This window comes from Lingula anatina, unplaced genomic scaffold (genome assembly GCF_051362555.1).
Source record: "Lingula anatina isolate TDL-2025a unplaced genomic scaffold, LinAna3.0 unanchor82, whole genome shotgun sequence".
In the NCBI taxonomy this organism is placed as follows: Eukaryota; Metazoa; Brachiopoda; class Lingulata; order Lingulida; family Lingulidae; genus Lingula; species Lingula anatina.
In genome coordinates, this window is record NW_028257603.1 from 1809951 (window position 1) to 1874556 (window position 64606).

Below are 64606 nucleotides of genomic sequence, written 5' to 3' on the forward strand. Positions count from 1 at the left end.
TATTGCAAAAAAAGGAATGTGTACAGGAAAGCCAGAGTAATACTCGTGAATATCTAGTGAAAATTATCACAGGACCCCGGTAGATGGTATGATTGATAGGGAGACCTCTAAAATATAATACGTCCACCACTAGGGTTCTTGGATATAGATGGTTTCCGTGTACACCACTGCTTTTCAAATTGGCCAGATGATATGTAAAACATGCACCTAATGCGCAGTTCACACTAGCAGTATGGTTAACAAAGTTCAACAATATGTCACCCTTTTAAACTTCAATAACTACATAAGTAAACTCTCTTTATATTGTTGCGGCGCATTTTTAAAATTCCATTTCAAGTCTTAAACTGTTATATGCATTATGGAATGTTCACCAAAGTAGAAAACACCAATTCCTACGTTTTATTTCTGAATAATAACTCCATACTTTATGAATGCCCGTGGTGCAGGCTCCTCGAGTCTTTGAGTACGACGTCACGCGCAATCCATCTTAGCATCTATTTACGGCCAAGCTGAAAAGGGAACCTTTGGAGCAGATGATCCACAGACCAAGAGCGCTTACATGTGGACCAACCCGCGGATTAAATCTCGACTCCACAATTTTAATTGGGTTGACCTTATTCAGTCCGCGGATCAGTAAACCCGCAGATAATATGTTCTGAACGCGCTCTAACGCCGACAAAATATGGCCGACCCCACTTAAAAGCAAGCCCCGATGCTTCCCCGTCTTTACATGCACACGCGCCATTAAACGGATTTGGCTCCGAGATAGAGAGAACCTATCTACCCTCTGTTCTGAATACGCACTATCTATCTACGAGAGAGAGAGAGAGAGAGAGAGAGAGAGAGAGAGAGAGAGAGAGGGCCCGTTCAAAATAGGGGACTATATTTAGTCCAAAGTCAAATATGATCGCCCCAGTTGAATAGTGTACTTTCCCACGGGATATCTATTTATTGTCTATGGGGTCCTGCACAATACAGGGGCGGATCCAAAAATATTTTCTGACAGTCTTCCATCTTTGTTGACACATTCTCTTTTTTTTACCGTCTTCCGACAGAAAAAGAATACATGTAGATACTCGTCAATGTTAACTTGAAAATCTGACCGTCTTCCGGAAGACCCAGAAGACGGCCTCAATCCGCCCCTGCAATAGATCATCCGAATACTAACATATCCACCGATTATTATGGCCGTCCACATTGCAAAAGCGATGTCGCTGATTCCCGACGGTCTCTTCGCCTACACACATTAAATGGATTAAATCTCGTCTCCGAGGTTTCATTGCTAGGCCCCTGCAGCGACAGCACGTGTGGAGGCGCGGAGACCATCATGGAATTGGCGGTATCGGTTTTGAACTGGGTCGGCCATATTTAGTCGGCCGATCAGTTAGTACCCAGACCATCTATTCTGAACAGTCCCTTTTAGTGGCGTAGACGGCAAGCTTTGTGGTGGGTCGCCATATTTGACACTCGGACTTGTAAGTCACTGATTCTGAATGGGACGAGAGAGAGAGAGGGGGAGAGAGAGAGAGAGAGAGAGTGTGTGTTTCTTACGTACTCTGTGACCGGGCCGCAGTCAGTTCTACACGGACTGGTACATGCGCAGCCAAATATGTTACATTTCCCATATGAACAGTAAAAGAATGTCTGTAATGTAAATAGGGAATTAAAAATCTTTTCCTTTCTCTTTTCCCCCTCCAACACATCGCACCGACACTGCACACGCACACAAACCCACATATGTACAGAATGATTTCCTTTTACTTACGACCATTTACTTAGCGAATTTCAATAAACAATATAAAAATAGACTTCTAGCTTTGTTCTACAGTTATTACTAAAATATACGGTATCATTTTCCTCCTGTAATGCTAAGTTCCCTGATACCAAACATGTGTTGTAAATGTGTTCTCAATGCATTTCCCGAGGAAATACCCCGGTACTAGTAGACCCACCCACGTGCAGTCTGCGCAGAAATTATACCCAATCTGATAGCAGCAGATAGATTCAGCTTCTTGCATTACGGCGGCCAGACCCAATGCAACTAACGCAAAAATGGCAAAGGTAGTCATCTTCTGAAATGTGAAGTGACACTATAGAGTTGACACAAAGACACTTTTTTAAGGAATTTTAGAGGACAGTGGAGCTCAAATCTCTTCTGTCAGCAGCTATGCTTTTAAACTTTCAGAGGCACGCTGACAGTAAAGACATGAGATTTCATACGATGTTCTCTAAAACCCAATGCGCACAAAGGCAATCGGTTTCGTGAAATCCTACTTAGTAAACAGCAATTTAAGAAAATTTCTTGGACAGAATGTTTTACCTGAGTAATCCTTGTTTACCTCTCTCAGTCTCGAAACGATTGAAAACGTCGACAGATTGATCTACCTATACCGTTTTCATCAGCAGTGCAAGCTTCGTCAAGGCCTCGGTTTCTGAAGTGGAGTACAGGCCTATGATCTGAAGAGATCAAAGCATGTGGAACAGACATCAAAGTTATGTACTGGTACAGGTATTTCACAATGATTTACTTAAGTCTGGATTATCATTTACCGACTGCTTCGGCAATGCACAGAAAAATAATGTGTGTTCGAGACTGATTTTCATTGGCAGATATCATTTTCATCAGAAAGACAATTTATCTTTACGTTTTACGCATGCGTATTTTAAAATCTTCTAGCTTTGTTCTACATTTATTACTAAAATGTACGGTATCATTTTCCTCCTGTAATGCTAAGTTTGCTGATACCAAACATGTGTTGTAAATGTGTTCTCAATGCATTTCCCGAGGAAATACCCCGGTACTAGTAGACCCACCCACGTGCAGTCTGCGCAGAAATTATACCCAATCTGATAGCAGCAGATAGATTCAGCTTCCTGCATTACAGCTGCCAGACCCAACGCAACTAACGCAAAAATGCCAAAGGTAGTCATCATCTGAAATGTGAAGTGACAAAATGGAGTTGACACAAAGGCAAAGGGAACTTCAGAGGACAGTGGAGCTCAAATATCTTCTGTCAGCAGTTATACTTTTAAACTTTCAGAGGCACGCTGACAGTAAAGACGTGAGATTTCATACGGTGTTCTCTTAAACCCAATGCGCAAAAAGGCAATCGGTGTCGTGAAATCCTACTTAGTATACAGCAATTTAAGAAAATTTCTTGGACAGAAATTTTACCTGAGTAATACTTGATTACCTCTATCAGTTTCGAAATGATTGAAAACGTCGGCAGATTGAACTATTTATGCCGTTTTCATCAGCAGTGCAAGCTTCGTCAAGGCCTCGGTTTCTGAAGTGGAGTGCAGGCCTACAATCTGAAGAGATCAAACCATTTGAACGGACATCAAAGTTATGTACTAGTAGAGGTATTTCACAATGATTTAGTTAAGTCTGGATTATCATTTATCGACTTGTTCGGCAATGCACAGAAAAATAATGTGTGTTCGAGACTGATTGTCATTGGTTGAATTCATTTTCATCAGAAAGACAATTTATTTTTAGGTTTTACGCATGCGTACTTTAAAATCTAGTTCTATCTGGTTGAACGTGAACATTAGACAAAAAATCATCGAATTATCAACGAATTAAAGGATTCAGAGGTCTGGTGACATTTTTTTTTTACTGCAAACTTCCTAAATTAGGTTTGAAAAAGTGGTGATACTGTATTCTGTTTAGTTACGCCGGTGGAGTGGAACATGCTTCTTAACGCACAACAAACAAAATCACAGGAGCTGGTGCCGTTTGATATCTGTTCGCGGGTTCGAATTCTTGAAAGTTCGTTGATTATTTGGATCTATTTTTAGGTACAGAATTTTCAAATGAAAGTTTATAAACTTTTCAAGACTATCGGCATGAGACCATATGTCTTGGATACTGCTGGAGAGAGAGAGCGAGAGAGAGAGAGAGATGTATTGCTCGGGTTTCATTTGATGCAAGTAGTCCTATGATATACTAGAACGAATTAAATTTTATAAGTAGTTCATCGTAACTTTTAATTTTCACACATCTCACCCTATGAATGTATATCACATATTCATCGCGATTCTCCATTCGTTCTGCATTGCATTCCCGTATACATTAGATCAAAGCACAGGTAGCTTCTGCATCAAAAGTTGTTAGTACCAGTATTGTAATGTGCGTTTTCAGTTACAGATGCATAGTTAAACCCTCATATGTCTAGACATTCAGTCCGTCAGTTTAACTGATTTTTTTTATGTTGGCAAATATATGGATGGGAAGGTTGTCAAACTTTGTAAAATCTGCTTAAAAGTTATAAAAGTTATGTGAGGTTTCTACTAAGGAATGTGCGTTTTCAATAACAGATGCTTGAGACGCTTTTATAGTAAAAACCTCATCGGCCGATTTCATAAAGGAGGTTTAACTAAACCTAGTTTAAGGCTAAAACCTAGGCTAGCAAAACCTGGTCTAACTCAAGACCTAAATTGCATTTCACAAACACCCCATTTCCATAGATTAGATCGACCTACTTTAGATCGACCTAACTCCCTGGGGGTTCACGCTAAATAGCTGTCAGCCGGGCGGACACGAAAGTTGATTATCCCCTTACAGCTTGTAGTAGGCAGGACGGACATTTAAGTCGAATTATCTGAAAGTAATCTAGTGAGACTCCCCGCGGGGATAGATCGATCTAAAATCTATGGGAATAGAGCCTAACAGTGTAGAAAAGCCAGAAAACCAGGTTAAGCTAAACCAGTTTTAACTTGTCCTTGACCTCCTGTTGAATGTAACAGGATTACATAGACGAAGAAATCACTGAACTGTGTCAATCAGGTAGGCGTAAATGAATAGATGACACACACTAGTGTTGAAGCAGATAAGCTGTTTAGCTCATATGAGAAAATACTTTGGAAGTAACGAGCACGTGAAAATGAGCCGTAAGAAAGCGGAGAATTTTTCTGCTGAAGAGAAGGGGTACATCTCAGAACTAATAAAGGAGAAGTCCAACATCACTGAATAAAATAATGATGTCACATCAAGTCAAAGAAAAAATGAGGCGTGGAAAGAAATTCTAACAAGATTGTCAGCACATTTTCCACAAGCCGGGAAAAGAACTGAAAGGCAGGTGAAAGACTTCTGGAAACGAGCGAAAATGAAAGCTAAGAAAGAATTTGCAAATGTTAAAAAAACTGCAAAAAAGACTGGAGGGGGGCCAAAAGAGGTTGAATTAAGTCAAGAAAATCAAGCAGTGATAGATCTTTTTTCCAAGCTACAGAGTTAAACCTGGGTCTGACCAGGTTTATTTTTAGACTTGGTCTGAGTCCATAATCCGGGTATCAAAAACTTAGACCTCAATTATGAAACACAATCCTGTCTAGACCAGGTTTAGAATGATGTTAAGACAGGTTTTACTAGACCACTGGTCCAATACTAAAACCTCCTTTATGAAATACAGGCAATCCCTAAACCTGGTCTACTTGGTCTCACTTTAGAGCAGGTTTAACTTTAAACTTCCTTTATGAAATCGGTCGCATATGTCTAGGCATTTCAAACCATCAGTTTTTAGATTCTTTTTATGGGTGGAGATATGAATGTGAAGGTTGTCAGACTTTGTACATTCTGCTTAAAAGTTATCGAAGTTGTGTGGGTTCAGTACTAAAGAACGAGAATCATTCACATTTCATACAAAACGTCATTATCATCTTTAATTTGATTTTAAGACCACGCGTTTACTAGATTCTTAGAGCAACCACACGACTAGGACAGCAAATATAAACCTTTCTTCTACTTATTTGGTGTTTTTCTTTGGTGTCGCCTTCTGTTTTTAGTCCATTTTCCAGCTGCACGACAATTTTCTGAGAGGGGTGGGCGGAAAAAGAAGGGACAATTCCCGTTTGCAAGGTAATTTTTGCAGTAATCTGTCTAAATTGTAGCGTTGATATTTACATCTGTTTTTTTTTTTTTTTTTTTTTTTTTTTTTGTTTTTTTTTTCTTTTTTTTTTTTTTGAACAGTTATAATTGTTAAAGTATGATATTCGGTGAAAATGTAAGAATAAAGCTCAATCTACTGGTACCTATATGTTGGCAGTTCCCAGCTATGGTAACTAATAACTCTTTGGCTATCTAATAACTCTTTGGTCACAGGGCCCATAGTATAGTCTATTACAAAATTATAGCCTCCGATTTAATTTTCCATAGGTCTACTGTATGTATATTGTAGAGGCACTTCTGATACACAAACACACACTGGACAATAGAAGTGTCACCAATACTTTGTGGGAGATAAATGACTTTGGGATTAAATGCTCCTGGTATCATTTCATTTCATTTTATTAAAATCAAATTTCACAAAAAAAAAAAAAAAAAAAAAAAAAAAAAAAAAAAAAAAAAAAACATGATAACAAAATATACATTCTACCAAGATATGCAGTTTCAAGTCCAAAATTAGTAATTAGTGGCATAGCCACGTGACCTAATAATAGCTGCCAGTCTGTGAGGCAAGGATTCATATAATTGTTTGATGCGTTCTGAGCTTATGCTGGCCATAGCATGAAACACTGAATCTAACAGAGTTTGTCAGCTGGTTGGACGGGCATTTGTGAAAAGTTTTGACATATCATTCCACACATTTTCTGTTATGTTTGCATCCGGATTCTGGGCAGGCCACATCACCCTGCAAATGTCCTGTTGGTCAAACCAATCATCAACTGCTCTGGGTCTGTGGCAAGGAGCATTGTCATCCTGGTGAACGGATGGATAATTCCTGTTACCAAACATGTTAGTAAAAGATGGTAGCAAGCCTGACTCCAAAATATCGATATATTGCTGGTGATTCCTGTTTCCATTAACCACTATCAATTCGCCCACGCCAGGGATGCTGATGCAGCCCCACACCATGGTGAATATACTGCTCCGGGTTCGAAAATTCAGTGCATGTGGTTCAAATGCTTTACCAGCGGTTAGCCAGCATCGTACCCATCTGTCATCAGATGTCAGACCAAAGCGACACTCATCAGAAAAAAATATATAGGACCAATTGTCATGAAATGTCCAGTTCCAGAAACTGTTGACCCTAGTTCACTCTACGTTGCCTGTTTTGTAACGATATAAGAGGTTTCAGTCTTGCTACCCTGCTGTACACTCTCTGAGCATGTAACCTACGCTTTTTATGTATGAAATTGTTCCACTGTGTTGTCAACTGGCAAGCAATGTCGAACTTTTACAACCTGGACATCAAAATCAGTCGTCGGTCTTCACGGTCAGTAGTTTTTCTTGGACCATCCATCAGAGACAATTTGTCTCTTGATCCAGTGTTTCTTTACCGAGACCAGACCCTCTGCACGGTTCTGACTGAACAATTCAACTGTTATTCAATTGCTTATATTCCGCCTCTTCGGGTTAATAACTTGACGTCTATAATCGTTAGATAGTTACCTGTATCTTTCCATATTGGAGAAAGACAGGAATAACATTTGCTGTACATGTACAAAAGCAACAATACAATTCCATGGTACATCGGTTTTATACTCATTAGTCACAATATAAGTAGACCAGGCATTATAACTACCCAAGATCTGCCTACTTTGATTACTCTGATTTAGGGGGTGACACTTTTATTGGCCAGTGTGTGGGAACTACCAAGTGACTTTCACAGACAGTCATCGTTGCTGCCAGCTGAATAATCAATGAACGTGTAGAATTTTGCCATCTGTATGAATCATACATGAAGAACTAGTACATACACGGTATGTCTAGGTTTTTGTACATAAATTAGCTTTTTTATATATATGAATATATAGATAAACATACTTGGTATTTAATATGGATTTTTCAATTTGAAACACATGTATTTATTTTAAACTTGTATCCCAGATAGCAGGACAGCATTAGCCCAACATTGGCCCAACGCATGGTTGGTTGTACGACCAATATTGGCTCAACGTTGGAAAGCCAACTACCGACGTTGCATAACGTATTGTTGCTCACCAGCTTGAAACGTTGGACATGCATTAGCCCAACGTCATCTTTCCAACCAGCCAACGTTGGTCAAAGGCATTGGGCTATCGTCTTGCCAATGTAATACGCAAGTAACTGCTGGGATGTCTCGCACAGTTATTTAATCTCGGTCTAATTCAACCGGTCGAGGGACGATGCGTGGGGATCCGTGTGAGAGGCTGAGAGACCATTAAGGGATTATAAGCGGTCTTCCTTTCATGAAGGTCCGCCATATTTAGGTCTCGGCCTTACTTGACCTCGGCTCTTCTCGGTGTGAATGCAAGCTCTCTTAGTAACATATATGTTTTGGCCAATATTGAGGCATAATTTTAAGGTAAAAACGAAGAAATGTGTTTTTAAATACTCAGTGAAATATAAAGATAGCCAGATATACATTTTCTAAAAGCATAGTTTCCAGCATTGTACTAACAGGGACCTATTATATATACATGTAGTATGTTAGTATATAGGTCCCTGTACGTTACTACAAGGTATTTCTTTTTTTTAATCCTATACATACCGTATTTTCGTGTTAACTATTAATAAATAAATATTTCAATTTATAAAAGTCTTCTTGCAAATTGTTTCATAACAATATATATATATATATTGTCAACTTTCAAATCCAATGTTTATCCAACGTATTATCAACGTTATGGTTCAACGTAGTATCAACGTTAAAACAACATAATTTGCCCGCTGGGTACTCAATACTAAAACCGCCGAGGTGTGAACAGCTGTGGACGTCATCGCGCTCTTCAGCCTCAAAGGTGAAACCGAACGTTATCGCAGTGCAAAACCAAAAGAAAATAAAAGCATCCGGATTCATCTTACAAGGAACGTACAGAGCATCACTTTCAATGAATACGACCCAACTTGTTTTGATTCTGTAGTTTTTCCGGCATAACAGCACGTCATACCACCTGTTAACCGTGTTCGGTAGAAAAACGATATCTCCTCGGCGGAATTATTTGCCAAATGTGTTTTACTCAAAATTCCCTTGACTGCAATCGCACCAGTATTTGGACACTTGGATGTTTTTTTTTTTTTTTTTTTTTTTTTTTAATTTATTCTCTCCTCTTATGGTCTCGCTAAAAGTAAACCCCGCCTGTTGTGAACCGCCTCTGACCCCACTGTAGGCCTACTATTGAATATCATGGGTAAAGCCTAAATCAATCTTAGTATAAAACCAAGTCCGAGCTCCGAGTCGGGTTGTCAAACACGACTTCGTGTACACCATGAACATAACCGTTCATGTCGGGGACTGGGGTTGCGTGGGCTAAAATGCGGCACCCGGATTATGGATTGGGACAGCAGGTCTACACATGTACTTCCAATCTGGCGCTCTCCGTGACGAGGTTAAAAGTTTCCATCTGATCACTCGGTATCAACGGAGCTGTCGTGGCTGCGTGGTAACTCTGCTGTCTATCAAACAAGCGCACACCTGGACGCTGGTTCGAGTCACAGCAGCTGCTGTGTCACTTTTTGCCAGAGTTAATTTTTAGAAATTGCGATTGATTACTATAAGAGGAAACTCGCACGTACGGAGGGTGGGCGGGTCAGTCACGGAGCAGTCGGTATCGTGCATGGATGCAAATGAGACATCCAAAGCGTCTTCAACCTTGGTAACGCATGGTCACGGGTTCGAGTCCCGGATGAGGCACGTCAGTCCATCACTGCAACGACCTGGCCCCTGAATCGGGAAGTCACGAGACGAGAACGAATGAGGGCGCTCGTGGACTTAGCAAATTACCTTTTTGCATAATAATACGGTATACTTTAGAAAGTTTGCATCTGCGTCGGCAATTGTATTTTCTTTCTCTTCAGTTTAAAGCCCTTATATTGGTGCCACAGATCTGGAACTTAAATTGAGCTATAACCAACTCCGTAGGGCTTGCATTTCATCAAAATGTGCTACATGTATCTTTTTGGTGGGATTATCAGAGAGAAAACTTTTGATTTTTTACAAAAGTCGCGTCACCTCTACTCCTTTTATCAGGCACACGTTTTGTATTTTTATGCCCCTCCTTTCCTATATTAGGCCTTTGCTTCTCAAGACTGTTCATATGTTCATAAAGTACCCGGGGCAAGTCCACAGTCGACATTGGAAAGTGTAAAGACTACTCAAAGCTAAAACCGCCGAGGTGTGAAAAGCTGTGGACGTCATCGCGCTCTACAACCTCAAAGGTGAAACCGAACGTTATCTCAGTGCAAAACCAAAAGAAAATAAAAGCATCCGAATTCATCTTACAAGGAACGTACAGAGCACCACTTTCAATGAATACGACCCAACTTGTTTTGATTCTGTAGCTTTGCCGGCATAACAGCACGTCATACCACCTGTTAACCGTGTTCGGTAGAAAAACGATATCTCTTCGGCGGAATTATTTGCCAAATGTGTTTTACTCAAAATTCCATTGACTGCAATCGCACCAGTAATTGAACACTTGGATGTGTTTTTTTTTTCATTCTCTCCTCTTATGGTCTCGCTAAAAGTAAACCCCGCCTGTTGTGAACCGCCTCTGACCCCACTGTACTATTGAATATCATGGGTAAAGCCTTAATCAATCTTAGTATAAAACCAAGTCCGAGCTCCGAGTCGGGTTGTCAAACACGCTTTCGTGTACACCATGAACTTAACCGTTCATGTCGGGGACTGGGGGGGTTGCGTGGGCTAAAATTATGGATTATGGATTGGGACAGCAGGTCTACAAATGTACTTCCAATCTGGCGATCTCCGAGACTAGGTTGAAAGTTTCCATCTGATCACTCGGTATCAACGGAGCTGTCGTGGCTGCGTGGTAACTCTGCTGTCTATCAAACAAGCACACACCTGGACGCTGGTTCGAGTCACAGCAGCTGCTGTGTCACACTTTTTGCCAGAGTTAATTTTTAGAAATTGCGATTGATTACTATAAGAGGAAACTCGCACGTACGGAGGGTGGGCGGGTCAGTCACGGAGCAGTCGGTAGCGTGCATGGATGCAAATGAGACATCCAAAGCGTCTTCAACCTTGGTAACGCAAAGTCACGGGTTCGAGTCCCGGATGAGGCACGTCAGTCCATCACTACAACGACCTGGCCCCTGTATCGGGATGTCACGAGACGAGAACGAATGAGGGCGCTCGCGGGACTTAGCAAATTACCTTTTGCATAATAATACGGTATACTGTAGAAAGTTTGCATCTGCGTCGGCAATTGTATTTTGTTTCTCTTCAGTTTAAAGCTCTTATATTGGTGCCACAGATCTGGAACTAAATTGAGCTATAACCAACTCCGTATGGCTTGCATTTCATCAAAATTAACATTGCTAAACAGGTACAACGATACTGCCAAAGATTTGGAAATCTACCAAATAACAGAATAGTTAAACTCACCCATGATGCAGAACTGACAATAGGGGAAAAAGGTTGGCCAGGAGCGATTAATACTATGTTAACAACTTGGAATCTTCACAGTGAAAATGTCCCAGGGGTTCAGCAAATCCAAACACATTGCAATATTGAGGAAAAAATCAATGCTAAAATTGAAAAAATGTTCTGGGAAGAGTTAACTGATCCTCAAAGCACCAAGTTAAATACTTATAGTCTGATAAAAAAGTCCTACAAAATTGAAAAGTACCTGCTAACTAATGCCCCTCAGTCATTAAAAAGGGAAGTGGCTAAAATTAGAGTCAGTGATCATATTCTAGAAATGGAAAGAGGACGCTACACCAGACCTAAAACACCACGCGAGGAACGATTCTGTCCCCACTGTCCTGCAATCGAGGACGAAGTGCACTTCCTACTAGAATGTAGACACCATGTAAAAGAGAGGGAGGGCATGTTAAAACAATTCCCTAAATGTGACATGCATCACCTAGCAAGCAGTGACGAGAAGGTTAAAATCATACTAAGCCCAGAAAATGAGAAAGAATTGTACGCTGTTGGTAAATACATTCAGAGGGCAATTTCCAAAAGAAATGAGCATCTGCCACACTGAAGTAGCCTCATCCTGCTATATATTATATGAACCATAAGTATGGCACATATACATATGATGTAAGATAATGTATTACATGATACATATAGCTATAAACTTATCAAAGACAATGTGTGTTCCCTCAGTGTATTGAACTATTTACAATTGTAATAAGTAATTTAAACAACGTATACTCTGTAATTAATAATCTTAAACACTGTATTAGTAGTAATCCATAGTGATGTATAACTATTTATTTACTTATATATTTGTAGTATAGAGGGCTAACAAATGTAACTGCCACATTTAATGCTCGAATAAATTATTATTATTATTATATAAAATGTGCTACATGTATCTTTTTGGTGGGATTATCAGAGAGAAAACTTTTGATTTTTTACAAAAGTCGCGTCACCTCTACTCCTTTTATCAGGCACACGTTTTGTCTTTTTATGCCCCTCCTTTCCTATATTGTGCCCTTGCTTCTCAAGACGGTTCATATGTTCATAAAGTACCTGGGGCAAGTCCACAGTCGACATTGGAAAGTGTAAAGACTACTCAAAACTAAAACCGCCGAGGTGTGAACAGCTGTGGACGTCATCGCGCTCTACAACGTCAAAGGTGAAACCGAACGTTATCTCAGTGCAAAACCAAAAGAAAATAAAAGCATCCGAATTCATCTTACAAGGAACGTACAGAGCATCACTACCAATGAATACGACCCAACTTGTTTTGATTCTGTAGCTTTTCCGGCATAACAGCACGTCATACCACCTGTTAACCGTGTTCAGTAGAAAAACGATATCTCCTCGGCGGAATTATTTGTCAAATGTGTTTTACTCAAAATTCCATTGACTGCAATCGTACCAGTAATTGAACACTTGGATGTGTTTTTTTTTCTCCTCTTATGGTCTGTCTTAAAGTAAACCCCGCCTGTTGTGAACCGCCTCTGATCCCACTGTACTCTTGAATGTCATGGGTAAAGCCTAAATCAATCTTAGTATAAAACCAAGTCCGAGCTCCGAGTCTGGTTGTCAAACACGACTTCGTCTACACCATGAACTTTACCGTTCATGTCGGGGACTGGAGTTGCGTGGGCTGAAATGCGGCACCCGGATTATGGATTGGGACAGCAGGTCTACACATGTACTTCCAATCTGGCGCTCTCCGTGACGAGGTTGAAAGTTTCCATCTGATCACTCGGTATCAACGGAGCTGTCGTGGCTGCGTGGTAACTCTGCTGTCGTTCAAACAAACACACACCTAGACGCTGGTTCGAGTCACAGCAGCTGCTGTGTCACTTTTTTGGCCAGAGTTAATTTTTAGAAATTGCGATTGATTACTATAAGAGGAAACTCGCACGTACGGAGGGCGGGCGGGTCAGTCACGGAGCAGTCGGTAGCGTGCATGGATGCAAATGAGACATCCAAAGCGTCTTCAACCTTGGTAACGCAAAGTCACGGGTTCGAGTCCCGGATGAGGCACGTCAGTCCATCACTACAACGACCTGGCCCCTGAATCGGGATGTCACAAGACGAGAACGAATGAGGGCGCTCGTGGGACTTAGCAAATTACCTTTTGCATAATAATACGGTATACTTTAGAAAGTTTGCATCTGCGTCGGCAATTGTATTTTGTTTCTCTTCAGTTTAAAGCCCTTATATTGGTGCCACAGATCTGGAACTTAAATTGAGCTATAACCAACTCCGCATGCCTTGCATTTCATCAAAATGTGCTACATGTATCTTTTTGGTGGGATTATCAGAGAGAAAACTTTTGATTTTTTACAAAAGTCGCGTCACCTCTACTCCTTTTATCAGGCACACGTTTTGTCTTTTTATGCCCCTTTTGACATTCTAAATCAAATTAGAGCAGTAGCCCTCTCAAACAATTTACTGTTTGGTAAAAAAAATCCAAAATGGCCGCCAATTTATGGAATTCTATAGAAATATGTACATACAGGTACCTTTGTTGATTTTTATCAAATAAATTATTTTCTCAGAGTTTTCCGCACCTTTATTACCCATTTTTTTTTCATATATGTCAGATAGCAAACAAGTTCCCTCGGACTTTTTGAAAAAATCCAAGATGGCTGTCATATGCCATAGAAACAGCCATACGAATACTAGTGCACAACTAATATCAGCTAGAAAGATACGTTGTCCACTATCAAATTGTTTGTTTCCTAGATTTTTGTCACCCACATTACATGTTTGTGGTGAGTAACTACGAGGTGTTCTTGGGCATTTTGGAAAATCCAAGATGGCTGCCATGTGCCACAGGAATTCTAGTACAGTAAACGGGGGGATTCAACTAATGGGAACTGCAAAGATTAATTTTCCACTATCAAATTAAGTTTGTTTCTGAGTGTTTTCCACATCCTTTCCACCTACACAGTATGTATGTGGTGAGTAACTAACATGTATTCTTGGACATTTTGAGAAAATCCAAGATGGCCGCCATGTGTCATAGAAATACTTCTAGTATTACAAAGGGTTGGAACTAATGCCAGCTAGGAAAAACATAATTCACTATCAAATTCAGATTATTTTTTCAGTGTTTTACATATTATTATTACACTGTGATAAATATCTAGCAGGTAATAAATGTGCATATTTGATAATTTTGAGAAAATCCAAGATGGCCGTCATTGGCCATAGGAATACTACTGGAATTACAACTGCACATCCATGGCTTTTCGTCTACTACCAGGGTGAAATTGTGTTTGTTTATCAAGTTTTGCCCACCCTTATTAGTCCTATTATATATATATATATATATATATATATATATATATATATATATATATATATATATATATATCTGGTGGGTAAATAGTGTGCATCCTTTCCGCTACTAGTATTTCCTCCCATGCCCTCCCCCTCCCCATCCCCACAAAAAAAAAAAAAAAAAAAAAAATCAAGATTCTTATACTTAAGTCTATATACATGTAGCTCACATGCACGCACACACACACATAATCCATTTCACGACAGAATATGTTTTGCAGGGATTAAGGGCATGTTATCCTTTTTTCCCCTTTTTAAACCCATGCTGTACTTTATGCTTGCAGTTCAATATGCATAAGAACTCATTTTGGACATTTTACGAATCGGGGAATGTGCTTCATGACAATAAATCCAGAATATAGGCTTGTCTTTATTTTCAGTCCATCATTTCTAAACTGTTACAATGAATGAAATAATATCTCTCACTGTGTTAGAATAGACCTCAATTGTGCTATATGCACTAGATAAGAAAATCGTTCATTCTTGATTTACAAATTGTAAATTGTGCTTCTAGAGATATTCAGACAAACCTAAAATCATGTAAAAAAAATGAAAGTAAATGTAGTTGAAAGCAAAACTTCTTAACATTAGAGAGTTGTCTTCCACAATCTTTAATATCACATCACTCAAAGTGCTAACTCTTGCACTTTTTTCAAGAAAAGAAAAATAATCACTTCAATGAAATCATATTCACAATTTACAAGAGCACAACCACTCAAAAAAGTACACATATTTAAAAATAGTTCTACAAAGCCTAGATTCCAAAGCCAAAATTTTATTTCATTACAGTCTTTACCCATTGCACCATATCAGAAACCAGCAGACTTCACAATACCTGAACATAATAAAAAAATAACAGCACTACAAAGTGATTCAAAATAATAAAACTACTTGCATTAGAATTCTGCATCTTAATTAAATCTAGATTAAACCGACCTTAATTGAAAAGGATAAAAAGTTGCATAAGAGAACAAAAAGTCCAAGTACATTATTTAAAACAACAAAACAGAATGTGCATTCCTATCTTTCAATGTTACATGGCTAAATTAACTACTTCAAAGAAAACTGAATTATTTGTGTTAATATGAAATCAAACACTACAGCACCCTCCTTCTCCATCTTACTGAAAAATTGAAAAATTCCAGATATTTTCATAGCAGGTGTCTAATCTCTCTCAATCTATATTGGACAATAAACATTTCACAGTCATAAAAGGCAAGTCAAGACTAAAATCTTGGGAATCATAATTAGCTATAGACTATCCCTATTTTAGGCTCTTGTAAATTTTGAAAATGGAGCATACTGCACCGGAAGATCTTACCATAAAATGTATCAATGTACTTTAAAAAAAAATTCAAATAAAAGATTTATAAGGAAAACCGAAAACAATTCATATTAATAATATTATTTCTTTTTCAGCATTTTCTTTACAACTCCGTTTGCTGGAAGAAAGAAAGAGAGAAAGACCTCTTCTCAAATGTATTCTACTGAAGGCGTCAGACATGAGTCACAGGAAACCTGTATAAAAAGGTAAAATAATCTCTTTCTTAACAAAGGAAAAAAAGTCTTGGCAATAATATCTATATGAACTCTTGGATAGTCAACAGATTGTATTAAAGCTGCATTGCCCAACTTCTCTGTTGTCCAATCAGCGAATCAGTTACAAGCAAATAAGCTGTATCATCCAATGTAATGTGTGCTTGCATATCATTCTAATGGTCTATTGGAGGATTGTGTGAAACTCTTCACTCTGGAGTAATAAAAATTGGGGTACTGGTTTTCATTGTTCACATCAAATTCATGGTGAACAGATCTGAAAATAAGGAAAAATAAATTCCTAAGAGGACAATTCCTTTTAAGTAAAATTGAGTTTTCAATCATGACAGGCTTTGAAAAAATAATAGTAATGAATAAAAAAAGCTAAAATGTTATTCTTAAATATAATAGTAGTTTTACTTGTTTGTCATTGTTACTATGTACCCTTGAATATACATGTATTTGCCAGATTTGGTTCCAACTTAAAATATCAATATCTTTCTCCTTTTACCTGCATCTGTCTTCTCATTAACAAATAAATTAAAAAATAAACAAAAAATATCAAATTATACATACAAAGCACTCTTAGTAATCTGTTAATCACAAGCACATAGTGTGTGCTGTACCAGAGAGATTATGTGGTTTTCAATGTGAATACTTTTGTCTCCTACCTGTCTTCAGAATGAACAGAATAGTGCTCCCACACCAGTTGTGTGTTACGATGCCTTCCACCACGATCCCTCAGAATGAAATCCTGAAACAAAACAAAAAAAAAAAAAAAAAAAAAATTAGAGATGCTGTATTCTCTTTTAGTTCCTATTTAATTCATACACTGAAGAGGATGTGATGATTAAATAATACCCATTTTCCAGCACTTTGTAAGATGCCAGAGAAGGCAAAAAATATCAATTCACAACTTTCCCATTTGTACATTGCCAGTTAAATAAATTAATATGTTTTCTGGGACATAATTTAGATCTGTACAGCAGTGGGCCTGGTCTGGCCTCTTCTGAGCCTCTGGCTGACATTTACTTTCTAAAAAAACCAGTAATTTGAATGAGCCAGTTATTTCATAGCTATACTCATTACTTTGTAAAATAGTAATGGTAAGGGAGAAAGAAAAAGATAAATTGAAATAGAGAGAGAGAGAGAGAGAACGTACCACATGAAATACACGTTCCTCATGCTCTTGCTGTGCTTCTTGTTTTCTGCGTCTATTCTTGCTGACAATTGTATCGGCATTGTTGCTTCTCCTCAGTACCCCAGTAACCTAAACAAGATACCACAACCCACAACCATGAGCCAGGAATTTCAATCTAGACAGCAACTAGTACAGATAGTACAGACCATTTCATCAGTAATAAGTATAATTTTAATAGTATCTTTAAGGACAACAAAATTGCTTGGTTCTATCTAAGGGTATAAGATTAAGGTGCCATTCAGAATAGGGGACTAACTAGTCCGAGGGTCAAATATGGCGACCCACTATAAGGCTGCGTTCACATGAAAAATCTATTTTCTAAAAATCTATTTGCAGTATCTTGTGATCATGGTCTGTGCCCTGAATACCCCGCGGCGTAATTACTGGCAGCGCAGAGAATTAATTACAGCTTTGGAAGTAACTGGCTCGCGCTGCCCGTAATTACGCCGCGGGTATTCAGGGCACAGACCGTGATCACAAGATACCGCAAATAAATTTTTAGATTTTTAGAAACGCAGCCTAAAGCTTGCCATATAATCCACTAGTAGACACTGAATAGATATCCTGTGGGGAAGTATTCAAGTGGGTCGGCCACATTTGACCCTCGAACTAGTTAGTCCCGTATTCTGAATGGGGCCTAAAACTGATTGAGAAAACATATTTAAAATCTCACCTTGTTCCCAACTAGTCTGTAGTAGCCGTACATGATGCCAGAGGTCCTGTAGTGCTTGGAGACCAGTTTGGGGAGCACTGTGTGGGGGTCATCAGCTGTGGTTAGGAGCAGCATGTTGCCTGAAAGGTCATTAGGTCAGGGGTCATGAAGACCAAGGTGAAGGTCACTTGTTAAATGCATTCATATGCATTTCAATGGTGGAGTATATATTCAGATAGTTTTTACTTGTAGCATGTTTAAGAAGTGTTTGTATGTATTTATATTATTGTATGCATTAATGAGAGAGAGAGAGAGAGAGAGAGAGAGAGAGAGAGAGAGAGAGAGAGAGAGAGACTACAACTAACACATCAGAAACGGGTCGTGTTCTGACCAAACAAATAAGCCTAACAGTAACACATATCATCATATTTCCATACTATTCAGTCATAACAGTGTGATCTTTTGATGATGTTTTTTTTTTAATCTATACAGGTCTGAATGAAGAGAGAGAGAGAGAGAGAGATCACCCTGAATCTCACCATCAGCAAAGAATCTTGCATATCTGTAGTACTCCACAGAGTGCCAGGGTCTGTAGAAGCTGTCTAAACTGGGTTCCCCAGGGCGATAGTATACAGTCTTACTGATATAACATCCTAAGATAAAGTATTAGGGTTTACAATATGTATTTCAAATAAATGTGAACAATTTCAAAGTGTCATAATTTTGTACATTAAATCACAATGGCAAAACATAATGCAGGGCAAGTGCTCTCATTCTGTAATACACCAACATGACTACAGAATTCAGGACCAAAATTGTTTGAACTTTTAACTTGTCTGAACATGACACAATATTACCGTGAACATGGACGTGAGGCTTGTTGAGGTACAGCAGTCTCCAGGAACCTTCACTTTCAGTGTGCTCACAGTTCAAACCCCAGGTTCTGTCAAATAAACCAATAAATAAAACTGCTAGGTACTGGCAGTGTCACTCTTCATTCAATTATTCAATTATCTCGTAAAATGTCCAGTCTTTTATCATCTATTTTTCTTTCTGTAAGTAATACACTAGTCAAGCTTAAAATAACATGAAATGTGGTGGAGATCCCTCACATTCATACCCTTATAAAAAGTAAAAAAGAGTGGTCTCTTATATATTACCTGAGACTGGCTAGCCTCCAGAGTTCATCATCTCTGGCACACAGGTAAAACCCTCGACACACCTGTAATGTACACAATAATCCCACGTTATACTCCCATCAGTATAGCATACACAACAATTTCAGTTTATATTACCATCAATATAGTATACACATACACAGTATAGTAATTTGTAATTACGTAGTCATAGCCTTTAAAATATGTTTTTCAGCGTCTTTTGTATGAGAGCTGCTGGTAAAAGGCAAGTTGTACACCCCTTAATGATGAGTTGAGCCATCATGCCCCTTAGGTGAAAATAAATAAATAAATAAATAAATAAATAAATAAATAAATAAATAACTGTAAGAATAAATGAATATCAGAACTTCAGAAAAAGTGTCCTTACCATAGAGAGTTGTTCCAAGGATCTCATATCTAACTGATCTGATACGACCCATTTAAATATGTACATTAATACTTCCACTGGTAAAACAGAGATGTGGGTTCTCTGGAAAAAAATTGAACTTATTTGCGGGTTTGATAATGCAGCCATGAGTGTTTTTAGAATTTTGAGAGTCAAAATTTACAAATGGCTTCATTGTCAAACTTGCATATGAGTGGTGAATTTCTTTACACAACATAAATAGCTTTAGGAATCTAAGATCAAATATTCAACAAAATACACATACAAAATTACCAATCAAAGAATTGGATCGCATTTCATCTTGATCTAAATTGTATTGCCAAATATTATTAAATGCTGAATAATGACTTATTGCCACATTTAAAATGAAAAGCTTACAAAATCCAAGTCAAATGACCTGTGGTATTAATGAAAATTGTCACAAACATACTTGCTGCTCATACTCTGCCTCGCACACGTTCTTCACATCACGACGCACACGCAGTTTCTGAAAATGCTGCACAAGATCGTCCAAGTCTGCCTCATCTTCATCTTCAGTCTGGCCACTTACAGAATGAAAAATAAATAAATAAATAAAACTGACATTACATTTAATATTCCAGAAACTTGCAGAGGTTAGGTAATTAATTAAGTTAAACAGAGGCTGGGGTCTATTAGTCTGGGTGAAATATATCACCCTTCAGATACATGTAAATACTCAACCTACCTTGCACTTCCAATGGAACTACTGCTTTGTAATCTCTCTGAGGGGAAAAAAGCAAAATATTATTAAGTTATAATCTCTATCTTATAAGAATTAATGTTGTAAATTAATATGATTTTATTGTTGCAAGCATGCATACATTGTTGGCGTTTCCGGATGCTTTTCACTTTCACCACTGGCAAAGTGTTGTGGGCTCATTCCCAATGTAATGTTTTAGGTGCATCGATGCACCTCTGTAGAGACTCTCATTGAATACAGTCAAATAAATAGATTAACATGCCTCCTCTTGTTTGTAATGTATTCATACATTTTATCACCAGTTCTACTGTATTGTACTCAACACCAGGAGGAGGGGTGTCTGTTGATCTGGACCCCGTTACAAGAAAGCACCGTGCATTGCGACCGAGTGCAAGTGACTAGATTCCATAACTCGCCCATACTCACCCCATATGGGGGTTATAGAATCAAGACTCTTGTACTCAGTCGCAATATGCGATGCTTTCTAGTACTGGGGCCCTGATTGTATTTAGCAATCATATTCATTACATTCCCTTGAAGTCAGAATATATCACAGAGTTTAGGAACAACTTTATAAGCAATATCTGGGCATACCGTCATTTATTCGGACAGCTTATGCTTTTTCATAAAATAAAAGAAGGACACCACACTGATCTAAAAGTCTGCACCAATTTTCAATTTTTGGGGTAAAATAAAATACTTATGTGAAACATTCCCCTGCTGGGCGAGTACTTACCTCTTTTCCGGACTTTGTTTTTTCTCAGTTCCTCTATCCTGAATTCTATATCTGGTACCAACTGGATGGCCTGGCGATAATACCTGACAGCTAAATAGAAATTATAAACAGTTCATCACACTATAGGATCAGAGGGGTGACATGAATATGCATATTTCCAAGTAAAGAAAGTCTTCACTCCTCCTGTTCTATGTAACAAGTTTTGCATCTAATTATATTCTTCTGGTCCAAGCACTGGTTGAGAAGACCCCCCCCCCCAAAAAAAAAAAAAAAAAAAAAAAAAAAAACACCTCTTATAGAATCTACCTACGGTCCAAACAGCATTGTTAGAGGACATTCAGAAACAGAAGAGCCAAGTGCTAGCTGGCCCACAACCAGTCAAATTGAGCCGAGATTTAATTAGTGCCCCTGCAGGGATGACGCGTGGGGGCGTGCAAGAGGTAGAGAGACCATTACACGATTAAGCAGTCTTCCTTTCATGTAGGTCTGCCATATTCAGGCTGTGGACCAGCTAGCACTCGGCTCTTCTCATTCCGAATGGCCTCTTACTATGGATGTCTGGGACAATTACCTTCAAACAACATTCCTGACTTTTCAGCATTCACTCCCACCAAAAACAGACGTCTAGCCTAAACGAAAAATAATATTATTCTGATAACACAAAGTGTATGTATAAATTCAACATAGTAAAGTTTAGACAATTGCTTAACATATTCTTACTGACCAGCTTAAGAAATTGAAAATATTTCATTATTTTTTCCGACATTTACCTTGACTAATTTCAAATTTTCCAATATGTCTAAAATAACATAGCCACTATAACTAATTTAAAATGTTTGCCAGAAAGAAACTTTCCCGTACTGTAACTGACTCGATCACTGGACTTAAAACTTTATTTCATATCTTATATATTCTGATATTTGGAATATTAATATGGATAAATATTTTGCTTTTAATATCAAAATCTCAGAGACCAGCTATACGTTAGCCTTACCTTCTCAAAATCATTTACATTCACATCCTCTGTTGACTTTTTTCCTGGACCATTATCTTGACCTTGACCTGACCTGACACCCTTCTGACCTTGACCTTTTTTCAACTCTTGCTGCCACTGTGATCTGAATTTGTGCAGCTGATCTTGAATATTAGACGATTCCTCCGACTCCTCCTGTTCCTCATCCTCTGAAGAAGAATCAGACCCAGCTGTTCGTATGGCATTTTCATCCTGCAAGAAAAGGGGGAATACTGGTACACACTGGTGTTTTAAACATGGGATGTCTCATGGGAAGTGAGTTAAAGTTTATTTTGAAAGCAGCACCTGTGTCCTCTTGATCCCCTTATAGTTTTAGTACTAACTGATGTCTAAATGGAGTCCATATTCAAATTTAGTTAAAATAGCTAGGTAATTTATTAACACATTTATAATATACACGGAAAATCACCACTAGAACTACAAGTTTTGAATTACTATTATTATCGTCAGAAACGTGTATAAATCAAATTGATACCGGTTGGTAATATAATTCTGGAACTTACATTAACTTAAGCAGCAACTGTAATGTAATGTAATGCAGGTTCTGGAATTTGATTTATAAAAATCTCTGATTCTTATTCTATTGCATGGCTAAAAACATCCACCCTTTTACTACCACTATTACTTAGCAAGGCCTAGCAAATCTTATTACCAGTTTACTTGGCAAGAACAGGGTCAGGGGTACCATATTTCCCTCAATTGAGTCGGAAAGGTTAAAATGCTACTTGACAGTCCTGCACTTATTTGTAATATTATGCTTCACTTACCATTGCATAAAATGTTCAGTTGTCCTATTCTTTCAGGCGGTTAGTTCACGGCAAGTGAAGCAAATAACGGAACTAAAAAACAATCTGGCCTTCCTGAAAGCCGCCATTTTGGAATAGAGGGAAGAATGGAGAACACGAAGGAAATGACGTGAAATGATATCGATTGCGAGGCTACGGCGAAGAGACAGACATAAAGTGTTGAACTTTACTGTAATTTGGCATTTATATGTTATTCTTTTCATGTTTAACATACAAAGTGAAAATTTATAGCATAGAATATTGAGTTATGCAAACTGAATTCGAAAAAAATCATTGGAGTGAAACATTTTCAGGGATGCAAGATCGGAATTTATAGTTCCACTGCGGTCTCCTCATACGCTGTCAAAGGAAGAAAAACCCACCGATGGCTGCAGTTAGTTGGACATTTACGAGTACAAATGGTAGGTTGATTGGTGTTTGTTAACTCTGAACTTGAGAAAGATTTAAGATGCAGAGATATGGGGTAAGTGTATTATTTCAATTGACGATCGTTGGTTGAGTGATAGCTGTATTTCTTGATGTTCAGCTGGACAACTTTGACAAAACTTGGGTCCAAGTTCTCAAGATCATTTCCACAGTCGAGATTACTGCCAAGTCAGAGGTTGTAACACAAAACAGAAACATGGGTTGCGATCTTATTTCGCTTTTCCTTTTTCGACAATACGCTAGAAAAGCCTAATGAACCTAATGGTTTAAGGGGTCCTACGAAAATACGAAAACTGCGAAAACCGCGAAAACCAGAAGTTGCTAGGCGAAAACCTCACTGTAACTTACCAATTCTCGATGTTCTTGACAAGTTGCTGTAATATTTGGATAACTTGGACCATATTACATACATCATGACCTTTGATAACGATGTTGTAATGAATTGAGTATGTTACAGCTGAGTTTTCTAGATCGGCAACTATAGTGCGTGGGAGCCATGTTTGGTTTACAATTGGCATATATAAACAGCAGTGTCCCCTCAGGCCAGTATTGCCATATCAGGCCAGTATTGCCCTCTCAGGTTAGTAATGCTTTTCCAGGCAAGTAATACTCTCTCAAGTACTATATGAAGTGGATAACACAGATTACCTGCATTCTTAGTAATGCAAAGTTTATTAATAAATAGGATTTAATAAATATGCACAAAGTAGAACTTTTTTTTTTCATTCCAACCAGAAGTGAAACTACACATCAATGCTTGTAAAAAGTGCCCATTTTAATACACCACACATGTAGAGTCTATATTGTATGAGCTTTGAACCTGCATAGAATGTACACTCCTACTTTTCCAAATATAAAATGAGTAGCATTGTGTAATAAAGTGACCAGCATAGAGCAATTTATAAAGCATTATGAAAATGTAGGTTCTAATTAACATAATTGATAATATTCAATATATATAATAATGGTGAATACAATTAGATTATTTTTATTAAAACATTTTTTCCTCTGAACTTGATCCATGGCCACTGATTTTGTTATTTAATCACATTTTATCTTACTCTTTTTGAAAAGATATTCATGCACAGCCATTTGTTACACTAATTGTTTTCCACTTAATAAACCAAATCCATTTCTAAAGCATCAATTAATTTATACAATGTAGATTGTATATATGTGTATCCTAAGGTGTCTAATACACATTTTACCTTCAAATCAATGTGTTTAATTGTTTTTACATTTGGGTTCTGTGTATGTGCCAGTATACAGAGATAAGCTCTTTTAACTCTGAAAAAATGTCAATAGTCAGTTAATCATGCATATATATTATACGCACAATAATAGAGAAAAAAAAGGAAAAAGGAACACACATTAAACACATGTACTGGTACTCTGATTTGCAGGAGGCATTTTCTCTTGAAAGGAGATATAACAGATTACAACTGAATGATGTTATGTGATTGACATAATAAATAGGTTACTCCTAGAGTTTTAGGCAGTGCACATCTAATTTCGTAATTGATATGATATGATTATCTTTCAATTCCATATCTATTTCATCATTTCTGTGTCTATGCTGTGTTTTAACACTTCAACTTTTTGTATGGTAAGTTTTTATCAGTTTGAAGCACTCTGCATGTGTTTTGTTGAAGATTGCCAAAAAGCAAATGAAGTTATGTATATCAAGATAGTCCATAACATGTTAACACCTTGGTATTTTCCACTATTTGCTGATTATTGGCATGCTGTAATATCAAGGGACTGTTGACAGTTCTTATTTGCCAGGAAGTTGATCAATAGTAAATAATAGTGTGTGCTTGTATATTTCATTTGCCATATATTTTAAAGCATGTAATATACCAAACAGAGTCCTTGGGCTTGCATTCTGCTTGGTATAATAAAAGGAATATGAAATAAAAAGTGTTAGTTTTCTTGTAAAGAATATTATTACCTCTGCCAAGGAGGCTATGTTTTATCACCCCTGTTTGTTTGTTTGTTTGTTTGTCATCATCATAACTAAAAAGTTATGGATAAATTTCGATGGCATTTTCAGGGTAGGTCAGAAATGGGTTAACTTAGAAGTGATTAGTTTTTGGTGGCGAACTGGATCAATAATCAATCAATAATAAAAAACTAAATCATTATAGAATGAAAATTTAGGAGTGAAATGGCATTGGATGGACACTCTGCTGCCTTAGTGGAGGTCTGCGGTCTCTTAGTGCTTTTCTAGTTGCCATTATTAATAAACTATTGTGTACACTTTGTACTTTAAAAGTATTATAAGTTCTCAACCAATGCATTTCTCAATGGTGTATAATATATTGGGAAAGGAAGGTAACAATTTTGAAACAGATCATTAGTCCACTATTCTGAATGTGGCCTATATTTGTAAAATTGTCAGCTCTCTACCGTATTAATTCTCCTCTAAAACTTTATTCCTTTAAATATCTGGCCAAATAAGAATTATGCTTTGGCAATAGCATATAGCTCCAATATGATTTGAACTACTTTTGAAAGGGGACATTATTCTAGGTCAAAAACAAATGTTGCTTTAGTTCTAAATGCTTTAGCCATCATAAATGGGTTTAAACCCGATAAAACTATAATCAGAATACATGTACTTAGACAAATTATTATGAATCTACATATTTAAGGTCATAGATTGTGTTGCGCTTTACAGAGCACCCATACTTATTCATATGTAACATGTTCTAAGGCCAAAATAAAAAACTTCAGACAAATGCATTGAACGATTTGGATGTGTTTATTCTCAGAACTTGCTAGTCCGAAATGCATACCACATACACAGCACAAATTGTGTTTTCTTAAAAGAATTTTTGTATCTTTCTGATTACCATTGGGATTTACTACGTACTGAATTCATGTCATTGTTTAGATGTTATGATTGAATCAGTCCAATAAGTATTGTGGTTAGGAGGGTTAAGTTGACAATGGCTAACTGTTATCCGCAGGTGTAAAAGAAATGACTGAATTGCATATATTAAATTTGGTGTGGTAAAATGGTTCAAATTTTGTGAAGACCTGGGATTTCTTTCACACAAACAAGTTAACAAGCTAACAAACAGAAAAGTATATTTTGAGACACACATTATAAATACTTATTTCATCGAGTTAAAGATGCATCTAAAAATGCATATTCATCATATATTCTAATATCATGCAACAGCCAGAAGGCCAAGCACACATTAGGGTAGAATTCTTAAAGGAAAAAAAACATACAGTCTGTGTATTCTGGAAATTCAACACCTATGGAATTTTAAATTAACTGATGGTCATTATGATTGCATACTTTTCACAAACAAATGCACCCTTGGATTCTAATTAAAATCAATTTATTAGATTCTGTTAAGTTTAAGTGCTCTCTGACCTTATTTTTTAATGAATTAACACAATCTATATACATCCATTTGAAAGAAACAGAAAATTGAAAAATTAAGTGATATACAACATAATCCCCATCAATTTTTATTTATCTACTTTAAGTAATACTGTTTATTGTAACTACTCTCTGACTTTTTTTAACAAATTAACACAATATTAAGTATATACATCCATTTGAAAGAAACAAAATCAAAAAATGAAGTGATAAACAACATAATAACCATCGATTTTTATTTATCTCCTCTAGGAGGGTTTCATGCATTTTGATGCAATAATACATAATCCTTAACAGCATTACCACCAACAATTTTATGCATAACTAATAAATAGGTTTCATGCCCATATTGAAAATGCAAAAAAAAAAAAAAAAAAGGAATGAAATTCCACCCTAAACTGCATAACTTTCAGACAAAAAAATAATAAATAAATAAATAAATAATAATGAGGTACAAGATAGAAAATATCAATGCTGATACAATAATACATTTTGATCGACAGCAGAGTCAGCAACAAATATCACATGGCTTCAGGCCCATTAATTCAAATTCTCAGCTCTGTTTGAAAATGACAAAATGTATAAAAAATTCACCAAGAAATTGCAAAAATTCATGGAAAATAAGTAGCAGTGAACTTAAATTTGCTGACACTGACAGCTAGATGGACTTAATTAGTGACAGCTAAGACTGCAGCTGTAACTAGTTAAGTCTTGATCATTTCTTGATCATTATTGATTTAGCACTTACCTGAGGGCACAGAGCCACAGAAGCATACCATTAATGACAACCAGATCCTAATGAGTGTAATGTCAAATGAACCTACAAGTTCTTTGATAAAACTGTTATTAATATAAAATATACTACAATCCATGCATTAAAAATAAAAAGCAAGCAAGTCCACGGGTCAGTATTAACAATGCACTGTAGTTGTCTCAGAATAAGACTTTAGTCCCTTTTCTTAAAAAATAAATTGCCAGTGCACAAATTGACTAAATATGTATAGATAACTGTTTTGGTAAAATGGAATTTGGTATGTAGAGAGCCTTTATTTTAACATGATTTAAACAAACAAAAACAACTTTTTTATGATGAAAAACATTTAATGATTCAATATTTCTTTTATAAAGTTTAATGCAAATACAAAGTTCTTACAACTTCATGTACAGTTAGAAGTAATTTTTCTCATGCACAAATAACACATTTACAAATAAAGCATTAATTAACTTAAAGTTGGCACAATGTTGTAAATGTTACTTGATAAATGTTTGTTAGTTTCTTATATGTATGTATTAAGTAAGCAGAAAATATTGTGCTGTTATCCACATTCATATGCCTGAGAAAGCATTACTGGCATGAGAGGGCAATACTGGCCTGATATGGCAATACTGGCCTGAGGGGACACTGCTGTTTATATATGCCAATTGTAAACCAAACATGGCTCCCACGCACTATAGTTGCCGATCTAGAAAACTCAGCTGTAACATACTCAATTCATTACAACATCGTTATCAAAGGTCATGATGTATGTAATATGGTCCAAGTTATCCAAATATTACAGCAATTTGTCGAGAACATCGAGAATTGGTAAGTTATAGTGAGGTTTTCGCCTAGCAACTTCTGGTTTTCGCGGTTTTCGTATTTTCGTAGGACCGTGGTTTAAGTCATGATTTTACCAGTTATCATCTGTTGCACATGCTGCATTTTTTTTCTAATCTGAAGTCAGTGAAGATAAATTACTAGTAAAGACATTCAGACCCTCATTACAGTGTGCCTCTAGTTTACTTGTACCTAACCCCCATTTATATATCATAGGGAAGAAATAATATAGGAGGAATAGGGTCATGATTAATGAGATACATGCTGTGCTTTGTGATTCAGTCAGTCTGCTGGCGATCTACTTACGAGTTCATGTTTGTGACTAGATACCAAATGTTGAGGAAAACATAATTAAATAATTCTAATTAAATCATGTTTTAGGCTTCATTCACATGCAATGTCTATTTTCTAAATTCTATTTTCTATTCGCGGTATGTCTTATGATCACGGTCTGTGCCCTGGCGTAATTACTGGCAGCGCGAGCCACTTACTATAAGTTACTATAAGTAACTGGCTCGCGCTGCCAGTAATTACGCGGCGGGATATTCAGTGCACAGACCGTGATCATAAGATAGCACGAATAGAAAATAGATTTTTAGAAAATAGACATTCCATGTGAACGAAGCCTAAGACCAAAGCTTTCTGACTACCTCAACACAGAATACATCAGTAATAATCTCTTACTTGTGGATGTTGGGCCCATTTCACAGAATGGGTGAAAGGAAGAAATGGCTAAAATTTTAAGTAAAATTATAATAATTCTTCATTTTGATTTTATTTTAATAGTGTGCTGTAAATTAGTTATATCCAGCTTACCTATAATATCACTGTGGTTGCTTAGTAATGGATATTTATAACATGAAATGAAGTTTTGAATATAAATACATGTTAGTTACACACAGCTTAATTCAGGAAGCAGTGTGGGCATGTTAGATTTATTTTCAGTTCATTAAGTTGAAATTATGAATGGGCACTGCAGTTGTTATCTGTGTGGACAGTGACCTGAAAGTGAAGATATTGATACCTAGGATGTATATTTGGAATTCAAAACCAAATGATAGTATTCCGCTTATCACATGGTATGTAGCATCACAATTTGGATTAGATAATTTCTAATGGAACTGCAGATATAAGCAAATATTTGAGAGTAGATTTGTGAAGGGCAAATGCACACAAGTTTTTTTTTTTTTTTTTTTTTTTTTTTTGGGGGGGGGGGGGGGTGTTGGTAGGGTGAGGTGGTGTGGGGTGGGACCAGTGTTTAATGTGATGCATGTCACCATAATCTGAAATGATGTAAAGTGAAGTAGTGCTGTATCTACTTTAGAATGCACAGTGTTTCCAATTTTAGTGCAGCCTGGACCCCATTTTAGACCCCCCCCCAACAAAAATCACCTCTAGTTTGTTTTGTGAAATGGGGGCCTGATCTGATTCCTTCATTGTCAATTCAAACCTAGAATATTAAATCCAAGATGCAGCTTTGGCCATGCACCAAATTGCCCAGTTCTTCGTTGCTTTTAACTTTGATTTAAAACTAAGATTTCAGTAGAATTTCACTTTGTTTAGCCAGAGGAAATTGTATTCTGTAGTGAACCTTGCAACTGTGTACTAGTAAGCAGTTTTTTATTTCATTTTTAGTGCAGTGTTCAGAGTCACATGTAGAGCTGATGACTCAGTGCAGCCTTGTGTTGTTACTTCCCAGATATATCGTGTTACATACACACACATAGCCTGTACTTGTGGCAGCTGAGCCTGTCAGAATGAAAGCATATTCATTTGAGCAAGTGGACTGTGTTTGGTTATTTTTTTTTTTTTTTTTTTTTATTTTTTTTTTTTGGGGGGGGGGGAGGGTAATGTTTAGAAAAGCATGGTAAAAGTCATTCTTGTTATTATAAATTATTAAAATTAGAACTATGACTGTTACTGTGAATATAATCATTAGTATTATTGTTGATAATAATAATAATGCTAAATAATGATAATGATAATATATATTGAATTTGAACACTTAATTGTGCACAAATTTTATTTAATTGTACTTTTGTTTATTAATTTATCAAGTTATTTCATGTATAAAATTATTGATTTTTGTTGTTGGATATTAATGTTGATGATTGTTTAGAAAAAAAAAACTATGAACAGAAACCTGATGTGAATTCAGTCATCAAGTACTGCTACTGACCTTAGGGTGCAGCTCATCTTTCTGCTTCCTCATGATCAGTGAAATGCAGCAGAAACAGATGTGGCCTTGGGAATCCTATCTTTTAAGCTGCCTTACCACGCATATTAGTAAACTAATAATCAATAGGATAATCTTGGATTAAAAGTAGATTATAAGCGAAATCAGATAAGATCACTAAATTAAGATCCATTTGACCTGACCTTGACCAGAGAGAGAGAGAGAGAGAATTGGGGAGAGAGAGAGAGATTGCAGGTTTTTCCCCTCAAGACGGTCAATCTATAAAGAAAGAAAATAAATGTAGGAGCCATATTGTTTAAAACATTCTAATTTGAATATCAGATTGTGAAAATCCAGAGAAAATAAACTTGGTCCCTCCCTTAGAGCCTGTGTGAGGAGAAAAATATAGCCTATCATACATAATAACCATAATTAATATGCTAATTAATATTAGAGGGCATACTAGTATGTATGTGAAGAGAGCATATGTGAATACTGGAGTAAGCAGTGTCACTTAATTGCATAGACTTCACTCTTAGGGTTTCGTTCAGAATGAATTAGCTCAAAATAGCTACTGTGCACTTACTCTATAGGGACTCTTGCTGAATGCTGCCTGATTAACAGACTAACCCACCTCCCCCTGATGTTGAGTGAAATACAAGAAAGCTGGTGATTGTGAAGTTGGTAACAAGAGGAGGTGTGTTAGTCTGTTAATCTGATTGTATTTAACAAGAGTCCCCTTGGAGTTAGTGTGCAGTAGCTATTGCGTCCTGACTTATTCTGAGTGACCCCTTAAATTACAACTGACCTACGAGTGTAACCAGTAATATAATTATTTAACAAGACTCAGTATGTGTCTTCATTTCTATACTAGTAATTATAAGTCGAAGGTGGTGATGACTTGAGATTGGGCAGGTTCAGTAGAGATGTGCAATGTATGTTTTAACTGTGTTTTGCACTCATTTTCAGTGTTATAAATTTTTAATTTGATTTTAATTTGAAATATATGCTTAGGATGCATTCCGAGATTTAGATCAATCCAGAGATTTAGATTTAGATCGACCTAACTCCCTGGGGGTTCACGCTAAATTGCAGTCAGCCTAAGCTAGCGCAAACCATAGTTAATTACCCCCTTACAGCTTTTAGTAGGCGGGACAGATGCTTAAGCTGACTAAGCTGACAGTAATCTAGTGAGACTCCCCACAGATCGATCTAAAATCTATGGGAATGGGGTCTTAGAGAGCCCTGTCTGTGATAATGAAATGAGTTGTTGACTTACAGTTGACTCTGCCATGAAGTATTGGCTGAATTCCAACTCAAAGTAAAATTATCAAGTGATTATCCACATAAACAATTTTGTCAAATATATTGATTAAAAAAAGTAAAATATTTCACAATTTCTTCAGTCAAACTAGCATTATATATTAGGATTATGGATACTTGGGAGTTGCCTGTGGCAGAGCTGGAACCTTCTCAGAAGGCCAGCTTATTTTTTTGCCATACAGTTAGCATTAAATCAAGACAAACTGTGTCATTAATTGATAAAACAACTAGTACTTGTAAGGATGTACATTGCTTTCCCTATACTTTGTGAAGAGGGAAGCTACTTTAAAAAAAAAAAGTTACTAAATTGTTTTTTCTCCTATCTGTTTATGTCGCGTCATAATTTGAGCTGCATTTATATATGTATATAGAGAGAGAGAACAATGAAAACCAACTGCTCATCCTCCCCTCCTCACCCACTTCCACCCACTCTGTCAAACAGAATGAAAAGATAATCAATAAAGCTGGCCATAAATAAAGTTTTTCTATTGATCTGCTGGGTAACATTCTGCCATTCTGAGGCCCATTTTTAGGAATCACCTGTTACAAATGAGCGTGCAACAAAACGTGGTTCACAGAGGTAAAACATTGATTTAGTTTCATTTTATTTTTGACTGGAAAATGTACCCTTACTTTTAGATCATTTACTTTACTAGTATGTATATATTTCATTTTTGAACTTAAACACATGGACTTTATAGATCTATTGAGTTTGATGTGTAGTTTATGAAGTCTGACAGGTAGTAGAGGTAACTGTTTGGATTAGCTATTACAAATTGCATTTGATATGCAAATGATATTTAAGCAGTATTGCATTCATAAGAATCAGAGTAGAAAGGAGTTTGCAACAAGCTGGAAACTGGAAAGAAACATGGCTTTTGTGATTCCTTAGAACATTCTGAAGCCATATTGCACAGGAAACTGTGGTTAGTTAATGGCTTTCTCTATTGTGTAGATATCTATACTGTATGGGAGTTCTCAAAAGGAATATGAGTTTTAAAGTCAGAGAATTCTCACTTGAGTACGGTTCACCCAAGTTCACTGGAAACACGCCACCCTTAAACATTGCAGCCATATTCCACAGTAAACTGTGGTCAGTTCAGGATACCAAGTTAATGGTTCTCCCCAATGTATAGCATTCCACAAATACCACAACCTGATGGAACAGGAGCTGTACCCTCTGATAGGTAACAAAGACATTGAGTGTTAGGTAATAGTTTACTTTCAAGTATGAAGAGGAGAGGTTTTTATATCAGAGTGACTCATCTTCATCAGGTACTAGTGCTTCAACTGAGGAAGTATTTTTAAAGATACTAGCATACTAGTAACCTATCAAATTTTGGGCCAGGATATATTTAAAGGATCGTATATTTAAAGTATTGTACATGTAGCTACTACAGGAGACTATAGCTAGTATTATCTGCAGGGGAAAGGACCTCACAGACCATGATAAACTACATAACTACTCCAGTATTAATATTTATCTGCAGTTAGGGATTTTAAAACAAAGATAATTGCAAAATCAGTGTATACATTGGAGGAAGATAGGGGTACTAGTACTAGTACATGCGGTAGTGTCAAAAAGTGTGACATGGAAATTCAGTTGGTATGTCAGGGGTTATCTCAAAATACTGACTGTTAAAGTTGCATGCCACATATCTTGGTATTGTTTATATGAATAATTATATGATCATTGCTTCATAATTAATATTGAGTTTTGTATACTAGTGTCAGCTCTCTCTCTTTCTCTTTCTCTGAAATGAGATTATGACCCTTCTTTCTTGCTGTAAATCATACAATATATTTCATTTAACTGAAATTACTGTAACTGCTGTATTTCTAGGATTTCTTAACAACGTCATGTTTGCATGTAGGATGAGTTAATATGTTTCCTAGAAAAGAAAATAACTCCAGGATTCTGAGGAATGACGCAAAGGAATGCATGCTATGGTATGCCAGCACTGTGACGCAAGCAACTACAGTATGTTCTTCTGAATGCTCAGTGTTTGAATACTTCTTCAGGAAATATCAGGCAGTTGTAGTATCACCTTGGTCATTGTTTATAGCAGTGAGATGTTGATCACTTTGAGAGCATTGAACAATGAGAAAGTCTGCTACAAGGTACAGGCCAGATTAGCTTTGGTTGCTTTATTGAGGGAACCAACTTTGGACAAGGCACATTGCAGGCCTACCCAACTACCAGACTCGGCACCGAATGATCCTGAATTCACTGGTAGATCAGACCACACTACCCATTTTCAAGGTCTGATCTACTGGTGAATTCCGGATCATTCGGTGCCGAGTCTGGTAGTTGGGTAGGCCTGCATTGGATTGTTACACAAATAGTGGCTATTTGGTTCAATGTTGCACACATCTGATGTTTGCATATAACTGTTATGTATCACTTTTTAGTTACTGTTGATTGCTCTCCTCATGAAAGGGTCCCAAAGTATAAAACATGGGGAAAAAAATGGAACAAGTGAAAATCATGCAAATGTTTCACAAGTTGTGTGTGAATTTCATTGACAGGACCAAGTATTATTTTATTTATTTAATTATTTATTTATTTATTTATTTATTTATTGCTGGGGGAGGGGAGCAATGACCCATGAGTGAGTTAGACATGTAAAGTTGTAAACTGTGAAAAAAGAGAATTTATTTTCATCACTGTGAAGGTAATCAGAAATATCATTTCTATTTCAGAAAACGAATGTCAAAGATTAAAGTGATGCCTGATACAGTAACTGCATTACCAGTGTGCCATATCAATATCAGTAACAACAACAACAGCGGTAATAGCTGTAATTACAATGTCAGACAATGAAGACGATGTCATCATAGACAACCATGCCACAGTTCATCTAACTTGCCGAAAGTGTGGTGCCCACGATTGTATTAACTCAAACACACCACTAGGTGGCACCATGATCAGAACCACCTGTCTGGAGGTCAAGTCTCAAGAGGTTCAAGGCCATGTCATGACCTCAGAGGTCAAAGGTGAAAAGGTCAATGGATATGATGTACAGTGCAATACGACTATGAAACCTTGCTCAAAGATGATCTCGGACAATCCGGTTAATCTGGCTCTCGCAAAAGAGCAGCCTAAAGATAGTACCACTCATGGTAACGGCATTGCCACCCCTCCTGTTAGTTATCCAGAAAATGCAGATTTACATATAAGCAAGGATCAAAACCTGGAAAGAAGTAGTGACAATGTCATTGGCGTAGCCACGCCCAGGCAGATGTGCACAGAATGTGAGCCTCAGGTACACTGTGCTTGTAACTTGAAATCCCCTCCCCCAGTCACTAGGAGGGTGAGCTTCAGTCTTGACGACGACGTGCAGCGGCCGAGGAAACGGGAGTCAAACGATTCAGCGGGACCACAAGATGAGGGACACTTGAACAGTGCAGCCCTGACCAATCACAAGCCTTCTCAGACTTCTCCAAGCAAAGACCACTTAAAATTGAATTTAGAAACATTGGAATTAAACCCCAAGGACGAGAACGCCTTGGTGCAAAATGATAAAAGTCATGGGAGCAAGCAAGATACCCTTCACCATCACCATCATCACCACCATCATCCCCATCACCAACACCAGAGGTCACCACAGTCACATGGCCAAAAGACAAAACTAAAAAAGGCGCAGGGCAAGCAGTCCTGGCTACTGAGGCTCTTTGAGTCCAAACTGTTTGACATGTCGATTGCCATCACATACTTGTTCAACTCGAAGGAGCCAGGGGTACAGTCTTATATAGGTATGTTTTTGCCCAATTTTTGCTTGCTTTTACTATATTATTATTATCATTATTATTAATGTTTGTAAGAGGCAAGTTGTTTAAAATTATGTGTCAAATTAATTTGATATTTTTCCCTCTCAGGCAACCGGATGTTCAGCTTTCCCCCAGAGAATGTTGACCTATATCTGCCACAGCTACTTAACATGTACATCCACATGAGGGATGTGGCGGAGGCTATTCATCCTTATATCATACACAGGTAGATAGGAGGACATTAATTCTTGCTAAAGAATTTTCTTCTTACTTTGTGGAGCTAAAAAATCCTTGGTTAATGATTTTTATTTTGAAAGAAGTAAAAGGGTGGGGGGGGAAATTAAAAATTCACAGAATGAATGAATTTCATCTTAGTTCAGAATTCATCTTAGTTAGGAAAATTTTACATTGTAATTTAAAGTTGACTCTAAAAGCATGTACCCCTAGAATGATCTGCACTAGGAAGTCTAATGGTGTCAGATTTATAGTTTTTCTGATTCTGGTAAATGAACCTGTTGTCTACATTTCTTCAGTGCATGCTGTGTTCTAAAATTAGTATTATTCATTTGCATCTGTGTTGAGTTACTTGATGTACGTGCCTCTTCCAAGGGGATTATGCTTTTGCCTTTTTTTGTTGACATATTATACATTTAATTGCCTAACCCAAAAAGTTATGGATAGGTTTGGTGAAATAAGCACCATGGAACAAAAATGGCTAGATTTTGAATAAATTTATAAGATTTATCATGTGTTCCATAAATTAGTTAATTGATAGTAATGAAAATTGAGATGTATGCACTCTTTCTGAGTACTTTTTTAGATTACTGTGTATTGGAATCTGTGACAACGTCGCTGTTATTGATTTGTTGACAGGTGCAGAGAGAGTGTTGATTTCTCACTGAAGGCAGCGTGGTTATTAACAGCCTACTGTGCTGATGTCATTGGGAAACCATCATGGCGGAACTCTCAGGGCGTGAAGCTGAAAAACATGATTATGAATGAGGAAATTAGGTTGGTCCCTCTCTCTCTCTCTCTGTCGCGCGCGTGCGCGTGCACACATATTGCTTTTGGTGTGATTGACTGCTAAAACTGTTCACTTAGTCAATCTCACTAACTCCTATACATTGTATTGAGTCAATTTAGGTTATTAACACAACTACAAGTCAGAATAACATGCTTTCCATATTATTGCAGGTTTAATTAATGATTCTCTCTCTCTCTCTCTCTCTCTCTCTCTCTCTCTCTCTCTCTCTCTCTCTCTCTCTCTCTCTCTCTCTCTCTCTCTCTCTCTCTCTCACACACAAACACACACACACACATATTCTAAACAAGATTTTTAAATAAAGCAATTTTTTTTTCTTTTTAATAAAATTTCCATCTTCCATTCCAGGCCGCGCCACCCTAAGGCTCAGTCTGACCTCCCTAGTCCCTCCCACAGCCACGCCCACCCCCTGTATCCCCTACATCACCACCATCACCACCAGGCTGGCTCCCCGGGGACACCATCTAAGAAAACACATAAGAGAGCCGTGTCTGATGTCACTGGTAAGAATGGTGAACTTATCTGAAATTTTTCCCCACTGTCACTTTTTTTGTCTTGACCATTAAGTTAGATTATTACTGCTGATTGCACCACTGATTTGTGTTGATTTGTTTGTTTATAACTTCTCCACAAGGGTGTCGTATGTTGGGGGCTCTCTACTGTTTTAAGTGTGTTAATTATGATTTGGTGTATATATTTTGCTATTTCTCCCCCAGGATGTAGTCTGCAGCCCACACCCCTGAAGAGGAGCAGCAGTCTGACCAGCATACGCAGTATGTTGGGAGATCTCTCGTCAGGTCGCGCTTTCGACAGCGGCTGCAAGTGCCACGAGAGTTCCGAGGGTGTGTTTAATGACCTCATTGGGAAGATGACAGAGTGCCATTGTGATGTAAGTTCTTGGCTGTTAGTTTATGATATGATTTGTGATTAGTTGGTCTGCACTATTATTATTATTATTTTTTTTTTTTTTACTTTTGAATCAGGACTAGTTAGAGTAAAGCTATGATGTGCCTGCTCAGTTCTAATGGCACTCAAACTGTTAACTTCAGATACTCTTAATATTGATTAAGAAACAGAATTTTTCTCAAACTTTTTGAATTGATTCAGAATCATAAATTGTTTAACTGAGTAGAATGTTATTATTATTATTACTTTTGTTACTATATTTTGTTAATGTTTAGGCCCCACGTCTGCTCCCAGAACTGGAGTTTGTCAAAGCCTTTATCAATATTGGGAAGAAATTACAGACACTGCAGACAAAAGAGATGAGGAGTAAGTATCTGGGCTATAGTTTGTGACCTTAGCCATTGATCTGTGACCTTAGCAACCAGTCAGAGACAATTGAAAACTTAATTTTAAAAAGTTACTAGACAGTAAAGAATGAAAGTTGGAAATATTATCAAGTGTTTTGAATTTTCTCACTATTTATAGACGGAAGCAGTCTTTTGGGCCTTCTGGAAGATGATCAGAATGTTCCACTTTTTAAAGAGAATTTGGAAGACTCAGAAAATATCTCTGGAACTGCCCCTGACAAGTATATATGATAGTGGTTATTCGCAGAAGGAAAATCTCTGACATAAATAATTAACTTCTTCTCTTTTTCCTTCCCCACAGCTGCTCGCCTCATAGCAGACTTGGCCTCGATGAACTTGAACCTGCCCGCGAGGATCTGGCTGCCCATCCACTCCAATACCAACCACCATGTTGTCAGGATCCCACAGACATTTGCTGTGGTCCTCAACTCTAAGGAGAAGGTAAGTAGTGGTTGGGGTGTGGTTGTTACAGTGGTGAACTCAGTGTTGAGGTTGATCATACTTACATCTCATCTGGTGAATGTAAAAACAATTCATGTATACATGGATGTAAGCTGTTTTCTCTCTTATGGATATAATACAATGCAGTGCAGTGCTGTGCTTTGCAGTACAGTACAAAAAAATACAATACACAGGCCCGTAGCCAGGGGGGGTTCGGGGGTTCGAAAGAACTGCCCTTTTTGCTGGGAAAAGGTCCACTCTGGATAAAATTTGATCTAGGTACATGAAGGTTTTATGGTAAAAGGTCCACTTTTTCAGAAAACGAACCCCCCATTTGAAATTGCTGGCTACGGGCCTGATACAATACAATAAAATAGAGTTCTCTCTCTATTCCCTTTAGGCCCCATACCTAGTGTATGTAGAAGTCCTGGAGTGTGAGAACTCCCACACAGCCCCAGTGCCCTCTAAGATCCTGGAGAACACCCTGAGGTTCACCAAGTCAGAGGAGGATCTCACCCTGCACTACGCCAACTGTTCCCCCAGGTCTGACTTCAACCTGTACGGAATGTCCAATGATTTTGATGACGCAGACTGCTGGTCGCAGGAAGATGATGATATTTTACAGGTAAGGTGAAGGTCATCTGGAGCTAGAATGGTATGGAGTGTCCATGCAGTCACACACACTTTTTAGGGAAGTTATTTGTCCACTGAACAGAGAAGAAAAAAATCCTTCATAATTTGTTGCTTCATGTTTGTCTCACATTGATAAGTTTGACATGTTTTTAAGTTAACTATTAGATTCCCAACATGCTGGTTTCAAGTATATATATGAAAAAATTAAAAGTAAGAAGCAATCTCAAGGCAAGAACAAATTCAGTACCTATTACAACTCCAAATCATAATCACCTTAATATTATTTTCATTTACTTTACACGGTTATGAGTGGGCTTTTAGGACTTTACCCATTTTGTCTTTCCCTCACCTTTTTCCCCCCAGCTCTGCACAAAATAAGGGGATGTATGGGAAGGTGTTTTGTAGCAATTTTTGCCACTTTTCTTTCCAGTTTGCAGCAAGGTCTAGGTCCAGCGACACGCTGTCTCAATTCTCCATGGAGAGCAGCAATAGCGTGGACAGCAAGGAACCTGTTTATATTGCAGCTGGTGACATTCGCAGGAGGCTTACAGAGAACATTGCTGCCCCAAAGACTAAATTTGAGGTAGTACAGAGCTGCTCACACAAAATCTTAAAAAAGACATTCAAAATTGAAAGTTAATGTATGTGTGGAGTAAGGCATGGAATTAGGCTTGTCTTGAAATGTGTCCCTCTATTGACCATCCACATATAAGCACCCAAGGGTTCATGTTAACACTAACATTGGATGTCTCTCATGCCCCTGGGTTTGGACTCTGCTTTTCTTGAAATATGTGCCTTTTCCGAGTTCTTTCCCCTAAATCAGTATTTAATCCAGATAGTAACATTCATAGCAATTCCCTGTTGTTCTTTTGTTGTTGACCACATAGCATGATTTTCACAAAAAAAAAAACTGAAAAAAAAAAAAAAAATTAAAAATGAAACGAATGGATGGTATTAGAAACTTAAATAGTAGATGTCTAAGATAACTTGGTTTTCGTCATCTGCTGTCCATCTTATTACTAAAAATATGAAGATGTCTGAGCAGGACTGTAAAATGGTGGGATGCATGACTGTGGTGGCTGTTCCCAACACAAGTGATTCAGAAGGGAAAAAAAGAAAAAAAAAATACATTTTAGTATTCTCCAATTGGAACCTTGCCTCCAAAAGAAACTTTTGTAACTAATTTTGTTAAAAAGCTCCAGTTGCATTTGGGTGTTGTAAAATACATAGATTCTTATAAAAATATGCAAACATTCTGAATCACAAGGAACAAGGTGAAACTGTTAACTCTTGATAAAAGTTCTGAAAGCTTTTTACTTTTCCATCTTTTATCCATAGTTTACAAAGTTTCACCTTGTTATCTATAAACCTACCTGGGCAGGTGAAAATAAAATTCTGAATCATCACGTTTGTGGTGGCGGATGAGTTGGCTTTGGTGTATTGGTCTCTGTCAGATTTAATGATCACTCACTGGAGAAAATGTCACTCGTATGTGTTTATTGAAGATGAATTATTAATTGTTTAACTCTCTGATGTTCCAGCGGGACCCTGAAGACCCGTCTGCAGCTGCCCTTAAAGAACCATGGCACGAAAAGGAGCGAAGAATTAAGGAGTCGTCGCCTTATGGTCACCTCCCGAACTGGAGGCTGCTGTCAGCCATTATTAAGTGTGGAGATGACCTGAGACAGGAGTTACTGGCATTCCAAGTTCTGACACAGTTACAGGTTTGTATACATAGGCATCTGTTATATCTGTGTGTGTGTGTGTGTGTGTGTGTGTGTGTGTGTGTGTGTGCACGAGAGAGAGAGAGAGAGAGAGAGAGAGAGAGAGAGAGCGCCTGTTTATATATACTTGGGGTATTTTAAGTTCTGACACAGTTCTGACACCGTTACTAGCATCTGATATGCCAGCACGCACGTGTGTGTGTGTGTGCATGAGAGAGAGAGAGAGAGAGAGACTGTGTGCCTGGGGTATTTTTAGTTCTTACACAGTAACAGGTTTGCACACACTTTCACTTGATGGTAAAGGGCAAGAGCAACGTTGGTATCACTTTTGTGTATGTGTTTGCATACATATGCGTGGTTTCATTTTTAACTGTAATTTGAAGGATACGTGTATATATCTATGTGTGTGTTGTCTGGACACTAATATTAACTGTTCCGTATGTTTATGCACATGTGTGTGTGTCCAAGTAGATTGAACATGAACATATTTAGAGGAATAATATAAATACTACGATGTTTGTTTTGTTTGGCTTTTTAAACTCACATGATCTTTATCATTTGCCTTCCAGAACATCTGGACGCAGGAGCGAATTCCTCTGTGGGTGAAACCCTACAACATCCTGGTGCTTTCCAACGACTCTGGCATGATAGAGCCTATCGTCAACGCAGTCTCGCTACACCAGATTAAGAAACAGAGCAAAATGTCTCTAATGGAATACTTTGTGCATGAATATGGACCTCCTAATAGTGAAGAGTTTCTGGAAGCCCAGAGGAATTTTGTCTCAAGTTGCGCTGGTTATGCCCTTGTGTGTTACCTGATGCAGGTGAAGGACAGGTAAGTAGTGCATAAGTTACGAAGTTACAAGGCCAGTAGACTCCATATCATGCCAAGAGCTAGCAAGGGGTGCTGTCATGTATTCCAGATGGGGGTGTAGCAATGCATTATTGGCCGTACATCAAAGCAAAATCTCACGTTTCCCAACTGAAATACCTACTTTTTACTACAAAATGCTGATTTCATCACAAATTAATGGATACAAAAAATGGAACTTTCACGTTAATGTAATCATCATCTTTCTTTCTCATTTCTACTTCAGGCACAATGGCAACATCCTCCTGGATGCAGAGGGACACATCATCCACATTGACTTTGGTTTTATCCTCTCCAGTTCTCCTGGGAAGAACCTAGGCTTTGAGAACTCCCCTTTCAAGCTCACTTATGAATTTGTGGAGGTACTTTGTGAATCTTTGATCATTTTGTGATAATATAGTTTAGTCCTACTTGAAGAATATGTTTACAATAAAAGTTCTAATTAAGGTGATTTTTTTGTCAGACAGTGGTACATTAATAATTTTTTATTCCTCTACTATGATGGCAGATAATATAATATCAAAACAAAAAGTTACAAAAAGCATGTATGAAAGGTATTGATCAGCAGCAAATATTTGTGGTCTACATTATTGCTTAAGATTGTTCTAAGTAGTTATTAGTCAAGAGCAAAAAGTAATGGGTTGCAAATTGTGGATTGTGTTTCTTCCAGTTGTTGTGATCAGCAGCAAACATTTAAGGATAACGTGATTGGTAAAATATTTCTAGGTCATGGGTGGTTATGGCAGTGACATGTTTGAGTATTTCAAGATTCTGATGCTGCAAGGTTTTGTGGTGACAAGAAAACATCTGGAGAAAATATTAAACATGGTGGAGATAATGCAGACAGGTATAAAACTGTGAAACGAAGAATCATTTTTAAGTTTTATCTGTTTTTGTGTGTGCATATTGAATATTGAATTATATTAATACCCTTCATTAAACCATTATTTCTTATGGACCTAAGTTAAGAGTATAAGTCTTATCAAATAAAAATGTTTGTTCATCTTTTCATTTCTGATCTCTTTTTTTATGTACATTTTTTGCACAAATATCATTGTTTGCATGTTTTTAACTGTTCTGTCATATTTATAGAAACATTTTCAATATCGGTTTATTAATGTTCTCAATTCCAGGTTCTCAGCTTCCGTGTTTTGGCAAGGGTATCAGCACAATCCGTGCTCTGAAGGAACGTTTTCACCTCAACCTGACGGAGGAGCAACTGCAACTCCTGGTGGACAACATGGTGGAATCCAGTCTCCACTCCCTGACCACTAAACTCTACGATGGGTTCCAGTATATTACCAATGGAATTCTATAAAATTAAAGTAAAAAAAAAATGAACAAAAAAAAAGAAAGTTTGTGTCTGCCAACTTATCCCTTGTGTAAATTTGAGGAATGGAGAAAGAAGTCTGACTCGAAGGGAGGTTGTATTTCATCAGTGATATAAAATGGTTCATGTTATTGAGAATTCATAGATGAGGTCAAGATTTTTAGGCTTTTTTAAAAGCTCTAAATGAGGGTATAATTTGATTATAATAGATGCGTCTCAGTAGTTCTAAGGCTCAGTTGTACGAGGCTCTAAATGGGCTTTTTTTCTGCACAGTTTTTCACCTTCAAACATAATAGGATTCAAAATCTGGATTCAAAATATATTTTTGAGATTTAAAAAAGATACAAAAGAAAAGCGAGAAAAAAATGTCCTAGTTCAGCCTTTATGTGCCATTGATTGACAGACTTCTAGGAAAAGGATAGATTGCAAGAGTGGCTGCACTTATTGGCAGTTAAGCTTTTTTTTTGTGATTGGCTCCAGAAAAGAAAATAAGCCCAGAATTTGATTTAAAATTTAAGACAAAAACTTATGCAATACTTTGAGTTCAAGATATCTTCACTGCACTTAAGTTATCATAGCCAATAAAACGGACATAATATTTGGTTAATTTGGACTTTTATTGGTTTGGCTAGGGTCACACGGTTATACGAATTATTGGGCTAAATTATGAAAGTAACCCCTTTTCAAAATTGAGGCATGTTCACAGTAAGACTTACTTGGGCTAAAATTTGGTTTGCCAATTAAAAAGTATTCTAGCCTAAAGACCAAAAAAAAAAAAAAAAATGAAGCATCCTAGATCCAAAACAGAAGTGTAGCACCCTTCTTAGATAACAGAGTTTGTACTATTTTACAAAAAAGGTAAAAGTTCCAAAGACTGAGTAATGTTTCGATTTAAAATTGACAGCTATACAATTTGGTAGAAGGTAAAATAAACCTTTAGTATTAGACAGGATGGTTGTCTGACTATTTCTGGTTTAAGTAAGTCCCTGTGTGAATGCGGCTGTAGGAAAGGTACTTAGAGCGCATTCTCAACGAAGTAAGCCAGGCTTTACAAAGCCGGTGACCTAAAAATGGCGGACGTACATGAAAGAAAAACCGCCTAATCTTTTAATAGTCTCTCCGCCTCCCCACACGTCGTCCCTGCGGGGTACAGTAATTAAATCGCGTCTCCGTTCGCCATGCGGAAGCTACCTGAGAAATATTAAGTGCGCATGCTCATCAGTTAAACTCGTGGCGAAGAAAGCATGGCGGCTGAAGGCGATCGAAGGAAAAAAGCTCTTCTGTTCTATTATCTTTGAAAACAGAGACGAAAAAGGAATAATTTGGCCCGTAGAGCAGCAATGAATCGACTATCTACGGATAATATCACCAGAGATATTCACGGAAATATTAATGTTCGGAGCCGAGATTTAATTACTGTACCCCGCAGGGACGACGTGTGGGGAGGCGTGTGAGAGGCGGAGAGACTATTAAAAGATTAGGCGGTTTTTCTTTCATGTACGTCCGCCATTTTTAGGTCACCGGCTTTGTAAAGCCTGGCTTAATTCGTTGAGAATGCGCTCTTAGAGCACACTGTATGTGTAGCAGTGGTGAGGTTTGATTTAAAATTTGATAAAACAAAAAATGCTATTTTAATGAGGTCATATTTTTGTACATTGAATGAAAACATGACATGCAATGTCTACTTATTTTCAGCATTAAAGATACAGTACTGTAGGTAGACTTCTGGGTCAGAAAAAGAAAAAAGAATATAATGCTATAATTAGAGATTTTCTAGAGAGTTATGTTTGGTGACCGGTTGTTAATTCTCTTGCATCGATATGAAGAGGACTTAACCATTTAAGCATACCGGTCTAGAGCTAATACAGTGTAGGCATGCCTAGTTTGACTGTGATCTTTGCACAATTATTTAGATGAGTGCAGAGTTTATGGCTGCTTGAACAGTTTACCCTGTTATGTCGTGTTGCAGAACGTGGTCCATGCTTAATTTAGATTTAGAAAGAGGATAAGGTATAGAGGTAACTTCAAAGTTCAGCATTCAACCTTTGGTTCAGCCAGTTCAGTAGACTTTTGGTTAGTTGAAGCAGGCGGAAGTAGTTAACATTTAGTTAATTAATTATTTAGTATATTATAAGGTATTATCTGGTTTAATTATTGGCACAACAATGCAAAATTGATGAGAAGAAGACGGTAGACGCATTACGGATGCGGGGAATTTCTCATCAGTAAATGAATTATGTAAAATTATGAACATTGAATATGCATTTAAAATTATAGGGTATGTTCTGATATTTTTCCAGTATTATGGGATCCCGTAAGTAGAAGAAAGCAAGTTACAAAACATGAAAGATATACTAAACAAGTATATTGTATTTGAATATTTGTATATCTGCTCCTGAAATTGATAAAGAGCCGGTGACGCCAAATGAAAATAGCGTAACACTTAAGCAGACGTATTTGTCCAATCAGAATACTTATAAATATTTTATTGGCCATATTTTAATTGGCAGTTAGTAATCATATTTTACTGCCAGGAGCGCTGTCAAGCGTAAGTGCCAGGATATAAAATTAATGGGATATTAATCGGATAAGATTTGAACTCAGAAAAAAGGGCATTTGGTAATGAACTTGATTTGTCGATAGCTGGCAGTGCGTCTTTTATTCATGGAGATATGGCAGCACGCGGAAATACGTTTTCCTAGCGAAGTACTACATCGAACATGGTGTGCGTTTTCATTGTACATAAGCAATTATTATTTGACCGTAAGAGGAATGGAGCAACTATTTAAAACTTCCCGGAGAAGTTATGAGCGGTGTGATTTTATCTGCGTTATAATGGGATTTGCCAGACGTTACTGATATGAAGATAACGATGATGTGTACAGATTGCACTGGTAGCGTGCATCTGTGCTGTATATTTAAGGTGATTGTGTTTGTTTTTGGTGCTAAGTGTTGATAGCATGTAGTGATGAAATAAATGGATCAAACATTTGAATAATCAGGTCGGCCTTCGAGTTATTATTATATTGCACGGATATACAAGAATATGAAATTTTACCGTAAAGGATGTGCGAAAAAAAAACTTCTTAAACCGCAAGACGGATGGCAATGCATCCGAATCTTAAATATTTCGTGCAAATACGGTGTAAGAAAAAAACAATGTAAACTTAGAGAGTCAGTTATGTAAAAAGGATTTATTTTCCTTGAAGTATCAATTTGAACACTATGTAACACGTACATGGCGGCATAAATCAAGATGTATAGGAGACGTGTTAATGTAGATCTTCCATGCAATGTTTCTTGCTCTGTATAAGTTTTGTCACCCATTACTTACATTACTTTCATTTGAATGATTAATGCCACATTGAAGATTGAGACATGTTTATTATTGGGCTAGCGTTATCTAAATCAGAGTACTACATCGTCACCGAAATGACATAAAGCTAACTGACAAGAACCAGTGCTTAAAAACATCGCGTACAGCAATCCACGGCTTCAAAGTAAAGTTTCACGCTATTTTAAAACTACAGCTGCTTACACGTACCACGAGATGCACATGTGAATATATTATACGTTCTATTAAATCTTACCAGAAGTCAACATTTTGTGATGCAAAGTCCTTTAAATAGAAAACGATTGAGGGCGGTTAGTCATATACACTTGACGTTTGACCTAAAGTATTGCCATAACGGCTGCAACTGTGGAAACTGCACGTGTGTATTCACTTCACTCCTCGGGCACTTCAAACAACGTCTGCGCCTCGTAGCCTCTGTGCGTCATTTTAGCGTACGCAGCGTCGTAATCCCGTAGAAAGGCAGCATTATCGGCAATGTACTCGTCTACAATGTCGGCGGTGGACATGTACGTTGTCCTGGGGCAGTCGGTGTTCAGGGTCTTACACGAGGTCTCCTCTCCGTTTTCGTCCGGTTTGATATCGCGATACAGACACATATCGGAGTTCAGCATAAAACCCCTGCCGCCGCCCCCGCCGCCGCCTTGTCGTTTTTGGCGATGGTTGCTGGCCATTTCCGCTTGTTCGTCGACGTCGGCGAGCTTGCGTAGGATTTCACGTAGGAGAGACGAGGGGTTAGGACCTGTAGAGTCCCTATCAAAGTCTTGTGCTGTCGCGGTACGTTGTTGAGTCGAGTCTTGTTGTCTCCTTCTTACTGTTGTCCACTGCCAGTGGTTATCGCCAGCGTCCATCTGACTGAATGACATCTCTTTGAGATTGCGGTAATACTCGTTGTCGAAAAGGTCTCGTACCGTTGTCCACCGTCCACTAAAACCGGACTGAGTGGGATCGGCGCGGCCAACCGTGTGGGCACCCATCAGGGCAACAACATCGCGAGCCTCCATGTCGAAATTGTCCTTGAAGTACCCCAAGGTGTTCTCAATTCCTTCCAGAGAGCTGGGGAAGTTGTCCATCGCACTCGTGGTAGGGGACGTGGCGCAATCCTCGCGGCCCCAGCGAAAGGGGGTCGTGACTGTGGCTCCCCGGCCCATCTCTGTTGCCACCACGCCAGCAAGGGCCCAGAAATCGGCCCTGGATATCACACCGGTCAGTCTGTTTCGATCGTAAACGTTCTCAATTCGCCGATGGATGTTTCCGAGGCCGAGGTTGGACGGGTCGTCCAGGTTTATGCACCCGTCGCACCTCTCGCTCACGCAGTCATGAAAGGCCAAGCGGATGGCGGACGCGACCAGAGGACGCTGGAGGCCACCGTCGGGGTTTCTGTTGAAAGTTCCGTTGATGAGGTCAGTTAGCAAGGACTTGGCACGGTCGTATTCGGCTCTGGTGAGACCGTGCACCGCCACTGCACAGAGGGCGGCCGAGACGATCAGTACTCGCAGCATCTTCGGCCAAAGTAGAGTGTAGCGCAACACTTCTCGCTGTCTGTTATGAAGGCTTCATACTCAATGGGAAGTTTTGTACCTGGCAAATATCCTTTGTCCAGTTTTTATTGGAAGATATCTTATTCAACTAAGGCAGGTTTACACGTTAATTATAATGTAGTCCGATCCTGCTCAACGCCTATCCGAGTCACACCCAAAGACTAAAGTTTGTCCCTTAGTCGTCCTTATGTTTAAGCTTGACAAATGATATCTACCTCAGGTAATTAATCAATCAGTTTGGCATAGTTACATGCACATCCTTTAAAAACAAAGGAATCCGACCCTGGAGCGTCCAGTTTTCCCTGTATAAGTCCAGTTTTTACAATGACGCCTATGCTATGTCAAGGACACTCAACCTTGAAATGACAACGTTACGGAGCTTGAGTACGTTGTCATCGCGTCACGACGTTATTAGATTTATGCTTACAATATTACTCTAAAAGTTACTTAGCCTTGAAATTAAACGCACTAGGTGCCACAATAATCCCTCTGTGTGTTTCTATTGTCGTCGTGAATATTATTATATCAACTGAATAAGCATTTGATATATTCACCTATGAATAGTCACAAGGCAAATAATGTCACACTTTGTTCTATTCTTGAGGTGAAAGCATCGTATTCAAGACTCACTTTCTTTTAGACAACAATCTTTTGGACTCATTGACGTAAAACCCATAAGCAATTCGCTCAAAAGCGATGACGTGCCTATTAACAAAACACGGAAAACCAGTGAACTTCAGTATTTTAAAGGAGGAATTAACACGTCATATTAACAGGTACACATAGTTTAAGACAAAAAGTATCTGTTTGACAGGCGATACTCGGTACCGATTATATTACCGATACTCGATTATACCGATATTGCTTATCCATATATTAAAACAGCATCATTTTGATGTGCCCTCCCCCCCCCCAATCAAACCTCTAGACATTACACGTTACTGGAAGAATATGATTAATCTCAAAATGATTTTTTTCCTTAGGCGGCAGAAGGGATGGTTTCGTTGGCAATCTAAATCTTTGACGTGTGTTCCTGTGTTTAATGTACCTTTTCAGTACGATGTACAACCCAGACCACAAATTAACGAAGGATATCAATCTTATCCGTCTTGTATCAGTTTAAGCCCCAGTGCAAATCCCATAAGTCTATTTCCATGCATTAATTAGTCAATGCATTCGACTGATACTTTTTAATACGATACATCGTATTATTTACATCAAACTTGTTTAAATCTTTTTACACCTTGAACACAAAAGGTCGCAGTACATAGAATAAAACTCATCAAAACAACCTTCACGTTGAAGACGTCAAACAGGGTCGTACATGTGTCAGGGTATCTTAATCGAATCGTGCTCAAAGTCGTGTAAGGTGGACACCGCGGCTCGATTTACACAAGGCATATTTAGCCCGAAGTTTGTTCCAAATTTTTAGATCGAAAATGTAGCCTAATGTAGCGTAATGGCGTGGTACATTATTCATGTCTTTTGTTATAAAACTGGCAGTGCTTTTGTTTTATTGTCATGCAACGGATGTACTTCTTTTCTCAAAGTCAAAAATATTATTTAAATGTTTGGGCCAAATTTCGGACTATGCTTCTTTTGTGAAACAGGTCCTGTCGAGGCCCAGCTGTCTGCTCTATCGGTGACTTGATCGGTCAGGCGTCCAGGGTGACACCTATGGTGTCTGACCATTCCACGGACGGTGATCAAGGCAGTATCAGGGACGCGTATACCATTGACTTTATTTGAACGGAATTAAGTGCATATGTAGTCCTCTCTTTTTCTCTTTCTTTCTTTCTTTCTTTCTTTCTTTCAAAATGGAGAGAGAAGAGTGAGGGAGAGAGTGAGAGAGTGAGAGGGGTAAAATGGAAAGAGGGAAAGGGGAAGGGAGAAAGAGAGAGAGAGAGAGGGCAGTATCCGCGGCCAATACACAGATGACTCACGAAGTGTATGAAATTGAATACACATTTTCCTGTTTTGTTCATCAAAGAGAAGTTGAGTCATGACTGAATGGCAAACATCATAATGCTGGCCCGTAGGGAAAAGGTCCACTCTAGGTAAAAATTGATCTAGGTACATGACGTTTTTATGGGAAAAGGTCCACTTTTTCCAAAAAAAAGAACCCCCCTTTTGAAATTACTGGCTACGGGCCTATAATGATGCACTCACTGAGAGTGGAGAGAGAGAAAGAGAATCGAATCCATTTATAACACAGCTTATTAACAAGTGTCACGCAGAGTGCAAGCGGACAGTTTCATTCTATAACAGCAGATAATATCTGCAACTATATTCTAATGTTGGCAAATACACAGAATCGAACGTTTTGTTTGAGAAACCGCTGCCGACCAGAGCACGTATTTATAAGTTAATTTATCGCGTTTTAAAGGGTTTTGATTCTGGAGACACAAATATCTTCTTTTGCACTCCCCATGTCAAAAGTAAGATCTCAATGTACACAGAAAGTGACGAACTGACGCCTTGTTGGGTTACCCACCACATACTAAAGCACTTTCTAGTATACGTGATCACCAGGTATTTTTAATGAGCAGGCTTGATCTTATTTTATTAAATCTTATCAACAGATCATATTTATTTTCATTTTATACTTGTAAGAGGGAAAGGAATAGGGTTTAACTTTATAAAAATAACATCAAAATGTTAGTTTCGGAAATCTGAAGGGGGGGGGCTGTCCTGCCCCATCTCCCTTGTATGATTCGGCATGACAGGTCCATGTACAAAATTGTACGTGACTTAGTGATAACACGTGTTCCTGAGCGAGCGAGACAGAGAGAGAAAGGAAGAGAAAGAGAGAGAGAAAAAAAAAAGAAAAAGAGCTACAGAGAGAGAAAGAAAGCACGCACACACACACACATCATTTTTTTCACCCAAGCCTACCCACTCTACCACGTAACTTCAACGGACATCATCTCACAGACAATGAAAACCTATATCCGATCACGTGCGTGACAGACACCACATTAATATCCGTACATTAGCTTATTAATCAATCAAAAATGGCAAAATTGTGTGATTTCCGTTGGACTAAGGAGCACTGCAATTGCGAGGCAAGTTGAGTAAATTTAAACGTGAACCTGTAAATCTTTGAAACATGACGCTTTATTTTGATGTCGGCAGGTTGTCTTTATCTCGTTTTGAATGACACATTGAAGCGTGAATAACAAGGCGTCGCACTATCTGTTCGTATTCCCTTCACAGATGAGACAAAAATGCTCAACATTTTAAACAAGTACAAAATATATGTAACAAAAACAAATGCATTTTACGGTATCCAAATCAATCCATAGCTGTGCATATAAACCAAGAATCGTGGCATATTTAAGGATACTTTAGCCAGCGACACGCAAAAGTCTCATTTTGCGAAGTTAGCTCATGATGGTCTTTTCAAGAGTTTTGGTATGTCTGCTTCTTGCTGTCTCCCACAGCGCATACGGAGCAACCACAAGTCGTAATCCCCTGACGATAGTTCTGCCAGAGGTTTGTATTTCTGGGATAATTTTGAAACGCCAGGAGCAACAGGGCAACTGCATTTTTAAAACTATATTTTCGTATATTACTCTGAAAATGAAATAGGCGGATTTTGAACAAAAACAGCTCCAAAATTAACGCTCGTGTTGATCATTTTTCAGCGTTGTTTGATCCTTCTCATTTTAATAGCATTAAATTTTCATTAAAACTTACAAGGGTAAGACTTATTATTATTATTATCATTATAAGTAGTAGTAGTAGTAGTAGTAGTAGTTGTAGTAGTAGTAGTAGTGGTAGTAGTAGTAGTAGTAATTTCGTGCGCCTATATAGGTTATTTATAAAAAAAATACATGTATATGGAAATCATAAAATAGAAGGAATTCGAAAATGCTTTGGTTATCATTATCTTTGTCAGTTGTCATTCATTTATTCAGGGTGTTGACAGTCAAACCGACCTCCCAACATGTACTCCTACACAAGTATGCAGCGAGGTGCGTCCGTATCTCCCGGCGTGGCTCTCCACCGCCAGATCTTCACAAATGAGAGACGTCACATGGTTGCCACGCAACGCTACCCTGTTCTGTAAGTGCCCGGATGAAGCCTCGCCCTGTGCGACTTCGTTTGGGTTTGACTCACTCTCAGGGCAAATATATAATGGCGCCAAGTTGCACACGTGTGGAGCACCGTCTCCTGTGCCCTACTGCGCCTTTTCAACCCCGGGAGTTCTAAAGAAAGAACCTGTTAAGAACGCTGCAGGGAAGGATACGGTGAAAATTGAATTGAGCTGTAGGTGCCCCGGCGACAGCAGAGCCGTGTTTTCAGATCCAAAGCTGGAAATCACGACATTTGAAAACGAGATAAAGACTGTGGATATCTCGTGTGAAAGGGTAAATATATAAACATTTTCCTATAAATGAAAATGAAAACTTATCTTTTATTATTAATAATGTATGAATGGTATAAATTTAGGAGGCATTGGGGGGGGGGGGAGGGTTTATTCCTTCAATGACGAAACGAGTGGATGCTCTAAAGGGTAAAACTGACAAATAAACAAGGAAACAAACTTAAAATACATTTAAAATCCAGTTTCTAAGGTGTTAATTTGAAACCCTCAATGTTGCGATAAAAGCGAGGGTGCCGTTACAATGGCAGATCCAGGGAGTGGCCTTCTTATTATACTTGTAGTTAGAATATTTTCGTCGAATTTTATACTTGCGGAGTACCGTTAGGGGATTACCCGCTGATGTTTTGAGCCCACTGTAAGAGCATTCAGAACAGCGGACGAACAGACCCGCGGATCAAATATGGCCGATCCACTTGAATGCTTGTTGCGTATTCAGTGTCTAACCGGAAATTAACCGGCAAGCTTTTTAGTGAGTCGCTTTACTTGATCTGCAGGTCTGTTAGTCAGTTGTTCTGAATGCAACAGTTTTGTCAAGCATCTTACCGTTGTCAGGTGTCAGAAATTTGTAGCATTGAAAACGATGCTGAGTCTCCTCAATGTTTGGACGTGTCTTACGAGTACGGGGACGAGAGCCAAATCGTACTGGGAGATGTTTCAAGGCCTTGCAGGTAATGTTATGGGTAACGTGATGACTTACCGCTATATAATGACGTAAACGTAATAGGAAAATGACGTGGTGATTCGTTCTTTGTGTCATAAAAAATGAATGATGAAATACGAATGTCAACTCGCAATTTATGTTATCTCCAAGACTCGTCAGTGAATATAACCTGACCTGTGACGTAACCAAATAATGACGTTAAATATCTGCATTCTTCAGTTGTGATCAACATATTTGGATGGTGATAATGAAGTAGTCTTCCTCTTTAGGACTGGAAACTCAAATACTTTCAGAATCTCTCGGTTTTTCTTTCTGTTAACGTTTCTAGGTGTCCCGGTGGGAACACTTGTTTACAGTATTATCGCCATTGGTCTCGGTTAATGCAAGAAGCAAGAACTGCCATAAGACGGAACCGCAAGACAATTTCACCTAGCATGATGCAGAGATTTAATTATCGTGTAAAGAGAAAAGAGCTGTTGCCATTATGTTTTCCTGTAAGTATCTTATTTTGATAATTTGAATTCATATTTAATAATTGAAATTAGAGCTTCCATTAATCAATTTTTTTTTTTTCTATAAATCTGTAGGCCTATAGAATATTTTGTTACGGCAATTTTTTAACAGAAAAATGATCAAATAAAAATGCACACACTTTTATTTATTTATTTATTTATTTATTTATTTATTTATTTATTTATTTATTTGTTTGTTTATTTTATGTTTTGCAGGGAAGTCTCGAAAACTCGACTGAATATTTCAACGAGGTACGTTGAATCCCTTTTGCATTTACACCAGATAGAAGAAAAGAAATTGTACCTTGATTAATTGAACGTTTGATAGGAATATGCATTATTTCAGAGTGTTATCACTTATGTTCATGGTTTAAATCATGAAATAATGTTGTAGGAGCTTATGGTCATAACCCTGATTACACTTTAAATTACACTTTGAAGTGTAATGACATTGATGTAACACTTTCCGTGGCGGAAACTGGGATAACACTTTCCGTGAATCTGCACTGTTTAAACCGGGTGTCAGGTGTACGGTCCGTTCTGCGTGAACCATCCGTCCTGACTGATTGCACACGCAGCAGACGCGTGTATGAGCCGTTCCGTGAATGATCCGTTGTTATTCACCTGTACTGTTATATTCGGCTAGTTCATTTCCTACCTCATTATAAATTAACTAGCTATGATGGGAATATTTCTAGGTAAAATTCGCGTGTTAATTGATAATTCTGATAGAGAATATTTTAATCAGCGTCAAATTACAGTTCGACGCATGGATGAACCTACCGTGGACGAGCCGTCGTTATTCAGCTATTTTAGTATTGATTTAGTATTGATTTTACTTTTATTTTATAGGCTAGTGTGTTGATATGGCCACCTGAGGGAAATCGCAGTAGAGGTGAAAAACTAAAAGATATGAATACTTCTAAAGATTATGTTTGAATTTGCAGTTTGTTCTCAACAGTGCATGTTTATTGAAGGCTAAGAATGTATAGATGACTCGCTAGAGACGGACTGTACACGCCGGAAGTCTCTCAGATTTGCCTGCACTTTGTGCGCATGAGCGGATCCTCTTGGCTATTTGTTGTATTGCGTGCATAACTCTCTATATTTCTTCCTGTTCATTTGTTTTTCATATTGAAGGACACTATATTTTAAAAGAAAAAATAACGAATGGACAAGTCGATTTTTGCAAATATTGAACAAAACGTGTGCGACAATGAAGTATTTGAAAAGCTCTGCTGATTACTTCAAAGAGGTTATGTTTTCACCCATGTTTGTTTGTTTGTTTGTCATCAACATAACTCAAAATGTTTGGATGAATTTCGATGGAGTTTTCAGGGAAGGTCAGAAATGGGTTAACTTAGAAGTGATTAGTTTTTGGTGGTGATCCGGATCAATAATCAATCAATAAACAATAATCAAAAATAAAAAAAAGCTAAGTTAAGTACCGATTTTGATGAAATTTTCTGGAACTGTCAGAAGTGGGCCAAGGAACAGATGATTAGTTTTTGGTAGTGATCCGGATCAATAATCAATCAAAAAAACAAAAATATAGAAAATGTCGGGGTGAAACGGCATTGGATGGAGACTTAGCTGCCTTGGCGGAGGTCTGCGCTCTCTGAGTGCTTTTCTAATTTTAAAGTTATTTGTTTATTTTATTCATTCGTTCACTTATTTATTCATTATATTTATTTATTTTTGTTGCATGAGTCTACCAAGGGCGTGACCTTTATTTCCAGGGCGTAAACTCCGATGATCAGTTGCCTCAGTGTTCCCATCCTAACCAGCTGTGCAGTGTGGTGAAGCCGCATTCCTTGGTATTAGGGGTACGAGCGCAAAGCTTCTATTACATCGAGTCTCTCCAGCACAGTTGCTTTAAATTTCCCCATTCGTTCATTGTACACTGATTCATCCGGATCGATTGTGGAGCGGCAATGGAACACAACAATGTGATCGGTATCTTAATTGCTTAGAATAGATAAACAAGCAAACAAACAAACAAACAAGCAAACCGACAAATGAACAATAATAATTATATTATTAATTTATATATTAAATGAATAACTAAATTAATAATTTCCAATTTTAGAGAAAAACAATGACCAAAACAGTCACCAAATATTGTCGCTGCAGTGGGGACAAACCTTGCCGTGACGATTTCACCCCAGATCCTGTCAGGAGTCTGATAATCGGGGGTAAACAATATCACACCTGCAAAGGCAACGCTGGTGTGCCTTCTGAGGAGAGGCCTTATCAGGGTAGGTCTCCGCATCTATGCAGGGGCGGATTGAAGCCGTCTTCTGGGTCTTCCGGAAGACGGCCATATTTTCAAGTTTAAATTGACGGGTAGGCCTATCTAATTTTTTCTGTCGGAAGACGGTCAAAAATGGATGGATCAACAAAGATTATTTGAAAGACTGTCAGAAAATATCTCTGAATCCGCCCCTGCTATGTGTAGCACCTGTTGTGAGATCGGTGTCTTTATTGTCGAAAACTGAGACATTTTATATAGGGTTTTCATGTACCAGAAAATATGTAATATCCTGCGATGTGTTATGTGACACGTATCACGTGACATCAGGTGCGACGCGGAAACTGCAAGTGTAAATATACAAATATATCGAAATATTAACGAATTGAATACTAGGAGAATTATTAATAAAAATTCCGAATGTTAAAGGGGTTTGAAATGGAATACAACATCACTGAGATCTGATTCCCACGTTTAACTTCTATTTGCGCCATTTAATTTATTTAGAAGTATGAGTATATTACACATTTCATTGTCTCTAGTATAAAAACATTACAAAGATATGAAAGAGATTTAACGTTCTTAGATTTTTTAACGTTTTGATCCTTCATCAAATGACATTGATCACGTGACTGACTGGTCTCATATCAAAAGTACGTAGATTGATGCTACATGTAGGCCTACCTACCATTTGGAAAGAGAGATACAATTATCTTAGAAGTTTGATAGATTTGAGGTCAACATTGGGAAAGAAAAGTTTCTTTGCAAGATATTTTCACATAAAAAATATGACTTTAGAACATTTTTAAACACGGACCTTTGAGCTTTTTAAAATATTTTATTGATTTACATATGGTACATCGCTCGATGCGAAAAAGGCCTTACGTTTTTATCACGAATAAAAATGTTTATGATCTTACGTAGCAATGGTATGTGAAGTGAAAACAGTCTACCCAAACACCGAGTTTACGTGGACGGAGGCCAGGGCCGGCCTATCCAGTGACCAACTTAAACCTTATGACGTCAGCAAATACGTCACGCTAGACTGCAAGTAAGATTTGACGTCATATCTTGTTTCGGGATCGTAAAGGGGTGTGGTAGTGGTTTTATTATTAGTATTTTTTTGTCTGGTAAGGGGTTGTTTTCAATAATGTTAAATTATAGAGCATGCAGAAATATTCGAAGACTTGGACAGTAACAAATGGAGACAGCTTTCGTATCATTTGCGCAAAATGCTTATAATAATCCTACTAGCACCTCCTTTCTTCTTCTTTTACCCTTTTTTTTTAAATTTTTTTCTTCTTATTCTTTTTCTCTCGTCACACATTTTTTATAAATGCATGTTATAATTTCAATGAAAAAGAAAACTCTGCCCTTCCTCAAAATATGATTTCTCTCTCTCTCTCTCCCTCTCTCTCTCCATCGTGGCAAAGGTAACAGCACCTTTTTGTTTTATCTCTGATCATTTCAGACCACAGGGGAGTAGGTACGGGGCCACCTTTCGCACAGGAGAGCTCAGCAGATATGGGGCTGGAATGGCAGGCGTCGACGGAAATCTGACATTAACAACGTCCCGTAAAACTGATTACATATCGGTGAGTTTTACAAATTAACATTCCTTAGGGCTCATTGCCAATTACGCTATAGTTCTACGTAGATCGAACCAACTTCCCGTGAACTCTTGCTGAATTCAATCCGATTAACAGATTGACGTGCTTCCTCTCAGTGTTGAGTAGAATACAGAAAAACTCGTAATTGTACGAATGTTTTGGAAGCAAGAGAAGGAGTGTTAATCTGTTAACCTGATCGCATTTTGTAACTCCGCGGAGTTGGATCGATCTACGTAGAGCAAAAGTTTCATCGGGAATGAGCCCCGAATTTTTCTTTAATTTACTTTTTGATTATTTGTATTATTTTATATAATATTATAATTCAAACTTTTCTGTACTGCCAGGTGAACCACTGCCGTTACAAGAAGGAGTCTGACGTCTGTGGGACAGTTACCCTTAACTACCAACATCTTTACGTCACCACTCAGAAACCTGCCTGGGAGTTCGCCAAAGCCGAGCAAGACTGTATGTAAGTATAGACAATTTATACACTCAACTTGATGTCAATATCATCTTCTCTTTTTTTCTTTCAAGAATCACTAACCTAATTAACGTACTTCCGGTTTAAATATATGAACATTTTCCACAGGTGCCCCAGTGACAGCATCTGCCCGATAGAAAAGTGGGTCAAGGACGTCCACACCGGTAACGTCACCGACTTGACGCCTCGCTACAATGGTCCGGTTACCGTCACGATCCGCTGCCAGAAGAAGCCAGAATAAACATGACGCCAGATAGGACATCTGATTTATTGTGACCAGGTTACATGTCATGCTTGCCGTACCGCTACTATGACTAATTAAGTGCACTTCACGGTCTGGCAACTGTAGTGAAAAGATAGAAAGTGAGATCAAATGAGAGAGATAAACCTAATTTATTTGTTAATTTTTTTCATTTATGGCTTTATCTATTTCTTTTAGATATATTTGCTTTTCGACTCAGTCACAATGTTGGTTGAGAGTACTTCATGTATGTTTCAGGATTGAGCAAGGGGATACCGACCATCTTCAACGGCACTTTTAATGTTAATGATATGATAATCGCTTTCTGAAAAAAAAATGTTAATCAAGCATTCAAGAGAACAATTATCAGACACCAGTAATACTAAAACAAACCTATTGTATTATTAAATAAGTTGAAATTTAATTTTTTCCACTATTTTGGTGCCACAACAGTAGCAGAAGCAAAAGCTGTCTTGTCCCTGAATATGTAATTTATGCATTTGGCTCATGAGCAAACACGGGGGGATTCAATTTTTTACTAAGGCAAGGACACACAGATATATATTTCATAATTCGCTCGGCACCCTTGCCTGATAGAATGTTACCCCTTATGGTGGTCACCACTGTGGGATCTGTTGGTCGAAATGATACACTTTAAGTTTATAGGCACGGTGCCAGCCAGTCAAAAAGACTGTTGGTGCCATATTGCTGGTATTGATTACATCCAGGTACATGTATATATTGTTTATTTGGTAAAGCAATATGTTATTTGAGACGGCCTAAAACTGGTCTACAGTATGGGAGGTGTTGTGTTTTTTTAAGGAATGGCCAAAAGCAGTACACTGCAATGTTAAACAATGACACTGCTGCAAAATAATAATAATAATAATAATAATAATAATAATGATAATAATAATAAATAAATAAATAAATAGTTAAATAAATAAGTAAAAATAAATTAAAACAAAAATAAAAATAAAAATAAAAAAGCAGGGTTTGTTGCCCCACATGTCCAGTTAAGTGTCGCCCACGTGCACCCTGCGCCCACCTCTGGGTGTGCCATTAAATCTGGTCGATGACTATTAAAAACTAAATATTATCTATCAAACAAACTCACGGAGACGACAACGTGCCATTACCGGCTAATCGTGCTTAATTGGTCAACAGAATAAATAGGGTTAATGTTTGTGAAACAAAGTGACAATAGCCAATCAATGTATTAAGTAACACCACTGATCAATGTGTCGTTGGTAACTGAGCTCGTCAAATCGATATTGTAAAATTAAGATAAAATAAAACCGCTCATTGAGTATTTAATGCGCTATCCACCAGCCACGCGTAGAATGCTTTCAGATCTGTCTCGGGGAATGTGATTTAGACCTTGAGGTAAGTTATAATTAGTAAGGCCCTCTTCACAAGGAATTACATCGTTACAACTATTTTGTGCGGCATCAGATTTAAACGTCATTTTGGTTCAGCCGATAGTGAAATCACCCATGTGAAACAAGTTAGACGGGGCAATCTGCCGTCTGTACTTTGTGTTACAAAATCGATGAACTGCAAGTTAATATTGTCATAAAAACTGAGCGATAGATTTCTTTTCTCAGCTAAGAGGAAAGCAATTGGGAGAAGAGCAAAAGTTAGTAAATCACGTATTGAGGCAATCTCAAGTACTGTGACATATTTTCAGTCCGTTATTTTCTCTGGAGCCGAGGCAAACTCTTGATGGACTTTGCTTGGTTGTCAGAAAAAATACAATTGTTGTGCGGCAAATCTAAGAACCCATAGTTGCTAAAAAAGGGACAGACAATCTAACGTCACAAACCATTTTGTGTTTTATACCTAAACTGGACAAAAAATAAGGAACAAAGATTGCCATAGAGCCTGCTCTACACACAAAAAGCTGCAAGGATTCAAATAAAACTGGTTATCAAATTATTTGACTGACTGAATGAACATTTGATAGTCGCTTTATCGGGAATAAAGGCAGTTGCAATGCGTGCACATGAAAGCCAGTTGGATTCATATAGCGCAAGGATACTTGGATTCAAAATGGACGCGAAAAAGAGTAAAACCACCAAGAGCACAATGACAAAAGTGCACGACATCTCCACCGCGCAAGCCAACGTGGATAGTGAGAAAGAAGGCCCGGATGCAAAATCCCACTGCTTGACTTTCGTCAACGAAGTCAGCATCCTTGGCGTCAAATATGTCACCAATCAAAACCTCGCTTTGCTTCGAAGAATTATCTGGCTCTGCTTCGTTCTGGCTGGTTTCGGCTTCTTGATCTACCACCTTCACAACCGGATTTCGTACTTTTACCGATATCCCTCATCAGTCAATATCGAACTGAATTACCCGGATTCCATCCCGTTTCCGTCCGTGACCATTTGCAATAATAACAGGTTCCGAAAGAGTAGTTTAAACGCTTCTGGGGAATTGGACGTAGGGTACCTGTATACGACACCCAATACGCAAACCACACGGAATCTGACCGGTTATAACTGGACGGAATTTTACCGGACCCATGGTCATCAAGCAGAGCAGATGTTAGGGGCCCCTGGGGTAAGGCACCTCCTCTAACACCGGTCTGACGAAACTGAGGGTTCGTGTAACAGAGAGTTCCATTTAATTATACAGGTTAGGGTTAACCTGACGTAAGTGTGTCAAAATCTAAGGTGAGGCTTACCTGTGAAAATTGTTGGAAACCGAACTCTCTATCAATTGGGACTCTCTGTCACGTCACACCGGTCGTGCGACCACGTGGAGAACGGATGTTTGGTACTTTACAAATATTTGATAGCTAACATCAAATTCATACATCTGTGGGGGTGAACTTTTTATATTGCAGCCTTTTTTATATACACATTAATGAGAGTTGGCCAATCGAGGTTCTCCTAGCGGTCGCAATCCCGTTGTAACAGGCTTTTTTACCTGTACACATATTAACAGATTTATGTGATACATACATGGATCATTTCATATTATTATTATTATTATAATCATTATTCTATTTTTTTTTTGACTCAGGCCTGCCGGTGGAACGGAAGATATTGCTCCCCCTCACAGTTCACTGAAGTCATCACAGATTTGGGCTTATGTTTTACATTTAATCACGGTAAGTTATCCTTTAGGATTGCCATTTTTTATGCATGCTATGTATGGTCCGGATATTTTCTAAGACCCAATTCCCACAGATTTTAGATCGATCCATCCCTGTGGGGAGTCTCACTACATTATTGTCACCTCAGCCGGCTTAAATGTCCGTCCCGCCTACTTAAAGCTGTAAGGAGGGTAATTAATTACCGTGCGCGCTTGGCTGACAGCAATGTAGCGTGAACCCCCAGGGAGTTAGATCGATCTAGGTGGCTAGTTTAATCATGCTTTGCTTACCCAGTTGATTATAATGTAAGAATAAGGTAATTAGTTAGATTATGCTATGATTACATTATATTGTAAAAGTTAAGTAGGTAGTTAAATATTTTACCGCTTTCTATGACTAATGCAATAACACAAAACCAAGCAAAGCAATCCTCGTGATTTTGCAAAAATTTAATCGACCACATGCATGCATGCGTATTACTATTATATCTTTGATGTCAAGACTACCAAAGACCTAAATAATATTTTTAAAGTCTCCTGTGCTGATCCTGTCTTGGCACTTTCCAGCATAAACCCTTTTGGATGTAACGGTAGATACATCACACGCACGAAATGATAGACAAAGTGTAGGTCACCAAACTTAACGCGAAATAGAGGAGATAATTGAAGAGGCGTACAGCCGTGTGATTTTGTCTTGGCACTCTCCAAAGTAATCGCTATTGGGTGTAACGGTAGACACGCACGAAATGATAGATAAGGTGTAGGTCACCAAACTTAACGCGAAATAGAGGAGATAATTGAAGAGGCGTGCAACCGTAGACGTTATTGTACGGTGGAATAGCTGAGAAATAACGGAGATGAAATTAAATTGGTATCAAACGCTATTTCTTTGTGTTTTCTTGATTTTGTGACAGCTTTACATTTGACGTAGGGGTCTGTCTTTTATTGTATGTTTTACAAATAATGTCGTTTCCAACTAGTTGAAATTTATCAATACATGCACAAGCTTAATCAGTATGAACCATATCCTCCATAATGTACTTCACTTTTGCAAAAGATTTGTCCACATTCAAATCTTTTCAGGTACATAATGCACATATCAAATACCCAGGCTTAAACACCAGATTTCAATACTGTAATAGGCCATCAACTTGAAGTTATAGGTTATCGCTTTAATCCAACACTAATGGCTTAAGTCACATACATCTCAATATTTAGATAACTGCACTAAACACATACGTGAGTAGGGTATAAGTATTAGTACAGCTAATTAATCGACAATCAATTACATTAAACAGCCAGGCGTGTCGCAAGCCTACTTTGTTGTTATTAAGTTAAAAAAAGCCTCTAGGAGCACGAAACTAGAAGTTTACTGTGTTTTTATCGGACGTTAAATATGATCTACTTCAGTGAAATATAAGACCATAGTTTTCCACTGTAATTAAGCAAGTTATCAACGGGAAACAACAACGACATCTTCCCATTTATAAAATTGGAGTTACATTGGGTTTAAATGGACTGCTACTGATCTATCTACTTGTCTGCCGTTATGACAAAATAGTCAATGGCCCCATGGCTACTACATAAAATAGACGTATTTTCAGCGGCCTGTCCGTGAAATTTTCGTAGTCCGATTGCAAGCATTTTTATTGTCCCTTTCAGTGATTTGAACTTATTTAGCTAAGCATTATTTTCAGGGGACACTGGTCTGCAAACCAAAATCATTGGGTCGACGTTTGGTCTCACGTTGATTCTGAACACTGAACAGTATGACTATCTGGATACGACGTTTAACGCCGGATTCACAGTGAGTATATACTGTTCAAAGTGTGAAGAAATTCAGAAAGGTATGTGAATGTTTTTACAAAACTGATTTTCAACGAAAGTCAACGTTGTATTGGCCCGGGATGTTCTTAAACCGCGAAAATGTCGTTACTAAAGTACCGCAAGATGTGAGATGCACTACAACTGGAATATCGTCCGTAGCTTTTCCGCCTTATGCATGGCTCACTACATGTTAATACTTTGCAAACGCAGATTTGGATTGGATATATTCTTGATTACTGCGTATGCGTCTTCACTTGCCCATCTGAGTTTGCCTTATAACATAAATTAATAAATACTTAAATAAAAACAAGACATATATAACATGAATTTGTCTCAAAATTCGATTTAAAATCTCGTGTCAAGATTATATACCTTGCGACCCTATGGAGCCTCGTTTTCGTTTCAGATTCTTCCTCATCACCCTCACAACACCCCCTATGTTGATAACCTAGGGTTTCAGATCGCACCAGGAGAATTTGTGAGCGTTGGCTTGTCACAGACTAAGGTGCGTGGGTTTGGAGTCCATAAAGGCAAACAGCATGTACAATCGTTAGTCCATAAATGATGGATATTGCATCGCTTTTACTTTGTTAACTGTGGAACACCACAGACAGGGTACAAAACCCTTCACAAAATTAGGATCCATAACTACTTTTTTAGTTCTGAATTATGTGTTCTTGAGTCTCACTTATTTTTACTTAAAATGTTAAAGGAACATAACAAAAAAAAAAAAAAAAAAAAAAACAGAATGCTTTCAGTTTTAATTTCCCCTCGTATCTCTACACCTATTCTTTGAAATGTTTGGAGACGTATGCATGTGTAATGCCTTTTACAATAAAACCTTAGTACCAGGTGAGGCATTTGTGATGCGCTTTTTTCCTTCGAATTATCATAGAGTGTACATTACTGACAAACATACGAGATGCGCCGCCTAGTTTACATATTTTAATGAAGGTATGCATTTCTGACCTTTGTCTGTGTGCCAGTATTTATGTTCGTGTTTTTACATACTGCATTTCTTAAAACATTTTTACAGATACAGAATTTGCCTCCACCTTACGGAAAGTGTACGGACAAACATCTGGCGTATTATTCTCCCTACACAACTACCCACTGCTTGACTGAATGCAGGTAAAATAAGCGTAGTCACACTGAACAGGTTACATTTCCACCAATGATTTTTTTTTTACATTATTAGACGCAGAATCAGCATAAACAGTTGTTTTTCTATTTTTAGTCAGTTTGACTATAAATGTACTCAAGTAAAACACTTCCTCTAATATTTGGGGTGCTCTCTGAACGCCTTTATTCACCAGATATGTTTGTGCACTGCATCTTCACTGCTTCTAAAGACTATGCCTAAAACCAAGATGATCATGTGGATTACAGATATCAAAATTTCTGGTTAAAAAAAAAAAAATTACCATGTGCGAATGGAATTCAATACATCTAAATTCTGATTCATTATAATAACTTCACAGCTTTTTTTTTTTTAAGGTTGAATTTCACGATAAGAAGATGTGGTTGCCGAGAGACACACATGGTTCCGGTAGACGACGTGCCTGAATGCTCTCCACTCCAGTATTGGGGCTGTATTGTGGGCGCCATATCGGAACTTGCCGATGAATATATCAACTGCGCATGCTC

At 37.9% G+C, this 64606-nt stretch overlaps 5 protein-coding genes across 8 annotated transcripts in view; 2 read left to right on the plus strand and 3 right to left on the minus strand.

The window, feature by feature from the left end:
• Positions 1-2065, minus strand: part of LOC147759179 (uncharacterized) — a 2814-nt gene extending 749 nt beyond the window's left edge. The window contains exons 1-2 of the mRNA XM_086998336.1: positions 1953-2065; positions 1556-1644 (exon numbers count right to left, since the gene is read on the minus strand). Of these exons, the coding sequence (XP_086854462.1) occupies positions 1556-1644; positions 1953-2018 (155 nt within the window). The 5' untranslated portion in view covers positions 2019-2065. The remainder of the gene's footprint in view (positions 1-1555; positions 1645-1952) is intronic.
• A 12991-nt stretch (positions 2066-15056) lies between these two features.
• On the minus strand, positions 15057-23051 carry LOC106154899 (F-box only protein 9-like). Its single transcript, XM_086998464.1, has 14 exons — positions 22909-23051; positions 22103-22333; positions 21680-21737; positions 21109-21198; positions 20358-20394; positions 20082-20196; positions 19634-19735; positions 19249-19310; positions 18946-19031; positions 18628-18741; positions 18110-18228; positions 17398-17505; positions 16907-16989; positions 15057-16512 (listed from the first exon to the last, which is right to left on the minus strand). The coding sequence occupies exons 1-14, from the start codon at positions 22909-22911 to the stop codon at positions 16407-16409; spliced, it is 1314 nt and encodes a 437-aa protein (XP_086854590.1). The 5' UTR covers positions 22912-23051; the 3' UTR covers positions 15057-16406.
• Positions 23052-23096: 45 nt separating this feature from the next.
• Positions 23097-43938, plus strand: LOC106154897 (phosphatidylinositol 4-kinase beta). Of its 4 annotated transcripts, none has more exons than XM_013529438.2 (15): positions 23097-23348; positions 34570-35622; positions 35746-35863; positions 36511-36648; positions 37028-37182; positions 37396-37568; positions 37861-37951; positions 38294-38433; positions 38834-39058; positions 39497-39649; positions 40608-40790; positions 41360-41625; positions 41888-42023; positions 42388-42508; positions 42795-43938. In XM_013529438.2, the coding sequence occupies exons 2-15, from the start codon at positions 34677-34679 to the stop codon at positions 42977-42979; spliced, it is 3030 nt and encodes a 1009-aa protein (XP_013384892.2). In that variant the 5' UTR covers positions 23097-23348; positions 34570-34676; the 3' UTR covers positions 42980-43938. The 4 variants fall into 4 exon arrangements, with proteins under 4 accessions (XP_013384892.2, XP_086854589.1, XP_013384896.2 ...); XM_086998463.1 differs by lacking the exon at positions 23097-23348 and adding an exon at positions 23391-23410; XM_013529442.2 differs by lacking the exon at positions 23097-23348 and adding an exon at positions 32885-33053.
• A 2779-nt stretch (positions 43939-46717) lies between these two features.
• On the minus strand, positions 46718-47845 carry LOC147759180 (putative ascorbate peroxidase). The gene has a single exon (XM_086998569.1). It carries the CDS (start codon positions 47843-47845, stop codon positions 46718-46720), a length of 1128 nt encoding a protein of 375 aa, XP_086854695.1.
• Positions 47846-51238: 3393 nt separating this feature from the next.
• On the plus strand, positions 51239-58858 carry LOC147759181 (uncharacterized). The gene is made up of 11 exons (XM_086998538.1): positions 51239-51379; positions 51805-52257; positions 52827-52942; positions 53264-53429; positions 53664-53699; positions 55187-55273; positions 55537-55705; positions 56623-56749; positions 57170-57293; positions 57653-57777; positions 57898-58858. Exons 1-11 carry the CDS (start codon positions 51275-51277, stop codon positions 58028-58030), a joined length of 1641 nt encoding a protein of 546 aa, XP_086854664.1. The 5' UTR covers positions 51239-51274; the 3' UTR covers positions 58031-58858.
• Positions 58859-64606: the final 5748 nt, after the last annotated feature.

What these genes read in the sequence shown, in the direction of transcription:
- LOC106154899 (XM_086998464.1), bottom strand. An exon ending in GTCAGGAATGTTGTTTGAAG is followed by an intron (nt 21,199 to 21,679) that starts GTAATTGTCCCA and finishes ATTTCTATTTAG; the next exon opens with CTGTCAGGTATTATCGCCAG. An exon ending in GCCTCACGTCCATGTTCACG is followed by an intron (nt 18,742 to 18,945) that starts GTAATATTGTGT and finishes ACTTTATCTTAG; the next exon opens with GATGTTATATCAGTAAGACT.
- LOC106154897 (XM_013529438.2), top strand. Translation starts at nt 34,677, where the DNA reads ATGTCAGACAATGAAGACGATGTCATCATAGACAACCATGCCACAGTT. An exon ending in ATTATGAATGAGGAAATTAG is followed by an intron (nt 36,649 to 37,027) that starts GTTGGTCCCTCT and finishes CTTCCATTCCAG; the next exon opens with GCCGCGCCACCCTAAGGCTC. An exon ending in GGTGGAGATAATGCAGACAG is followed by an intron (nt 42,509 to 42,794) that starts GTATAAAACTGT and finishes TCTCAATTCCAG; the next exon opens with GTTCTCAGCTTCCGTGTTTT.
- LOC147759180 (XM_086998569.1), bottom strand. Translation starts at nt 47,845, where the DNA reads ATGCTGCGAGTACTGATCGTCTCGGCCGCCCTCTGTGCAGTGGCGGTG.
- LOC147759181 (XM_086998538.1), top strand. Translation starts at nt 51,275, where the DNA reads ATGATGGTCTTTTCAAGAGTTTTGGTATGTCTGCTTCTTGCTGTCTCC. An exon ending in TGACGATAGTTCTGCCAGAG is followed by an intron (nt 51,380 to 51,804) that starts GTTTGTATTTCT and finishes TCATTTATTCAG; the next exon opens with GGTGTTGACAGTCAAACCGA. An exon ending in TGAGGAGAGGCCTTATCAGG is followed by an intron (nt 55,706 to 56,622) that starts GTAGGTCTCCGC and finishes GATCTTACGTAG; the next exon opens with CAATGGTATGTGAAGTGAAA.